This window comes from Euleptes europaea, chromosome 8 (genome assembly GCF_029931775.1).
Source record: "Euleptes europaea isolate rEulEur1 chromosome 8, rEulEur1.hap1, whole genome shotgun sequence".
NCBI lineage: Eukaryota > Metazoa > Chordata > Lepidosauria > Squamata > Sphaerodactylidae > Euleptes > Euleptes europaea.
In genome coordinates, this window is record NC_079319.1 from 27,806,623 (window position 1) to 27,878,161 (window position 71,539).

The window sequence follows — 71,539 nt, forward strand, 5'->3', positions numbered from 1 at the left end:
GCTCTGGAGACTGAAGTGAGCAACACGGAGATCTGAGCTTTGGTTTGTAATTCTTCAGACATCCGGTCTGTCTCTGAGACACAATTTCAGCTTGCTGTAGCTTTCTTCAAATGGAGCAGATGGTTACATAAGCAGCACTTCCCCCGCCTCCCCTCTGCTTCCATTCACTTCTAATTTCAAGTGGCCGCAAGGCAGCCTGAAGCCCTTATATGAAGAGCTACCCTGTTGTATAAGCTGGTGAGCTTGCAAAGGTCATGGGAACAAGTTATTTAGAAAACCTGACACTTGTTGGGTGCCAGCCAGGGTGGGATAGATGAGACTGGGAAAAGGCATTTGTGGGTGAAATTTCAGATTGGCTAGCACAGACTGAACAATTCCCCTTGACCTACAACATCCAGCAACAAGTACTGGGGATAGTTTTGCCAGGTTCCTCTTTGCCATTGATGGGAGGTTTTTGGGGAGGACCCTGAGGAGGGTGGGGTTTGGGGAGGGAAGGGACTTCAATGACAGAGTCCAATTGCCAAAGTGGCCATTTTCTCCAGGTGAACTGATCTCTGTCGGCTGGAGATCAGATGTAATAGCAGGAGATCTTCTGCTATTACCTGGAGTTTGTCAACCCTAACTGGGGAGATGGTAGTTCAAATCATGTTTCCATGAAATCACTGGCTGCCTTTGGACAAATCATTCTTTTTTAGCCTAACCTACCTCACAGGTTTCTTATTAGGATTGCCAGGTAGTAGCTGGAGATCTCCTGCTATTACAACTCATCTCTACCCGATAGAGATCAGTTCACCTGGAGAAAATGGCTGCTTTGGCAGTTGGACTCTGTGGCATCGAAGTCCTTCCCCTCCCCAAACCCTGTCCTCCTCAGGCTCCACCCCCAAAAATCACCTGCAAGTTGCAAAGAGGGACCTGGCAACCCTAGTTCTTACGCAGGTAACATGGGACAATGCCTATGTTTGCCAACCTGAGTTCCTTGGAGGAAAGGCAGGACACCACAGTGACAACATATATTTGTCAAACACTTTGTTGCTACTTGCTTGCTTTGTACCTACTGACTGGGGGGAGAGGGTGTCAGTTTTGCTAAAGCTATGTTTAAAATCAAACTCTGTCTCCAAGGCCACATTTACAGAAGATTAGGCAAACATATATTTGTCTGTGGTATTCAGAGGAATTCTGTCAGTGCAGTGACCACATTTTTTAACCCTGTTGACTTTCTAAGGAAATTTGTCATTGAGGGTCTGTAGGACTCCAGAGGGAAGTGCCTTTTGCCAGTGGGAAGACACAATTTCCAGTTGAAGTGATATGAGTTTAACGTTTATTGGAAACATGGCACAAAAAATTACAATGAAAGCACGAAGAACTAAAAGCATGAGATATGGGAAAATGGTAAAAGGCAAGGATATATGAATACCAAAAAGATGTATGTGGTTACAACAAATAATATGGGATAGAAGAACTGAAAACAAATGAACAAGAAAGGCATGAATCTATACCAGTTTTTTAATGACTGACTTCAGTAGAGCACAGAATGTGTGGTCAAGAAATGAACTCAAAAATATATTGTAAAGACATTCATGAGAGATTGAAAAACTCATCCAAACCATGTGCAGAATAACCGCATAATCTTAATGTGTAACAGCCCAAAGCCATTGTAGAGTGCCAATAATACCTGCTTCCCTACCACTAACTCATTTTTAGTTACAGCTTAGTTCCCTAATTATCCAAAGCAAAAGCAGTGTCCTAGTTCAGAGACACATGCAAGGACGTAGACACCAGGAGCGCTGGAAGATGGGACCTTCACAGGCTTGTGGACTAGGGTTGCCAGGTCCCTCTTCGCCACCGCCGGGAGGTTTTTGTGGAGAGCCTGAGGAAGGTGGGGTTTGGGGAGGGGAGGGTTTTCAATGCCATAGAGTCTTAACTGCCAAAGCGGCCATTTTCTCCAGGGGAACTGATATCTATCGGCTGGAGATCAGTTGGAATAGCAGGAGATCTCCAGCTAGTACCTAATGGTTGGCAACCCTATTGTAGATCCTCAGTAGCTCCAGAAAACCAGGAGGAAGACATATAGGCAGGCAGGCAAATCCTCAGGAGGTTAGGGCCTGGAATTCAGGACAGGGACCTTCAGGCTTGGACTTCCTTAGAGGCTTTATAAGGTTGCCAACTCTGGACTGGGAAATCCTTGGAGATTTGGGAGCAGAGCCTGGGGAGAGACCACAGCAGGGTATAATGCCGTAGAACCAACCCTCCAAAGGAGCTGTTTGCTCCAGGGGAGCTGACCTCTGTAGCCAGGAGATCAGTTGTAGTTCCTGGAGATCTCCAGGCCCCACTTGGAGGCTATTGGGAGTCCAAGGCAATAGGATCAGGGAAAGGGGTTGAGCCTGGATCACTGGCATGGTAGGATAGAATTTAGGATAGAATTGAGTAGAGCAGGCCTTTCTTACTTTGGAGGCATATTGGAGAGCAAGAAAGCCAGATGGCTGTGTGGACTCAGGGGCATTCCCAAAAGATTGCTGAATTCCCTTGCAAGCTTTCCCTGGATCAGGGTATAACCAGGATGCAACCCTTTTCTGAAGAGGAGGGGACACAGGTGTGGACACAATTTTTTTCACACTTTTTGTCTATGCTAGTACCCCAATTTCACTCCAAGGTGGTAGTGGGGAATCACGACACTTTCAGCATGACCACTTTGTCATCATTCCGGCCCCTCTTTGAGGCAGAAATGCATGTTTTTTACAGTTGCAGTTGTCTTTTTGGCCTTGGAGATTTCTTTTTCAGCACACAGCGTTGCATTTGGGGATACCTACACCAGTTCCTAAAATCACAATTGTTGGGATGGAGTCCAAGGAAGGATACTCCTGTGTAAATATAATTGTGCTTGCAAACACTTTGGGGGTGGGGTCCCTCTTATGTATGGGTCATGGTTCTGGGCATTTAGGTTGCAAAACAGGCCTGCTTAGAATCAGTCTTAAAAACTGATTAACGATATTAAACAGTTTGTACTTCTCCTTCACCCTGACCTGGATAGCCCCAGGCTAGGCTGATCTCATCAGATCTCAGAAGCTAAGCAGGGTCGGCCCTGGTTGGAATTTGGATGGGAGACCTCCAAGGAATACCTGGGCCGTGACGCGGAGGCAGGCAGTGGCAAACCATCTCCGAATGCTTCTTGCCTTGAAAACCCTATGGGGTTGCCATAAGTCAGCCGTGACTTGACGGCATACACACATTTCCTTCTGCGGAAATCTCATCCTTTGTTAGCCAGAACTGGCACACCTTCTGTTCATATAGCATCCAGGACATGAGCGTCAGCCAGTTGCTGCTGTTAAGCTTGTAGTCTGCACAGTACAGAAACATACCTACAAAGACATTTCAATTGGATACAGGAGGCAAACAGACTATACCTTTGTTATTACTGTTGGATTCTTCAAGTAGGGTTGCCAACCTCCAAGTATTTCTGCCCCAACATAAAAATGCCCCAGTTGGCGAATGCAGTCCAATTCACCGCCTTGCAGCTGTAGGGTTGCCAACCTCCAGGTACTAACTGGAGATCTCCTGCTAATACAACTGATCTCCAGCCGATAGAGATCAGTTCACCAGGAGAAAATGGCCGCTTTGGCTATTGGACTCTATGGCATTGAAGTCCCTCCCCTCCCCAAACCCTGCCCTCCTCAGGGCCCCAAAACCTCCCGCCTGTGGCAAAGAAGGACCTGGCAACCCTATGCAGCTGGCATCTAATGACCAAAACAACATTTTGATTTTCTTCTTTCCTGACACTAGTAGTGTCAGCTGCTCTTGGGCAGCACATTCTCAGCAAACAGTCTCGAAAAAACTCTGACTGAGGAATAAATAATCCAGCCAGTGAAAAATCCTTTTTTGTTTGTTTGTTTGAAGACGGAGACCACCTTAGGCCAATCTGGGGAAAAATAAGATCCCACAAAAACATAACACATGGGCCCCAGTCCTAATCCTTTCCTGTGTTATGCCTGCCTATCCAGAAGAGGATGAAACCAGAGCCAGCATGGTGGACCCATTCAAACAACCCGAACAATCTTCTACAACCAATCGCTCTTCGTATTGTGAGTGACTTTTCATACTTCTGGTTTGGTGCTAATGTGCCATGTCAGAAGTGAGAGATGCTCACACATGCTTATGATGTATTGTTAGCCCACTTCAGTACTAGAGAGTTCAGATGCGCTCAGATGTGCACTGCACCAAAACAGTTTGTGCTTTCTGATGTATCAAAAATATTTCTGCAACACAGTCAGTCAGGCATCGTTTTGTGCCTGAAAAGGGCATTCAGGAGTGGTGTTGGTTCAGGGTTGACGTCCCCACACCCCATCATTCTTGAACCTGTTAGTCACTCAACTATTTTTATACAGTGAACAGACATAGTCGAAGGGGCTGCAGGCACTCTGTGGGAAACCCATTTTGCAATCTGAACAACTTCTACACTTTTCTGAATTTTTCTGCTCCTGATAGTCATATGTCAAAGAGAAAAATCAAGCCAAGACCCCTGATCCTTTACCACTGGATGTCTTGCCCCTTCTCTTCATCCTGGCTTTTGAGCTTTTTAAAAATTGAGTGTCTGAAAGTATCACTCCTCCTTTGTATTGTGTGCCTGGGCCAGATCAAGGAGAAACTGCTTTGTGGTCAGTTCCGTGTTTCCTTTTGCTCTAATCAGAATTCAGATTGCATCAGCATGTCTTTCAGAAGCTGAGTCATGCTACTGAGGGAGGTGTATATGAAATAGGGGGTTTCAACCTTTCCCCCCAGCAGGGCTATTGTTTCATTCATTAGGTGAAATACTGCATCTGCTTGCAAACGAACAGTTAAAAGGCACAGGAGCCATGCCAGAAAAAAGGTGGCAATCCAAAACTCACAAACTGCTGCAAGGGTGAAAACAAGCCTGCAAGCCTAAGGTTGCATTCATATGAATGTGTCCCTGGAAATTAGCCTCCACAAAATCTATGGGAAATCTATGGGAAAGTGCCGTCAAGTTGCAGCTGACTTATGGCGGCCCCAGAAGGTTTCAATGGCAAGAGATGAGCATTGCCTGTCTTTGCATTGCGACCCTGGACTTCCTTGGTGGTCTCCCATCCAAGTACTAACCAGGATGATTCAGCTTAGCTTCTGAGATCTGATAAGATACCTAGAGGAAGTGTAAATAAGATTGGACATCATCTGCTACCTCTTCCAATATCCAGTAGATGGTGATATGGGGTATCACCTACTCACATTACTGTTGGAGGGAAAATTCTGCTCTGTGTTAAAAATCTTACTGATTCGCACAAGCAGTTATCCTGTTACATTTTTTATCTGCTGGTCTTGGACCATATTAAAGTGATTGATTGCTACACAAGCCTAAATTTTCCAGAAAGGGGGGCATTCAATAGTGGAGAGTAGCAATAGAGAAGTTTAATAGCACTTTGTTGTATTAAAAAGTTCAGCCGACAAAACAAGAATTCCTGGTGTTGTTAAGGAAACGGTTCCATATCTTAGTGCAAATGGGACTGACTTTGAGAAAAAACTTGGGATGGGATTCTGCCTCCCTATGAGGGAGAAACTTCATTTTCCTGCATATTTTGGGCCCGGGGTCCCACGTTTCCCTCAGTTACAAAAAAGTGGACAGTTGAACAATAGTTAGAAGGTAAGCTGTATAGATTGCACTGTTTGGGGAACCACAGCCTCCTTTCTCATTGAGTTTTGTTAGAACATTTGACCAGTCTCCTACTTGTATCAGCACTGAATATATATGCAATGATAATCCAGCACACAGGGGGGAAAGACACTTAAACTTCCAGATGCCTTGGCTATGTAAACAACTGCCTAATCCTATGCAACGTTATCTTATTTACATTCCTATGTCTAGTCAACATAGTAATTGGCCCAGCAGGATAGTCCAGGGAGCACTGAGATACAGATTTAAGGAAAGATTGTTTAATTTTCTTAGGTATGCTTGGCTCAAAGGCAAAAAATAAATAAATCTCTAATGAATGTTAAAAAGATAAGGGGAAAATGGGACAGTATGACCTGTTCCTGAACACCAACAAGTTGATAGCTTGCATTTCAGCACAGTCAAAACATACTGTTTGCTCCCTTTTCCCTGAGCAAAGCAGCAGAAAGTTCTGGATGAGTTTCTAGAAGGGGAGAGAGCACTGGAGCACTTACAGTGTCTTTACATGATGGAGGAAAGAAAAGCAAGCATTCCGGCAACTACTGAAAGCGGCAGCAGTGAGCAATTTCACCCCACCCCCAGCAGTTTAAGGTTGTAATCTCAGTCACTTCCACTAGACAAAGTGGGACTCTGTCTTGAATCACATGTGACATCCTCTCATTTAGCACCCTTCCTTATGTTTCTTTGAAGTTAGTGAGTGCTATTTTTTTCCATTAGATGTAGCCCAAGGGTCTCCTTCCCGATCAGCCGCTGGCAACCGTGGTTAGCTAGATGATGACCAACAGGCGTGCCCAAACTTATGCATGTTTAATTTGGAAATGAGTCACCTCTGAATTAAGTGGAGCTTACTCACAAATACGCGGCCACTGGATTGCATCCCTGGTTTTGATGGAAAGTGATGTAAAGCAAGTCACAGCTGACTTATGGTGACTTCATAGGGTTTTCAAGGCAAGAGACTAACAGAGGAGGTTTGCCATTGCCTGCCTCTGCATAGCAACACTGGTCTTCCTTGCTGGTCTCCCATCCAAGTGCTAACTAGGGCTGATCCTGCTTAGCTTCTGAGATCTGACAAGACTTGGCCTTCCAGGTCAGGGTGGATTGCATTCTAAGACTGACTCAAAAGTGTTAGTGACTGTTGTGATGAGGGGATGCAGGATGTCATGATTAACCTCCAAGAGGCCCCAACCACAGAGAAAACACACTCTAATGGGAACAAAGACATAAAACCCTCATTACATGCAGACATGCGATGCTCCTACATATGTGGGGACAAACGTGAAAGAGAGCAATAACCTTTTGCCCACCTGCCAGGAAGATATAAGGCAGATCACTTTTAATATCATGAGTTGGGACCATAAAGGCCAAAGATGAGGAACTGGTTACAACTGGGCAAATGCAGAATGGTAGGAACTGATCAGTTCTCAGCCCATTACTGGATATGCCAAACAGTGTCCCTCACAGCTGGGAGGCAGAGTCAAAAGGGTTAGAATGCTCTGTGCATGGCATGCAAGACAAGAACTGGGGAATGGAGAGAAACGAAGTCTGCAGCAGCCATCCTCCATTTCAAAATTCCAGTCCTTGTGCTCATTCCTCTGAAAGGAACGTCAGGGTAAAACCAGTGACTGGTAGAACTGAGCTAGCCTCACATTTTGATTCTTAGTTTTCTGCAACACTTGTACTACTGTTCTGGCATCTAATCTTGTACTTTGGTGCTCCTGCTTAATAGAGAGGTATGTTAGCTGAATAAAAGTCTTCCTTTTAAAAGATCTCAGACTGTGACTAAAATCTTACCCAAGCAGCTGTTTATTCATGCTTAAGAACATAGGAAAAGCCATTCTGGATCAGACCAAGGTCCATCAAGTCCAGCAGTCTGTTTACACAGTGACCAACAAGGTGCCTCTAGGAAGCCCATGATAGACCAATCACCTGAGTCAGAGTTAGCAGGCAGGGAGAGGGGAGTCATTCCTTATGAACGCACATATGTAGCCCTCTCACTAACTCAAACCACTGAAGGGAAGGTTGAAAGCCAGACGAGTTTGAGTGGTGACACACTTTTACCCGAATCACAGAAAGGAGGAGATAGGGTTTCCCCACAAGTGGGTTCAAGCCTTCTCATGCACACAGATTTCCTGCTGCCTCTCAGGTACTTGCAGACAAGGAGAACATGCAGAGGGTGGTGGAGGATCAGGACAGTGACAATGAGCGGTGATCTACAGAATTCAGAGGAGAGAATTATTGATGATCCTGCCCCTTCTATGATTGGCCAGGTAGAATTTGGGTGCTTTGTCAGACCTGGCTGATCAGGTGACAACAGTCACTAAAAAGGTAATATCTCAACTATATGAAACTCTTCAGCTATGAAGTTTTTGAGAGAACTGGGATTTTAGTCACCATCAACTACAAGTTTGTAACCCCCATGATTACTGCAAGAAGAAATTATGTGATTTACATGGGGCTGCCTTTGAAGAAAGCTTGGAAGAGTTTGTGGCCTGCCTCTTGATGAGCATGGAGTGCAAAAAGATCATAGCAGATCCACTTGTAAACAATTTCTCTATTTAGCTTGTGTATACTTTGATGTTCTGCTTTTAACTTACAAAGCCCTATGATGTGGGCAACATCCGGAGAATTGCATTCTGTTAAGCTGGGCCCAGGACCCTGTAACAGATCTACCAAGGTCAGGCATCGCATGGTCAGATTACTCTCTCCAGAGAAATCTGCCAGACTTTAAAAACTGTATGCTTTTTTGGAAGCAATTAGAAACATGCCAAAAAGAAAAAAAAATCAGTGGGTTCTAGATAAAATGAACTATCCTTAAGAGCTAAAATGACTAAACTGAGGTTATTGTGCTTTGGTCACATTACGAGAAGACTCACTGGAAAAGACAATAATGCTAGGAAAGGTTGATGGCAGCAGGAAAAAAGGAAGACCCAACATGAGACAGATTGACTCTATAAAAGAAGCCACAGCCCTCAGTCTGCAAGACCTAAGCAAGACTGTTAACGATAGGATGTTTGGGAATACATTGATTCATAGGGTTGCCATGAGTCAGAAGCAACTTGATGGCACTTCACACACACACACTGTTATGATGCAACACTGTGTACAATGTGTTTTGATTGTAATGTTTAAAAGACAAGGTAGCAAAAATCAAAATAAAATAAAGAACATTTGTTTTCTGGGGATGTTGCAGCAGCACTTATAGTCCTTTATTTCCTGGACACCTATTTCACATTTCATTTTTGAATAATGAAAGAAAGATGCTATTTTCAGTGTCCTTTATAAATTTGTTTATGCGAAGTTTTCATCATGTGCTCTATAACAGCATTTATCTAGGAGATACCATTGTTCCAGGAGCTAGAATTCACTGCATTCAGAATTTAATAACCTTGGTGACTCACACCATAGAACATACAGGAACTCTACCGCAGTGGAAAAATTCATTTCCTCAATTACTCATAAGTAAAATATTTTTGGGAATCCAGTTTGAGGAGTGTATTAGGAATGAGATGAAGTTTTAGAAATTCTTTTGAAAGAGAATCATGGTATTAGTCTTATCGGGCATAAAAAAATAAAGCTCAAGTTTTCTTATTCAGGACCTAGTTCACGCACAACAGCAGCTGAGCACAGCAAGATACCGGAAACGTATTTGTGTGTAAGCTGTTTATGTGAAGAAGTTGCTGAAATTTTCACCATACCCTTGTGCTCTAAGTGGCCCCCTGCAAAGCTACATGCATGTGCAAATCAAAACAAAATAAGCTCACACAAGACAGCGATCCATGGGTGCTCTCCCAGGAAAAAAAGCATCAGCCAAAAACTGTTACAAGAAGGAAGAGCTATGAATTTGTACATAAAAATAATCATGTGAGAATCATCCCAAACCAGCTTTTTCAGTGGATTTTAGCAAACTGGAATTGATCTTGCAAATTTTTCAGCATCTCCACATGACTGCTGAAAAGTAAACTGACCAGATCATAGAGTCGCAACCTGTAATGAAACACAAGATTTAAAAATATAAAGCTATATTTCTGGATTTGACCAGTCTTTCTGGTATTCAGAGAAACCTTCCTTCTATACACAGAGATTCCATTCTTCTGTTATAGCTAATAGCTTTCAACAAACTTACAAGAATACATCAAATTCTTTTTTAAAAGCTTTAAAACTCATGGTCATTAATACATATCATGGCAGTGAATTCTGTAAGTGAATTACACACCTTGTATGAAAAACTTTTTTTTTTTTGCCCATGGAGTTCATGTACCGCATGAAAAAAACATTTCTTCTCTCATATAAGATTAGAACTTCCTGAAGCCCTCTGCTTGTGAAAATTTAATTTCCTAGAACTAGTTACGGGTGGCATCGCACATAATATTCTTATTTTAGCTGGCCAATCCGGATTTTAGGGCAGCTGTCCCTATTGCTGGCCATTCGCCTCCAAAACTGTATCTTTGTTTATTTAGATCAGTGCTTTAAAAACTCCTGTCAGCATTTTCATCCCTGTGGGAGGCTAAACTCTGCATTCCCTTACCTAACAGATGAGCTAAACTGCTGGTTAAAGCAGAATTCTTTCGTTAATAGCCCATGAGGCAGAGCGGGAAAACAAACCATTTGTTTACTTATACCTATGGATATGTTTATGTATATCTGAACTGCATTTCCCCCACTTCAAAACTCTGAGTCCCTGTTGATTTCATTAGTACAAGAATCCACACAGCACAATTAGAAAGATAGTTGTAAGGGCTGCCCCACATAGATAGATTTCCTTTCCTGGAGACTCACAAAAGCCTGAGAATACTCTGGGAATGTTGTCCAATTGGACTGTTTGGGATTTTCTAGGCTAGGAAACAGTTTGACTGGATATGTCAGCTCCGACATCCTTTTCTTCCTAAATCCATCTGCTCCTATTAATCTTTCCTCATTCACAAGTCACAGCACATTCAAAAACAAATACAAACATGTTTAACTTAACAAAACAACGATCCAAACACATTGCTGCAGGTAATACAAACACACATGAAACTGCTCTGAAATTAATGCATACACGTAGCCTTGTAATGACACCTTTCTTCATCTTGTCATGGTGTACCACTTGTTCAAGGCTTCTAGATTATCACCCACTAAGTAAAAAATTATTTAGTCTGTACAAAAATATCAGTTTTCTAAGGAATATGGAACCGTAAAAACTATACATTAATATTTACATAGTGTTGTAAAACAATTGTCTTTTGGTGACTTCCTATGCCATGATTAATTTGTGGATAGAGTCGTTTCCCACTGGTTTATATAAGAAATCTTTCATCCACCAAAGTTTTGGATGCCAAATTCTTCTGTCCAACTGTATTCCGAATAAACCTAAAAATCTAAACACACAAAACAGACTTCATGTCATCGATATATAAAAGATGGTTTCCAACATTCTACAACGCTGTGCCAATATTCCAACACACTCCAGGGTGAACAGGAAACAGAATCCTGGTTGAGGCAATGCAAAAAGGAAAGGCTTCATTCTTAATGGCTGGGATCTCCAGGGTCAGGAAGCAATGATGTCCCATGCATACCTTTTTACTTTCAGTCATATAAGAGAATGGCTGTCGTTCACTTGTATGGGGAAGAAACAAAAATGTTAGTATTGTCGAAGGCTTTCACGGTCAGAGTTCATTGGTTCTTGTAGGTTATCCGGGCTGTGTAACCGTGGTCTTGGAATTTTCTTTCCTGACGTTTCGCCAGCAACTGTGGCAGGCATCTTCAGAGTAGTAACACTGAAGACACTGTCCTTCAGTGTTACTACTCTGAAGATGCCTGCCACAGTTGCTGGCGAAACGTCAGGAAAGAAAATTCCAAGACCACGGTTACACAGCCCGGATAACCTACAAGAACCAAAAATGTTAGTCTTGGGAACAATGCTGCAGTAAGAACAGAACCTGCCCAGAATCCTGGGTGTGGCTCTTGATGTGCAGGGACACCCTAGTACAGAGGAGAAAGAGCCTTCCTTAAGGCTGGCAGAGGATTGCAGCAGAAGGGCAATACATTCCTGACATTTTGTACCCCAGGATAAGTGTAGAATAGAGTCAAAACTCTGCAAGCACAGTTTGGATAACACTGCCCTAAGAGGAAATGTTCTAGGACTGCTAAACAGATGATCTGTGTTTAGGGAAGCTGTTGTCAGAAAATCCAGAATTCAGCTTATCACGTGCATTTCCTAGGAACTGTACCAGCATACAAAAGGGGACCTGACCTGTTCTTATTACCTGAATAAGAACAGAAACTGCATCCCCCTTTAGTGTGCTGTGGCAGCAAATGTTCCCTTCTTCTCAAGGCTGCCTGTAGGAACAATGGAAGGGCTTCCCAATGCCTGAGTTGGTTGCAGTGCTAACAACAGTGGTCCTCTAGCTCTGACGTTTGGTCTCCAGCATGCGATCTTATGAACTGCTGTGAATGAGTGAATGAATAGTTCAAAGAATCAACCTATATGCCTAGATCTGAGTCCAGTTAACTCCTCAGCATATAGGACTAGCATCTTGAGATTTCGACCAGCAAGTTGAAAGTGGACAACTGGTCAAAGCTTCAGCGCCAACCCAATGATTGCCAGTCATGGGCCTCTGCTGTGTGAACAATGAACTTTTTAGTGGAATATGGGGAAGTGCCGGGTAGTTTCCCCCTTAATTGTTCAGTCTAGAACACTAGTTGCATTACTGAGGCCAAACTGAACTTACATAATCAGGGTGCTCAATAGTTGGAATGGGCAGCAGAAGATTCTATACATAGCCCGCCTTGGGAGACAGAAGCAAGCCTGGAATAGTGGCTCAGTTATGCCGTTTGTGCTCCTGTTTTTACTAATCTTTTTATTTTAATGAAAAAAATCCAAATGATTTTAAATGATTAGCTTCATTTCCCATGTGTACTGATACAGTTTAGATAAATGTGTACTAATACAGTTTAGATAAATGAGTACGTACATTGCTATGGACGAAACCATCTAAGAAACAAAAGGCTCACCCTCCATCCAGCAGGAAAACTTACCTCTTGCTGTAAATATGTCAGAACAGCTGCTAAAACAAAACTCTGGGTAGCCATATCCACAACTGCAAAAAACAGCATATCAAAAATGAGGAGAGTGGCTTCATTGCCGTAATAAAGAGTATCACTGAAAGAATGCCCTTCGTCTGCAAGAGAAATAACCTGTTGAGAAAACTGCACACTCTGTAACAAATGTGATGTTTTATAAAATTAGAACAAATCTCCCTGACACAGCGGGTAAAAACTGTCAAAACAAATATGAAAGCAATAACGTGTTGCAGAATAAATGTCACTACAAATCCTCAAAATTATTGTAATAGTTGGATTTCATAAGGTGCTTTTGTACAGGCTGATATATTGTGTTATTTTCAGGCACCCATGAATGCTCTTAGTTTAAAAGTCTGCAGCAGATTGTTGACAGCCTGTCAATAAACGGAGCAATGTCACTGACATTTTATTCCAAATGAACGTTCAGGCCCCCAAATAGCTAGTTGAAAGATATCCTCCTTATAGGATTTTCCAGCACACCTTATCATTAAAAAAATCTACCCCAGATGCTTCAAAAATACAAAGTACACAATAACCAGCTTTTGTACTGGTGAGAAAAACAGAGGAGAGCGTCCCCTTTGTCAACCAAAACGGATATTTGAGGATCATGGGACTGTGTGACGGATAAGGGGTTTAATCTGAAGCAAGAGCTGACAGACCAAGAGTAGGCAGAGCCAGAGAGCTGACACTCTGAGAGACAGAAAAACATTTGAAGCTTGGGACCCAGCCTGGATAGAAGGCTGTGATAGATTGGAGGCTTAGGAACCAGCCTGAGAGAAGGCTGTGAAAGGAGTCCTAAGATTGGAACCAGCCAGAGAAGGCTGTGATAGATTCTGAGCTTGGTAGTGAGACTGAGCGGAAACCAGACTGTACTCTGTGAACCTGAGAGGTTCTGTTAAAGCCAAAGCTATCGAAACACACAACCTGTGGGAGTGACAGGAGTGAGAATTGGGTTAGAGAGGGCCCATTCTCAGGTTACAAGGGGGAATTAGTCTCTGAGGTAGAGCTTTTCCAGTAGCAGGGAGGTGTAGAGGATTACAGCCACTGGTGTGGGGTAATCAGAGAGAGAACTGGAAGAGGGATTTTGGATATTTCCCCAAACTTCTGTGAGTTCTCTGAGGAGGGAAAGGAACTCAGACTTCCTTCGCTCCTGTGAGCTAGGCTGGGGACAGAGTCTGAGTCTGAATCTGAGTAACAGTTCTGAGGGACAGATCTAAGCGTGAAACTAAGAACTGAAGGAACTTGAGTGAAGAAAACATCTAAGATATCTCTCTGATGCAGATAAACCTGACTCGGAGTTCCCCCTTCAATTTCTGCCTTTTCCTTGAAAATCAACCTCTGTGAGTTCTGTTCAATGAACTTCCCTGTTTTGTCTGTTTAAGTTAAAAAGCCTCTTGTGTCCTATTTCTCTCTGAGGTAAATACTGGTGTGGGACTGGAGGAGAAGGAAAATAATCTCCTCACAAATATACTCAGGCCAACGCTTTTCCCTCAGCATATACGGCCGGGCTGAGTGAGTGGGATATTGAAGCGGTTGAAAGGGGGGGGGTTGCGTCACAGACTCTAACAGAGTTAGGAGTAAAGAGGGGAATTAGGTGAAAATTGCGTGAAAAAGCTGACTGCTTCCAGGCCAACATGTTGTAAAACATGGCCTTATGCATTTACGTTTCGAAATTATAGGAGCGGATTTTCTTTCAACAGCTAACTTTCCTCTCTTGTGCCATTCGGCTACATGCCCTGTATATCTGTCCTTCCAGAATGTCTATAAGAACAAGGCACAAATGTAAGACAGCCCTCTAAAAAGCAATGCTGATGGAAATACAGCATGAAGGCCTTCTACAAAAGCTATCTGAAAGGCACACTGTGGAGTAGGGCAGCACATCTTCTCTGACATAAGTTTCAATCTTGACATCAGGGTGAGAGACATGGCTGTGAAAAGGCATGAATCCGACCCTTAGAATTCTGATGGGTAATGTAACATAAGTTATGTAACACAGCTTTAAGGAAGCCATTAGCCAGCCAACTTGTGCAATGAGGCATTGCTTACCCAGATATGTAAAGAACAGCCTTGCTATTTCAGACCTTTTCTACCACCGGTTAGTTTTTCTCCCAGAGGCATGTTCATACAGAAGAGAGATTTAACCCCATGTTTGTTTTATTCTGGAATTTTCCTTTTAGCAGAGAATAGGAAGTGAAAGTAAATGGGGTCGTACAAGAAGTGCTTTAAGATGTATCCATTAGCACATACAAACAATTTTAACAGCTAAATTGGTAATACCATTGTAAAAGATGCTCTTGTCCATTGGTTCCATAAACTCCATTCCAAGAATTCGTTCTAATAACAATTTGTCCTTTACAATGTAATCCATTTCCTTATGAACCTATAAAAATAGGAGGGGGGGAAAGCCTTAAAAATTATTTATGATCTAAAGGTGAACTACTTAGGAAAACAGTATGGACAAACCGCTATGCACCAATTATATAAAGAATGCATCCTGGAAAGAGAATCAACTCTATTGTAACTCCAAGACAGTGAATCCGCTCCTGCATACAGCATGACAGCATGACCTGTAATGGCCAATCTATAGCCTCATATAGAACAAAAGATATCACTATCTTCCTTGTCAAACTAACTATCCTGTCCCTGAGTTAAATGTCCATATCGTATACATACATGATCAATGAAAGAGCCAAGAAATTTATTCATGGTATGGTATGCTTTAGTGCTCTGTTCGAATGTAGTTGTAGAAGAATTCAGAAGCCTCACAGGGCCATGTCTCTGGGGAAAATAAAAGAAGGAAAAGTAGAGTTTAAATTAATTTAGAACACGCAGGGTGTCTTCTGATATAAGTGAAATAATGGTGAAGTTTCTGACCATCCATCTGACCTGGGAACAGACAGTTTGCGATTTTACTCAATACAAAGACTTAATTGCTCCTATTTTTATACCCCAAAGGCAGCACTACTTATGTTTTGCAATAAATGTACCCCTCCCAAAGTATCCCTTAATCTCTAGCCCCAGATGCTTCTAAGAAGATGCTCGTATGTAGTACAGCTATTGAAAAGATTATAATGTGCAGTTTATTTTGTCCAAAATCATCTGGCCAGCGCAAATATAATTTAAATCAGAATGCTCCATGGTCAATGTTTCAGTCCAAGTTCCAGCATTTTCAGCATTAAATCTCAGGAACACATAGTTTTAAAAACTTGGTCACAATGCAATAATCTCAGCAGAAGTTTGTTGGACAACTGTTCACACAGAAGCATGCAACTGTACAACTGTTAACATGAAACAAACGCTAGAAAAGTGTTGATAACAATTCACATATTCAGCGCTTGAACTAGAGCCTAAAGGTATGTTGCATGCATTCACATGAATGACAAAAATAACTGCGGAAGATTATGTCTTAACTAGGCGCCAGACAATCATGCTTTAAATATGGACAACAGAAAGTCAGCACCGTAACAGTAATATACATACTCTTGTTAATATTTCATGAATTCTGTCATATTGCTGCCTCATCTTGCTTGAAATAGAAATCTGAAATGTTTGGCCATCCGTATTCGGCACTAAACCTCTTTGACTACACAGATTCTCCTGAGGAAAGGACACAAAGCAGAATGGTTGGAAATACATGCGCAAAGAACAAACTCAACAGTTCACTATTATTGTGGTTCTGTGATGACTACAGCTGAACATGTACAGCAGATGTTTTCGCCCTTTAATACGAACAGATGTACCTACAGGCAGCAATTCGGCACGAGAAATGCTGAGTCGTTGCAGACAGAGGGCGAAAACGCATGGTTGCTTTATCCTCCTTTAATCCCTGTTTCAGCCAGGATTGAACGCATGCGATTCACCTAATGTGCATTCGATCCTGGCTAAAAAAGGGATTAAAGGAGGATAAAGCGACCGTGCGTTTTCGCCTAGAGAAAGAAAATGACAGGAAGATCAGAAGAACCTTGAAATCACTTTAAGTGCAAAAAGAGGTTCAGATTTGTTCTTCCGAAACAGCAGCAGTCCACGCTACATGGTGATGGCTTACAAAACTGAAGAGTTTCATACCAACTGATGAGAGGGCATGGAGGTCAGGTGTCGTCAGAAGTTCCACTAAGCAGTTATTTGGGTCATGGCTTACCTACATTACAAAGTTCACTTTGCTTCAGATCTGCATTGTTTTAAATATCTTGAAGTAAACTTAAATGGAAGCAACTCTTCCTCTCCTGCTCAAAAACTGGAATAAGCTTAAGGGACGACATTACATTATAGTACAGGTATGGTACCAAATCGAAGTCGTCTTCTGGGTTTGTCATATTAAGCTTAAATATTTACGGCAACAGCTCATTTTACTTGGCAATTAAGAGAAAAAGCTATACATGTTCTAGTGTTTTCTTCACAACAAAGCAAAACTTGGTAAGGTAAAAAGACCTTGCTGCAAAATCAAGCAGAAGCATAACGTTTGGGAGGAAAAATATCTTCAGCAGCATAAAGAAAAACAGAAGGGTGACCCCTTCACTGCTGTCAGTATCTTTAAAATACTTCACTATAACAAAAAGAAAAAGGAACATTCAGCATTCATAGCTCCTCTGAAAGTGCACAGAAGCAGAATGGTAATCCATACATTATATATGAATATAAAGGAGTAATGCATCTGTTGCCATGCAAGCCTGTTTTTCAGGTCAGCCTTTTTGAGAAGTATCTCTAAGAGAATATATGAGCAATATATGAGTATCTGAAGCTTTAACTCCAGAGGTGGAAATTTTATCTAAATCGTTAGCTGACATTGATCCTCATGTGATTCTTGCAGTGGTAAAATTCCTGTCTATGGCATAATAATTAACACTGATGTCTCATAATGTAACAATATCATTTAAAATTATGTATCTTGTTTTCTCCTTCATTTGCTTATGACCAATTGGTCTGTGAGTACAAATAAAGAAGGGAAGAAGTGAGTAAGGAAGGAAGAAAATCCCCAGCCCTCCTTTAGCTGCCTCCTTTTAAGTCCTGGATGGACCAGAGGGAAAAGATTTTCCCTCCAGGTCTATCCATCTGGCCTTACCCTACAACTGTCTGGAATCAAATCGCCAGCCCAGAGAGGCAAGACCAGAGGTGGCAGTGGAGGCCCCGGTTGGGAACCCCCGCCCCCGCCTCGCAAAGAGCACCACCAGCTTTTGTCCTCTCACTCCTATCCTCTCCTGAGCACAAGCAATCCCATTCATAGTGGGGAGATTTATTAAGAATTTACAGATATTTGTAATAAAATATACTAATCTAGGGGCTCGTTTTGAATTTAACCTTAGCCTTTCCAATAGGAAACCTGGCCAACATTTAGCTCTTAACTTTTCATCCTCCCTTTCACTCCTCCTTTAAGGTGTGTGTGTGTGTAAAGTGCCTTCAAGTCACAGCCGACTTATGGCGACCCCTTTTTGGGGTTTTCATGGCAAGAGACTAACAGAGGTGGTTTGCCAGTGCCTTCCTCTGCACAGCAACCCTGGTATTCCTTGGTGGTCTCCCATCCAAATACTAACCAGGGCTGACCCTGCTTAGCTTCTGAGGTCTGACGAGATCAGGCTAGCCTGGGCCATCCAGGTCAGGGCCCCTCCTTTAAGGAAACCCAGTGAAATATAGACAACTTCCTATACACATGCTATTTATATATTCTTTAAAGCAAACCTTCGGATCCTCTCTTCCTAGTACTTTTACATACCGCTTCTCTCTTTAGGTTCATATTCATTTCTTCCATATTGGTATCTGCATGGCCATGCACAGAACGACCATGAATGTAATATCCAAAGCATCTGTTTGACAACAGAAAAACCGAAATCTGCAATGCAAGGAAAATAAAATTATATTAACAAACACAGACTCAAAACTGAACAAAAGCATATATGTTAATTTCAGCACATTAAAATGCTACATGATCACTGAGTATCTGAAGCTTGTTTGCACAAGAAGGTACAATTTTGGACCTCTAAAATTCGTATTTCACAGTCACCATACTGCAGATAGCAAAGTACAATACATTTTGCAACCAAAGCATGCAGAGGGGAGTTTGTGTGAGAAAACAAATACACGCAAAATTGTTGGGGTGAAAGCAGGAGGTCTGGGCTATAGACAGAATGTGACTCCAGCTTCTGCCAGATGTGGGAAACTGCAAAGGTTCAAACATCATTAATTAAAACTTAGCTTTGTGTTCTATCTGCCTTCTGGACTTAGAAATGGAGAGCTGGCCTTTATACCACCCTTTTCTCTACCTTTAAGGAGCCTCAAAGCGGCTTACAATGGTCTTCCCTTCCCCTCCTCATAAAGGACACCTTGTGAGGTAGGTGGGGCTGAGAGAGTTCTGAGAGAACTGGCCCAAGGTCATCCAGCAGGTTTCATGTGGAGGAGCAGGGAAAACAAACCAGTTCACCTGATTAGAATCCACTGTGCATGTGGAGGAGTGGGGAATCAAACCCGGTTCTCCAGATTAGAGTTTGCCGCTCTTAACCATCACACCATGCTGGCTCTCAAATTAGGCTAATATAGCCTAAGGCAAGCTAGGCTATATTATTCCATTCAACCACAATATTCTCACAATTCCATGTGGAGCTCTGAGTGCACTGAACTTTGGACTGGATGTTTCTCTTTGTTCCTTATCAGAAAAGGGAATAAGAAACTGTACACTGAAGAGACTATAGTAAAGGACTGAGAGAAAAAGAATATTATCAATTGTCAGACGACTGAATCTAATACTTAAAATAAAACAAATTACATTCGTGTCAACTTTTTCCAAGCATGAACTTACTTTAAGAATTATATAAATAATAAGATTACTTACATTGCTCATACAGCACAAGTCAACAAACTGCCTTATCTTATCTTCTATAAATCTTTCATAAAAGACAGAAAAGTATGCCATCTGCAATAAAAATCAGATGATCACTCACAAATTCATGAAATATATTTCCCTTTCTCTAATCTTGGAGATCCAATATAAAACAGAAGTGATTACAGCTGCATTAGTTCCCAGCTGCACAGAAGAAGACAATGGTAAACAACTTCTGACCAACTCTTACCTTGAAAACCCTATGATGAGACATAGGGCTGTCATGAGTCAGAAGTGACTTGACTGCAGTTAACATACACACACAAATGGGGAATGCTAGAATAGCTGTGTGTGTGTGTAAAGTGCCATCACGTCACAACCGACTTATGGCGATCCTGTAGGGTTTTCAAGGCAAGAGACTAACAGAGGTGGTTTGGCATTGTCTTCCTCTGCATAGTAACCCAGGTATTCCTTGATGATATCCCATCCAAGTACTAACCAGAGCTTAGCTTCTGAGATCTGACAAAATCAAGCTAGTCTGGGCCATCCAGGTCAGGGCTACCCTCCTTCATATTATTGACGATAGATCTATAACTCCTCCCCCATATCTTTGCTACCCTGGGATTCTCTGAAAAACTCTGAAAGTGTACCACAGGGTAAGCAGGTCAGCAGCCCTCCCTCCCTCTAATTTCTTCTTTCTGGATTAACTGTGAAGATCACATTCATACAGAAAACAAAACACAAACTACTGCAATGCAGTGATAATCTATAACCAATAAAACAACTGGTGGATGAGTATAACAGCAGAATACACAGGGATGGTGTAAAACTCTACCTGTATTATGGCAATGACTAGCCAGAGGACAGCAGTCACACCGTATCTTAGAATTCGGCTCCAAGGAGCTATGTAACTTTCAGGGTTCCTACTAAGACTGGAAGAAGAATCCATTAAAGCCAGGTTTGAGAACCCCACAACCTAAAAGGTCAGTTTCAAAACAATTCATTAGTTACTTGCATTAGCAAATATTTTATAAATTCCTTGGATCACCAACTTTAGCTGTTTTTATGAATGCCTCAAAGTCCAAAACCTAGAAATTGTGGGGCTTCGTCAAGATCTATTTTCATTCAAAAAATAACAAAGTCTTGCAATCATGTTGCAGATAGATGTACGTGATTATGCTGGATAAGCCAAAAAGAGACCTTCAGAGTGTCAAGCTGGAATATTTTCATACTCATAATAATTTTCTTTCATTCACAAAAACCCCTCTACTGAACCATTTTTAGTTATGACTTAGCAAAAATTAACACCAGGACAAGATAATTTTAGCTTTGGAACTTAAAGGTTGGACAATTCAGATGAATAAACACTGATTGCAATTCCTGCCCTGTGATGTCAAGTACTTCACTAAGCAGTTTGCTTTGTTTCCAGCTTTACAAGTAACAGCTGGCAGCAAATTCTCCTTCATGGAAACTTAAATCAAAAGGGAACCAATATTAGTAATAGCTCTGGAGATGACATAGAAATAGGTATTTATCAGCAAGCAAGATAAGGAATTTCCTAAGACAAAAGTCCTCACATATCTCTCCAAATGCATCAACTAGCCATTTTGTTCATTTTCTTTCACTTAAGTTAGAAAACATGATACGTTTAAGCCAATGGGGGAGGGCGGGTTATAAGCCTAATAAATAAATAAATAAATAAATAAATAAATAAGGCAGCCAAGATGCCCTCCCTCTCACCATCTGCTTAAGGTAATAGAATCAGCATTGCTGACAGATGGCCATCTAGCCTCTGCTTAAAAACCTCCAGGGAAGGAGAGCTTACCACCTCCCAAGGAAGCCTGTTCCACTGAGGAACTGCTCTAACTGTTAGAAAATTCTTCCTAATGTCTAGACGGAAACGCTTTTAACATGTAATTCCTTACGTGTATATGCATACCCTATACATATATAACTGAATTGTGGCTGTTTTTAATGAAAACATGAACACCGTGACATACAGTGAAACCACAAAAACACTTCATCAGTGCTTCCCCCACCCCCAGGCAGTTTACCTATGTTAAACTTGGACTGTTACCTATGTACTACTGTTAGAAATTACAAACATTAAACCGTTACCATGAAATCTGAAAATCACCTCTAAAAAGAAGAGAACAGCTAGCACTTGAAAGAGAGGATTTATTTTCCTGATGGTCTGAATTTCATTCCACTCATTTGCTATAAAATAGGTTCTCCATATGCTGACAGGCGCAGCAGTACTCTTTATGCCATTTTCTCCTGTGGAGAAGAACAGGTCACACAAGTAAATAATTGCGGGGGAGGAGAAACCCTATTTCTTCCCTGCCCACCTCCTTGTGGCTGCCACCACTGCCTCTGGCTTGCCCCCCCCCCCCAATCTGTCTGTTGCTTCTCCTAGCTTCTTGCCATCCCACCTATTAACATGATTTGGATTCCCTTCCGCCTGGCTGCTTGGACTATGCACTCACTCACCTCTACAACCCCCCCCCACTCACACACACTGTTGTGACACTGAGGGGAGGAGAATCAGCTAAGTTGGGGAGGAAAGCCAGAAACACTGTAGTGAGCAGAAGGATATTTGCAGGGGACAATCTCATCTGCCCTCCTTTTTTTGCCACCAGTTTGTGTGCCCGAAATCTGGCATTGTTTTAGAAACGGTTGCTCCTAATAACTGCAGTCACTTTAACCCAATTCTTCCCCTCCCAAACTTCTGGGAGGCCTGACTTGCAGATATGTTTTTATTTTGCCTATGTTAAAAATTTGTTGTGTACTGGTTTATTTCCCATATTATGAAAAATGGCTATACGTCTTTTCCCCCCACTAGCTGAACCCCAAAATATGTACATCTGAGATGTGGGCAATTATGGCTTGTTCATATGTGTAGACACAATGGAAGAAAAGATGTGTAGTTGTCTCAAACACCAAAGCAAGTATGTGCTAAGACTACAGGGTAGCCCACTGATTTCCATGAAAGATGAGCAAATATGGCCTTAAACACTCTTTTCCATTAGGTCAACTGGAGTTAATTATCTTTGGCTGATTTGTATCCTAAATATTTATTCATACTACAGTAAAGTATGCAGAAGGTCTTAAGCAATAAAACTCTGTATGTGAAGTAGTCAGATGGGGATTCCTGTAACTTTTACCATGGTACTCAGGAATTACCATATCTGCCTCCCACCTAAATATTGTGAATTGGCTGTATCCAGATCTTTATTAGCATGAGTAGTATATCACCAATGTATTTCACTAGTGGTGTAGTCAACTGAATGAACAAAAAACAAAAACTGTGAATTACTTTCTTAGAGGTTGTACATCATAAAGTTAACATATCCTTTGGAAATAAGCATACAATGATTTTACTGCACTGACTCTAGGAAAAAAAAAAGTTTTCAATTACCTTCAACTGCTTTAAGAACTTTTCCTTTAGGACGCTCCCAATCAATAAAGAAGATATCTATCGTAAGTTGAGTAGCAAGCATGTGCAAAAACTGTATCACCTAAGGAAATTAGTAATGAAAAAAAAATCCGTGCTTAATTAACATTTAAGAAAACCAAGTCAACTCATAAAAAATTAGAAGCCCCTGCCCAGCGCAGGGGCAACTCCAAAATGATAGCCACGATTTCATAATGCTACAGTGCAAAATCTCCCATTTTCTTTTAAAAGTGTAATGTTTACACGCAGACATATCAAATTGTCTGACATACTTTTTAACCTTTCTTAACCTTGTTTATTTTTTTGGATTTTTCTGCAAAAAAAATTTCCCAAGTTTGTAACCCCCTAGAAGATTGTTTTATCTGCCGGAGTGAGGAGGAAAAGAGTTCTTCAAACACTTATGTTACGTTTCCATTAAGTTCATTCTTAATTTTAAATCAGGTTAATTTTTAAAAAATGGAGTTTATAGCTGAAAGTTTAAAAATCAAATTTAAAGGAGCCACACAATACTTATCTGCTCTGCACATTAAAGCAGGTATCGTCCATTAAATATGGATGCAACAGACACTTCAAATGGGAAAAATCCATGGGACACATCAAGATTCCTCCACTAATCTTTACCCATGTAAGGAGGAGGGAATCTAATTTTGCAGGGACAGGCAATTTTCCTTGAGAGCACTGCTCTTGGAAAAAAATATTCTAGCCCCAGAAACTCTATGAAAATATGGCTAAGCCCTAGCTACTTTAACAAGACGTTACCGGTTCTTCCTCTCTACAAATGTTGTATTGGCTATCCGGTACATGTTTGTTTAATGTAACAAAAGATATAAAAGTAATTTAATAAACCAAATAAACCAAGGATCAAGAGCAGATGTCTCATCCAACTATTTTTGGAGTGGCTCCGCCACTACCTGCTCAATAGCGTTTCCTGTTTTGAATATTGTTGAAGTGGAATGCTAATAAAGATGTGGCTATAACTATGAAAAAAAACCCTTTTTTCAAGTCAGCAACGCTGTGGCATTTACCTAATTAATGCTATATTTTGCCTGCAGTCTAGTACTGATAAACTGGAACAGTTTAAAAAAAGGAAAAACCATCATGGTACGACTGCCACAGTACTACAATGGTGATTCGCTTACCTTCAGAGTGAAACCACATCCAACGTAAGAAACAAAATCATCTTCTTGAGTTGGCAGAGGTAAGAGAACAGAAATATACTGTTGTCCCTGTGGGAAGCAAGAAGGGTCCCAACAACATCAAACAAGCTGCAATAACATGGAAGTGTGTCATCATATCACACCACATTCTACATCTGGCTATAAAATATTGGCTGCCTTTGTGTAAAAAAAAAAAAAGGAGAGAGAGAGAGAGCTAAGAAAATTAGAATTTGGAGCATTTTAACAAGTTCTATTTGCTACAGCAAGCACATTCAGAATCAGAGATACACGGAAAGCACACGGGAAAACACACAAATATCTTACACATATAACTTGCCTCAATGGTCTGATCAGTAAAGCCAAAAAGGAAAACAAAACATACATATTCAGATGCCATATTTATTCACAGTTATGCATCTGTACTCATACTGAAAAACGTCTACTTACTTTGAAGAATATAAGCCAGTAAATCCCTGTTCCCACTGTGATGATGAAGAAAACATTTGCAAGGTCCCCAGCGTAGAACAGCAAGAATTTCAAAACTGTCTACAACATCAGATTATAAATTGATTAGATACATCAGAGGACAATAAAAAATTTCCAACCAAGATAAATGAGAAAGCTACTTTTTCACAGAGCATTTGGGTATCTAGTAGTTTCACCCCTAAGTTTCAAATAACTCTGGAACCTGGTGCTTTTATGTAATAACCCTAGAATGAATCCTACTGAACTCAATGAATGAACACTATTAGGATTGGGCTATTAGACTGGAAGGCTATATGGCACTGAACCAACCGTTATTATACAGAAAATGGCAGAGGATCTGTATTTTAAACAACATATTACAACCCTACAACTACCATTGATTCATACCTGCAAATCAATCATGGGACTCCCTATACGTCTCTTCCAGCCAGCAGTCTTGAGAAGGGACCATAGAACTGCCAGCCCACCTAGAACACCCAGTGCTATCTACAAGAAAAGATGAACAAAGAGTTATGCTTCCTCACCGACAAAAAACAGCAGCAAATTCTAATAGGCTGAGAATGGTGGAGATGCAACTTACATTTGTTTGAGTGTGAGCCTCTGACTGGTTCATTTCATAGTTGACTGAGAAGGAAACCTGAAGAGTAAAGTATTTATTTCAGCTCAGCAATGCATCAACTTTACTGGAATGTTACAGTAAACCTTAAATTACAGATCATTCAATGTAAGCAACAAAATTAAGCACATATTTCCAGCTGCTAATCTAAAACTGAGCACCTTTTTTAAGTTTTAGCACAAAAACAAGACGGTGCAAAAGCCTGAAAACTGGGGTATGACCAGGAGGAAAAACTGTGGTCCTGAGTCAATAGCTGTGAACCAGTCTGAAGTTAATAATTATAATGGAGAAAGGACAACAGGACTGCTGGCGAAATCCATCATGTGCAAAGTACTCTACAGGCAGGGGGTTGAGATTTCTGAAACTTGGGGCAGAAGACAGAGAGGGGATGCCTCACTTGGTCACCTTTAAAAAGGGGGGGAGCCCTACGAAAAGTATCACTGAGAGGCATCGTGGTCTCTTTCAGTGGTCTCTTCACATGGTTCTTCAGTAATGCTGGCTCTGAGACTGGGTCAGTTGCCACATGAGGATTTAGAGTCTGAAAACCACAAGACTATTTACCTGGTGGCTGATCAAACTTCATTTGAATAGTTATAATTACTTCTATTATAATTTGTGGATGAAGGGAACAAAAAAAGAATTAATTATGGTATGAGGCCGACTCTCCCTGACAACTGGATGCTCATTCCAAGATGATACTGTTTACCACTCGAAAGTTAAGAATGGTCCAGGGGCAGTTTCTTGGGATATGCAGATTCCCCCTTGACCTCATTACTTTTAGAAAACAAGATCTTAAACTCTATAACCAATATTTTAACTATTTATTGTGTTTCATGGTTACACATCATGCTCTTGTTACGTTCTTACCTGGCTGACATAACCACTTCTGAAATTCTCATTTGATACCTCATCATAACATCATTATTCCTTTTACTACTAATGCAGATCAAGAAGGCACAAAATTAGGGCCCCCTACAAGGAGACATTTCCCTTGGAGGTGGGAGAAAGTGGGACTTCTAATTCACTCCCCCAAAGAGAGGGAAACTCGACTTTGCTGCCATGGAGGCTTGTCAGGATGAGGGCAAAGTGCAGGCATAAATTTTAGGCAGCGTGGCAATCAGGCACTTGGATTTTGCATCCTCTGGCTATAATGTGACATTTTGTTAAGACAACTTGAGCTAACTTTTTGTGGGACAGCTCAAAAACATTCAGTTTTATGCAGCTTTGATAATGTTGGAGGAGGGGGCTACATGTTAAGCAACAACTTCTAATGTTACATAACAATCCTGAAGATCAATGAAGAGCAGTTTCCTCATTGTAGAATTCAGATATCACTTGAAAATAACATGAACACTAAGAGGAATTTCTGCAGGCCCCACTACAGCTGCAGAATGATCTACCACAGGAAGATCAAAGATAATCTGGAGCAAACGTGCAGCCATTTGTCTGGGCTGACATTAGATGGCCAGGGTTAAGCAAGTAAGAGGTTAATTTTAGTTCAGTTACTTCAACTGTTTCAAATTGTTGCATGTACTTTTTCAGGAAATTCTGGATTTTGTAGAATTAGTCGCATTATTTTATTACAAACTGAAAAGCAATTGTTTACTATCCACTAATCTGACATTATATACCTTATTTTATACAACCAAGCTGGCTGAGTTTCTGTTAAATGACGCCAGGAAAACCAAGTCAATGTAAGAGTAAGAACTCACCACCACATTTTGAGTATTGGGATTTTGGATGAGAACATCGCTGTAGGAAACTGTAATGAGAGGGGGGTAGATGGCTCCTCTCTGAGTGTTAGGCACAAGACGAATACTGTAGAAATATATACAACACATTAGCAGGGAATAAGTGATAGAAAATTAGACACTTAAACATAACCCCAAACCTCTGACCAGCAAAATTCATTTTAACAGTGACTATAATGGATTTGTGTGAGAGATAGTGGAAGAACGTGCACAAATTGTATACGAAATTATATTTTAATCTACTTAAGTTTTTAATTCCATTACAATCAGCAACACAAAAGGAAATATGCACATATAGTAAGTCAAAGTAATTTTGATTTTCTATTTATGAACTACTTAAACAGTGATTTCCGAGTCTGAACTATCAAAAACTTTAGGGGCTACTGAGTTTTTTTAAACTTGTGAGGATAGTATAAGAATGAGAATTATTGCAAACGCTGCCAAAATGGCTCACGGAAATATGAAAGCTTGTTAATTACATTCAAATTAGTGACATTCTTTTTGCAAGATAGTTGCAATATAGTCCTTAATGCTAAAATTATTATCAAGTCCCAGTATGGCCATTTGTACAGCCTTTCAGGATCTTGGCACCTGATATCCTGTTTGGCATTTCTCTCTTTGAAATTACATATACCTAAAGATAGCCATCATTTCTCCCATGTTATGTACGAGGAAGGTAACAGTTGTATGGGAAATTTACTCTGAGTCAGATAAATTTCTGTTGGTAGCTTTTGTAAAGGTTGCAGATAAATAACTCAGCAATGTTTACAAAAGCTACCAATAGCTAATTTGTACAAAGTCAACATAATGAATATAGCGGGAGAAGAATAAGGATGATCCTTTGTAGCAGCTTGTAATTTTCCACAGACTTCAGATTAAGAATAATCCTAGGTAGTTACCAATCAATGCAGAAAAAACAGTACTCTCTCACCAAATACTGGGATACCTCTTCAGCATCAGTGAGATCTAAAGCTACTTTCTTTACTTCTGGTCTTCTAAGTATCATGGAAATGACAGTCACAATGTTCACTTTAAGTAAGGAGGTCATTTCAAAATTCAATACAACCCCATTATTTGTGACAGGCTTAAAGCATGATTAACTCTGCAATGTAAGAATCCAAAAGTAAACTGGATATCCAATGTCATGCCATTTATGTCTTGGCAGTTAGGCATGCCTAAGGTTAGCCAACATTACTCCCATGTATAAAAGGATGGTCATAGTTAACTGTGGGCAATTTACTCTAGACTGCCGGATTCTTACATTTGTGTGGAATTACTTTCATGCAGACTCACCTTATTTTTATTTCGCTAGCAATTCGGACTACTTTTGGATGGTTTCCCAAGTCACTTTCACGCCCACTTAAAGTATCCACCAAAAACATTCGACGTGTTAAGAACCAGCTATTTATATTACTACCTTTGAAAAAGAAAATGCGAGATTATAATTTTAAAATAAATTATTTCATATAGAATATTACATGTAGAGTGAAAAATAAGGAGACTTGCATGTATTATTTTTTTTTAACTGAAGATACAGACCCTACAATAGTTCTAGGAAAATAGAGAGCAGCACAATAGTCTCACCTTGGTTCACAAACATTTCATTATACTGAAGGTTTAAATTTAAAACTGGTACTGCCCAAAGGTATTGCTGTCCATCTTCTTCATCAGTATATTCAAGAAACACATCATAAAACACAGGATCAGAATAATCCTTTAAAATTCTTGAAACAGAAATTGTACACTGTAGAAAAACAATAATAATGTGAAAATGAAACTAAATACAAAATGCCACTTTAATATTTCAATAAATAAAGGTTACAAATTCCTTTCTTGAAATTAACAATAAATATTTTCCTTTCAAAACCCTGAAAGGATAAGACGTGAAATTATGTTAAGAATTTTAAAACATTCACAAATATTTATTTATTTAGTTTTGTATCCCTTCTTCACTCCCTGGCCACGGCGGCTCACAACCTGATAATCAACGTAATAAATACAATTACATTCCAATAAAATCGTAAAAATAAAATAATTTACAAAATCAACAATTTTACATCCCCATAAACATTAGACAATAAAGCAAAATGGTGTTCATCTCGTGGCACAGGGCCTGCTGCCGGGCCTGCGAATAGTCGGGACCCCCCACATATTAGTTGGTAAATAATACAGAACAAGCAAAAAGGTGAGGGAAAGTAGGGTAGGGAGGCCACCACTGATGGAAAACTGTAGCTGTCCTCAACCGTGGGCCTGGTGGAATAACTCTGCCTTGCAGGCCCTGCGGAATTCTTTAAGATCCTGCAGGGCCCTGGTCTCATTAGAAAAGGAGTTCCACTTCTTTTTCTGAAAACTATACACCTTCAAACTTGTAGCAACTGTTGCACAATTTCTATGATTTCATGTCCTTAAGCCATTAGAGACCTACCTATCTCACTTCATCCAGCCAACACAGCACAGAAAATAATTTCTCACGGGCAAGGCTGGTACTCGGCTTAAATACTGCTACATTCTCTTTTCTCTGACACTATCTGAAAGGTGTTTCGGATGCATCCAACATTCAGATATCTGCTTGTTTCAGGTTTATATGATCCCAGTCCTATCACACTGTTTATTGGATGTCTTATTTTACTGATATTTAAAGTTATGCTTACTTTTTGTTGGTAAGTTGTCCCAAAAATGTAAGCAGCATTCAGTTTCATCAGTGTGTCAGGGCAAAGCTTCATTAAATAAAGATAATGACACATTTGAAATAATTCAGTGTAGTTTTCTGGTTTTAGAATAAGAAATCATTTGCATCATTTTTAGCAAGTGACAGTTTCTTTTTAAAAAGTAATGAGTACAAAATTAAAAAAAATTATAGTAGCTAGTCCTTTGAAAGTGATTGATGTTAAGTATATGAACAAAGCAGGGAAACAAAATTATCACAATTTTGCCTGTAGCTCTAATCCACTCTCTAAACCCCATGGAATCATAGAGATGGAAGGGACCACCAAGGTCATCTACCGTATATACTCGCGTATATGCCGAGTTTTTCAGCCCCAAAAAAGGGCTGAAAAAAGCCAACTCGGCTTATACGCGGGTCAATACGGTAGGGTAGGGGAGGGGGGAGGAGGGAAACTTACCACTGTCGCCATCCTTCTCCGCCAGCCCGCTCGCCTTCCTGCGGCCTGGGAGCGGCCAGCGGGGCCTGCCTGGGAGCAGGCAGGCCTCGCCGCCGCCCCCCCCCCCCCCGCCGGCCCGCTCGCCTTCCTGCGGCCTGGGAGCGGCCAGCGGGGCCTGCCTGGGAGCAGGCAGGCCTCGCCGCCGCCCCTGCCGCCACCCCCCCCCCCGCCGGCAGCCCGCTCGCTTTCCTGCGGCCTGGGAGCAGGCAGGCCTCGCCGCCGCCGCCGGCCCGCTCGTCTGGGAGCGGCCAGCGGGGCCTGCCTGGGAGCAGGCAGGCCTCGCCGCCGCCCCCGCCGGCCCGCTCGCCTTCCTGCAGCCTGGGAGCGGCCAGCGGGGCCTGCCTGGGAGGCTGCCGGGCCCGTGCCGCTTTCCGCCGCCCGGAGCGGCCTGGGGGCGGCCTCCTGCGGCTGCAGGAAAGCCGCCCCCACCGGGGCCGCGCCGCTTTTCGCCGCCAGGAGCCGGTCAGGTAAGCCTGCGGGGGGAGGGGTTATAAGCCGACCCTCGGTTTATACGCGGGTGCCTAATTTTTCCCCATTTTTGGGGAGAAATTAGGCAACTCGGCTTATACGCGGGTCGGCTTATACACGGGTATATACGGTAGTCCAACCCCCTGCACAATGCAGGAAATTCACAATTACTTTCCCCTCCACACCCCCAGTGACCCCCTACTCCATGCCCAGAAGATAGCAAAAAAACAAACAGAACAACAACAAACAACCCTCCAGGATCCTTGGCCAATCTGGCCTGGAGGAAAATTGCTTCTTGACCACAAAGCGGCAGTCGGCATTACCCTAGGCATGTAAAAAATGGCCACAAGAGCTGAACACTGATGCAACACTTCCTGCCCTTCCTCTTATGATCTGCCTAAGTTCACAGAATCAGCATTCCTGTCAGATGGCCACCTAACCTCTGCTTTAAAATCTCCTAAGAAAGAGAGCCCACCTCTGGAGGAAGCCTGTTCCACTGAAGAACCGCTCTAACTGTCAGAAAGTCCTTCCTAATGTTTAGTAAAAAAACTCTTTTGATTTAATTTCCGGTCCGACCTTCTGAGGTGGCAGAAAACAACTCCGCATCATCCTCTATATGACAGCCCTTCAAGTACTTGAAGATGCTTATAGCACTTCTCAGTCATCTCCACTCAAAGCCCATACCAACAAGGACTGCCCATTTACTTCAGTGTCAGAGAAAGCTATATCTCCACAAAAATCTCCTAGGTTGCCATTTGCTTGTAATTTGAACAACTCTTGTTAAAAGGCATGCTAGCATGCTCCCACCCTCCTCCCCCTCATGCACAGAGCATGACTGAAGATTTCCTTTTTTGAGAATCTTCAATCTAACTGCAATTTGTAAGCTCATCTGAATGCAGGCACTTGGACAAACTGGGAGTTTGTTTCTCCCCCAAAAACTGGGATTCTTAACCATCAAGGGTGTGTGTGTATTTCTGGAGAAACTATTTGTGAGAGGGGAAAACAAACTACCATTTGTCCAGGTGTGTGCATTTGGAGGTCACACCAAGAAAAAGCTGGTAAGAAAAAGGTGGTAAGCGGGGTGGGGGATTTTGCTGGATCTTGACCTACTACTTGACATAGGCCTAGGTCTCCTCTGTAGCATATAGTGCCTTTTTATCAGCTTCAACTGATACACCAACTATGGTCATTCCTCAATAAGTGTAATCTGGCCATGGTGACCCATTCTCTGATTACATCCAGGTTAGATTACTATAATGAGCTTTATGTGGGGCTGCCTTTGAAAATGGTCTGGAAACTTCAGCTCAACCAAAATGCAGTAGCCAGGCTGTCAGGGTCAGGATACAGGGATCCCATCACCCCACCGCTAAAAGATCTGAAGTGCTGGTTCTCACCTTTAAAGCCTGAAATGGCTTGGGGCCTGGGTACTTGAAGGAACACGTGGATTGATTTGACTTGAATGAAAGATACAGGATATTTATGTTTAATATCAGACTACAGGGCTTTAAAGAAGGAAATGAATTATTTGAAAACACTCTCACAATAGAGACCACCACAAAGCCCTAAAAGGGACAGAACAACTAAAGTGCTTGGAAGTTTGGCTGCAAATGCGTGGTGCTTTGGAAAAGGTATTTGTTGGACACAAAATGCCAAATTTCCAAAATTAACTCCAAGGTGCCAAATTCACTCCTGTTTTCATTTCCCCATACTAGCCTATATATAAATTCAACTTTATTACTTGCATGTTGTACTACAAACAAAAACACAAACTTACCTGAAAAACACCACTTTCTAAATACTGCCATTTAAGAAAATTTCCCCCTGCATCATATGAAGCTGCAACAAACTGCAATTTTATGTTCTGCCGACAAAAGATAAAAAAGCTTTTAGGAACTGGGATTTTTATATATTACACTCAATGCTCCACTACTTTTTTGTGTATCAGACTTGCTCCACTACTTTTTTGTGTAAGTCTTACTAAAGGATTATGAAGAATAAAGTACAGATCCTTCCATTTAGTGTTTATCTACATCATACACAAACAGCATCATGAAGATGTGCATTACCACAACGTGGTTGAGAGATTTAACCACATTTTAACACAGAATTTATTAATAAAATTGAAGTAGAGTCCTGTTTAACCGATCAGGACCCTGTGTGGCCTGAACAGGAATGCAAAGTGACTGCTACAATAAAAGTGGAACATTGAATCTGCCCTTATACTGAGTCAGGCCATGGGTTCATAGCTCAATACAGTCTTCTGACTTGTAATGCCTGACCAAAGTCTGACAGAGAACAGTCTTTCCCAGCATCTGCTAGCTGGCAACCGTTAACGAGGGATGCAAAGGATGACATGCCAAGTGAAAATATCAAAGTCCATTACTCTTTTGGTTAAAGCCCTGAAACTATTTGGTAGCTTACACTTATACCTACAAAAAGGGAACACCTGTTTGTATGCCTGTCAGTATGTCCTGCCCTCCTTCTCTCTTGACAGTTACTGGTAGGGGTGCCATGCAAAGTTTTACAGAAGTTTAGCAACGGTGTGTTCATCTTCTGTGAGAGAAGTCAAAGATCAATGAGGCCGAGAAAGTGGCCAAAGATGATGTATAAAAAGAGGGCTCAGCAGCTGCCCTGTGTGAGTGCAGCATCTTAGAGGAACATATACTTTTAAAAAAAAACTAATAGGAGCTGAACCTAAAAACATAAAATGTTGGTCACCCCATTTCTGATACATGTAAAGCACTCCAAGTAAAATTCAGGAGAGTTTCCTATTTTACTGTGTATGTGTACAGTGCCGTCAAGTCGCAGCCGACTTATGGGGATCCCTTATGGAGTTTTCAAGTTTTCATCCCTGGTATTCCTTGGTGGTCTCCCATCCAAATACTAACCAGGGCTGACCCTGCTTAGCTTCCAAGATCTGATGAGATTGGGCTATACCGTGCTATCTTCCCTCTCTCCTATTTCACTACTTTCATTATACTCAAACAATATTTTGCATTACAATAAATCACACATAACCCAGAGAAAACAACAGAGGAATTAAAATGTCTGAGACAGACTTAGTCCTATGCAATTTCATCAACAGAATCATGCTAATCATCTTGAAGTCAAAGGAAGTTTTGAATTTGTATTTCAGAGATCCTACCTTATTTGTTCCTTTAAAAGTAAAACTAGAAGGAAACTCAGCTGTGTCAAGAACCTGCAATGCTAATCCTGGCTGGTCACCATAGTAAAGCCACGGAAGGTTCTGTCTCCTATGAATAAATAGTAAGATAATGTTTATGGCAGCCAACATTTTTGTGATTAGTCAAGGTATGAATCTAATAAATTTTCAACCCATCCTTTCTCCAGGGAGCTCAGCGCAATGTATACAGTTCTTACTTCACCACCACAACAATCCTGTACAGTAGGTCAGGATGAGAGTGTGCAACTTTCCCAGCAGCGTGAACATTTGAACCCAAGTCTCCCAGATCCACTGTAATCACTACAAGTCATTAGGTGGTATGACACATATGAGTCAAACACATTTAGAGTGGGGTAGCATACCAGAAGGATATTGAATGAACAGTGCCAAGTCCAGCCGTATTTGCAAAGACATATTGAAATAGGCCACATGCATCGGTGCTGGCAGAGCTTAAGTAATTCATGTTCATTACACACATATTTCCAAGCGCTTGGCAAGATGTTAGGTTGGAGTACAGCTGCAGGGAAACAAGCCAAAGACAATTACTTATCAGAAGATTGTTAAAGCATTTAAAATGAAATAAATGTGCAATTTTGGAAACCCATTTGCAGCACTCTTTTTTGTCTGTTTTGTCACTGTACTCGTTCACTTAGTGAGCATGTGCATGGCACATTAATGACCCTACATTATATTTTAGATTTACTTCTAAGTATTCTAAAACAACCCAGAAGTGTAACAGTGAAAAAATATCCTAATCTTTTAGTGTTAAATGTAATTGTTCAAGTTCAAAATTTGTAAGAGATCCAAGTTACTTTTCTAAATAACAAAAAAACAAAAAGGCACAATCCAGCCAAATGTAAGAATTTTGGAGTCCCAATGATTCGAATGGGGAAAATTTAAGCAATTGCCCTAAACATGCAATACCCTAACCTCTTACTCCTGCCTACTCCAAGTAACACCGATTGAAATCAACAGGATTATTTGCATGTATGTTCACTAGCATCAGGGGTTAAGAATAGTGACTCTCAACTGCTGCATTGATTGTGAAAGGGAGTTTCTTCCCAGAAAGTTTCTTTGTGGTGTGAAGTTGCCAAGCACATTTACTTCACACATGTTCCATCACATGGCTGCATTCAGATCAGTGGCAGGTTAAACAACACGCACGTAACACTAAAGCTTGGAATGGAGGACTACATTTTCCAAATGAACCTACTCAGATTGTTATCAATGCCATCTAAGCAGAGGCACACCCTTCTGAATCCACTGAAGTCAAGGGGTTTAGGATGGCACTGTATGAGAAACCCTGTTCAGTATTCCACAGTGTTGATTATGTGGGACTAAGATTACTGGTGGTGGTGAGGACAACCTTGCATCCCAGCGCATTTGGGTAAACCAATTCTTGAGTTTAAACGGAAGATGTTAAATAGAGTTACTCCTTAAATAAGAACACTCCTAGCAGACTTCAATTCCTGTCTACTTCAGCTTACTTGTTTTAATTTTGTTCAGTTCATCACTCTTCAATATTGCTTAACTATAGTTTTTTAAAAACCAACTGTTAATGTTTTATTGTTGGCTGTTTGTAAGTAAAAAAGCAAGGTAGAAATACACACTCCATTATGAATCCATGTATTGAAACCTCCAGTTGCTTTTTCTCCACTGCAAACGAGTGTGTGATCTGCAGCTGTGAAAGCAGCAGGTACAGGAAGGATCCTTATCCCTCTCTTTGTCACACCTACTCCACACCTCTTTGCAGAGAAGCTGTAGGTGGAATTTCAGTACTCAGTGTGCTCAGTGTACAGTTCCAGCCTAGGGGTCAATAAAACTCAAAACTTATAGGTTCATTTATTAGTTATCTAGTTTCAAGAGGAAATGCTTATCCAAAACTTACCAAGCAAGCAGCCGCTGATGCCTGCAGGTTTTTCAGAAACCATGCTGAGATCAAGGTAATGCCCTATAAAAAAGAACAAAAACCTAACTTGAATGAATGTATCCTAATGTTGTGTTGCCACAAAGCATATGTACAACCAATTATAATCAACATACAAAGAAACATTCTGTGAACTTTTTTGTTTTTATACAAAGCTAACCTGCAGTGATTTTTAATTCGACACAATCCCTACTTGAAATCCAAGGAAGAATTCTCCTTTATAAACCAGAGAGAAACTTCTTGATTCATCATTAGATCTCTTTTAAAGAGTAGTGCCAATTGAACCACCTCCCTTTTTGTCCTTTATGTCTAGCAACAACTCATGACAACATCTTCTCAAGAACACTTGTGATAAGGTATCTTAAGGACTTGAGAAGAAACACACTTACTAGCTTTCCAAAACGTACAGTTGCAATTCCCTTTGGAGGAAAATTTCCAGTGGTGCTAAAACATAAACCTCCTGTCTGAAAAGACAAAGTTAAAAAAAATAATTTGAAGCAAGAACACCTACTTTCAAAAACATACTATTTCTCTTACGTGCTGTTTTATTGTACCTACTAAAATATTTCCTCCAGAACAATGACAAGACTTGCTTGCACTGATAAATGTTGGTTCACATCTGATGCACCTACAAATGACAAGATAAACATGAAGAATGTAAAGAAACCACTGCAGAAGGTGCATTACGGGAATTGATCCAAAGTCAAACAAGCCTTTAAAACTGCTTGTAATGGCCGCTAACACCAACTTGCTATTTAAACACATTTAGATGTAATAACAAATTAGGATCTCCTGCAAAAGCGTAAATGATAGATTTCCAGCAGCATAAAGGAACATACAAGCCAAGAATCCTCTGGGCTCATTCCTGTTAACAGCCAGCCATAGTATGATGTACTGTGTGAACTGTACCATTATTTGCTAAACCTTTCAGGTGCCACAGAACAGTTTTTGCTACCACCAAGAAAGATAGCTACTCCTCCGGAATTTATCTCCAGAATAAGAGATTTGTCAATGATGTTTCCAATCCCAACACCGTACAAAAAAGTACCAATTCATAACAAGACTACGTACATGTTACCTAGCACATTTGATGTGGCAAATGACGACTCTGTTCCTTCACACTGAACACATGATGCAGCATCCAACAATGCACCATTAGTGGCCCTTTCCACTAAATATAAAAACAAAATGCAGATATGAACAGTAACATAACATGCAATACCACTTAGGCCATGTGAAAAGTAGAACTTTAGGGGGAAATGGTCTGTATATTTATTTTGCATTGCCCATCATTGTAATTTTGAATTCTTAGCTGGGATCCAAGGGATTACTCATGTTATTCCATCTGTACATTGGGGCTTTCCAGGTCTGCCTTTCCTTTCCTTGCTTCTGATTGACAGCAAATGCCACTCCTTAAAGACTGGAAACCCCCTAGGCTGATATTCCATCCGTCATGAAGCAATGCACTCAGAAAGAAAATTGTTTTATTTTCCCAAACATTCATGAAAACACTTTGTGCACATTCACAGGTCTCTTTGAAACCCAACTGTTATCCTATAAATTCAATGCAATTTTTTAAAATTGAAAGTTTGCTTTAATTGTGAGACTCCATCAACCACGGTGTAAACTTCCTGTATACAGGAAGTCCCAGGTTAAAACTCTGCCATTTCCTTAAATAGATGTTAGCTAATAGTATTTATTTATTATTTACTTTATTTATAACCCACCTTTTGCCTCAGTGGACACCCAAAAAAGTAGTTCTCTTCTCTATTTTAACCTCACAACAACCCTGTGAGGTAGGTTAGATTGAGAGCCAGTGTCCAGCCCAAGGTCACCCAGCAAGTTTCCATGGCAGCATGGAAATTTGAACCTGGGTCTCCCAGATCCTAGTCTGACATACTAACCACTACACCACGCTGATTAGTAAACACAGGGACAATAGACTTAGAAAGGCAGCTCAAGATATTCCTTTGGTCAATTTTGTTCCTGTGAACATTCCATTACTGACTTTTTGAGCATGATGAAACATTTCAGCTGAACCAGTATGGTTGCAGAGGCAAGATACTTCAAATACATACTCCAACACAGCAAGCTATGTAGTACTAATAAGATGGAGGTAAACAAGGGTACCAAAAGATGAGTATGAGTTTTGTTGCATTTACTACATACAAATTGATAGGAAATCTTTGATATGCCTTTTTCTGCTAGCAAAATTAGATATTAAGAAGAATAATTGCATTAAGTTCTTACCTAAAATCTCATTAGCAGCACATTTACATTTTCCTTCAGCAGTTACACCTTTAGGGCAAGCAATGCAGTTCCATCCATCTTGAGTGACACCACTCTAAACAAAGGATTAAAATATTTTAAATCTCACTGCACTTCATGGTGCCTTAAGCCCAGCTCTTTGTTGGCTTTATTCATACTTCCAATATAAAAAGGACAGCACAGGGAGGATCCGTTTATAGCACCTGAAGAAGTGAGCTCTAATACACAAATGCTTATGCTGTAAAAAAGTGTCTATCTAATGAAGTTATTCCTTTTTATTTTTGCTGCAACAGGTTCACATGGCTAATGTGCTGGAATTACTATATATGGAAAAAGTTTCCCATTGTATGTAATAAAAGTTTGTTTACTGCAGGCACAGTATTACCTTAGTTTCTGGACATTTTTCACAGGTAATGGAAGCGCCACCATTATCAGAAACCAACTTGAATCCTGGTAGACAGGAGCATGAAGTACCTGAAAGTATGCAATAAGTTGTTCGCTCGACTGCTACAAATGATAACTAAAATACTAAACTTACAAGTAATGTATTAATACGGTGGACTGCTTTACAAACAACGTATTTTTAAAAGATTAAACAATGATCTACACTAGAATCTAAATTGTGCATACGTAAAAGTGATCTCTGCTTAAATTAATAGAACATCTCTACATAATAATTGTGTGCCATAAGTTACACCGTACTCATGGAGGCCCCAGGACCATTGTTTTTTTTTTAAGGCAAGTGATGACTTGAGATGGTTTGCCTTTGCTTTCCTCTGTATAGCAACCCCAGTTTTCCTTGGTGGTCACCCATCCAAGCACTAACTGGGTCCAATCCTGCTCTTCCAAACTCTGCACTTGCTACATAAGCCCCCTCATTAATACATAAATATATTATATAAACAAGAACATAACGTATTGCAGATAATGAGAAATGCACTGCCATACGCCTCGCCCGATTACTAAACAGTTCTTCTTCCGACCTCTTTTCTTCCTCAAATACAAACTGACTAAAATCAGGTTGCTAACACAGGGAATGTATTTAGGGATGTATTTAGCAGCAGTTAAAGTACTTGAAGGGCTGTCATATAGAGGAGGGTGCCGAGTTGTTTTCTGTTGCCCAAGAAGGTCGGACCAGAACCAACGGGTTGAAATTAAATCAAAAGAGTTTCCGTCTAGACATTAGGAAGAATTTTCTAACAGTTAGAGCGGTTCCTCAGTGAACAGGCTTCCTCAGGAGGTGGTAAGCGCTCCTTCCCTGGGGGTTTTCGAGCAGAGGCTAGATGGGCATCTGTCAACAATGCTGATTCTATAACCTTAGGCAATTAATGAGAGGGAGGGCATCTTGGGCATCTTCTGGGCATGGACTGGGGGTCGCTGGGTGTGTGTGGGGGAGGTAGTTGTGAAATACCTGCATTGTGCAGGGAGTTGGACTAGATGACCTTGGTGGTCCCTTCCAACTCTATGATTCTAAGTACAGCAAAGAAGAACAGGGTTCCCATACCGGTAATCATTGTGTAGAAGCAGGTATTCTCCCAGGCGCAGCTGCTTATGCCCACAATAACTACACCTGCTGAAATGCCTGTATTTCCACAACTATTGGAATGGCAACATCTCTGATCAGGAGCTACATTTTTAGGATTTGGACCACTAGATACAACTTCTTTCTAAAAGGATGTCTAAAGGCTGTGGTCTGCTTTCTACATTCTCTTGGGTTTTTTCTGAATAATCCACAGGACTATATACTTGCTAGTATTAGTGTGTGCGTGTTAAGTGCCCTCAAGTCGCTTCCGACTCATGGCGACCCTATGAATCAAAGTCCTCCAAAATGTCCTATCTTTGACAGCCTTGCTCAGATCCTGCAAATTGAAGGCTGTGGCTTCCTTTACTGAGTCCATCCATCTCTTGTCGGGTCTTCCTCTTTCCCTGCTGCCCCCAACTTTTCCTACCATGACGGTCTTTTCCAGCGCGTTACACAAATGTTTCTTCCTGGGGTTTGTGGAATATTTATAGATAAAGAGGTGACTATTTTTAGACCCCTGTGACACCATGACATCCCTTAATAACTTTCCTCCGCCATACCGCTTGTGAAAACCCAAGGGAAGCGCTGAGGGGGCGACCCCCCCCCCCCACAAAGGGAAGCGTTCTGCCGAAGGGAGGGAAGTCGCCGCCGAGGCCGCCCTCACCCCGCGGGCTCTTTCTCTGGGCCGGTCCACACGGGCCGCAAGCCAAGCTGGCGACGTCGAAGTACTGGGTCGCCCCACAGCTCTGGGGCTCGCGCAGCGGGAGGAAGAAGCTCTGGGCGCCCGAAAACCCGGCGCGGAAGGCCACCCAAACGACCGCCATGCCCAGCCACGGCCTCCCCGTCGCCATGGCTACGAAGGCCGCGGCTCCTCCCTCCCAAGGGCCGCAGCGTTTTAAAGGCGGGCCTAAAACTCTCACCTACGGGAAGCCAGAGGGATTTTTTTTTAAATTTATGCACGGGGTGTGTGGGTGTTTGCCTTGGATTTGCCGCTCTCTCGATGTCCATTTTCTCCATCTGAACTCTCAAAACTCAACCATAAGCCCCCATGCAAAGTTTTGAGAACTCGGATGGGGAAAAAATGTGCATCTAGAGAGGGGGCAAACCCCAGGCAAAAACCTCCCGTGCATCAATGGCCCAGCTGGTCCATTTTTGTCTTTGCTGTATCTCCCCCAGGGGAATCGGGAGAAGCAAAGAGTGTGGTTCATTTTGTGTCTTCTCTCTGTGCCCCAAAACTCTTAAGTGTTAAAATATTATCGAAGGCTTTCACGGTCAGAGTTCATCGGTTCTTGTAGGTTATCCGGGCTGTGTAACCGTGGTCTTGGTATTAAGTATTAGTTAGCCCAGCCCTGACCTGGATGGCCCAGGCTAGCCTGATCTGGTCAGATCTCAGAAGCTAAGCAGGGTCAGCCCTGGTTAGTATTTGGATGGGAGACCACCAAGGAAGGCCAGGGTTGCTGTGCAGAGGAAGGCACTGGCAAACCACCTCTGTTAGTCTCTTGCCATGAAAACCCCAAAAAGGGGTCGCCATAAGTCGGCTGCGACTTGACGGCGCTTCACACACACACACATTAGTTAGCCCGCTCCAGGTCAAGGCAAAAAATCGTAAGACCACATGAAAATGTTGAAAAGAAGCTCACACCAGGCCATAGTCACATTTGACAGTTTATACTGTGGCATAGCATCTGCTTGGCATGCAGAAGGTCCCAGGTTCCTCCAGTTAAAGGGGCTAGACAAGTAGGTGAGGGGAAGGACCTCTGCCTGAGACCCTGGAGAGCCGCTGCCGGTCTGAGGAGACAAGATTGACTTCGATGGGCCAAGGGTCTGATTCAGTATAAGGCAGCTTCATGTGTTCATAGTGCTTTCCTTGGAAGCCTCATGATGTTCCGAAGCATTTATTCCCAAATCGTGTGCGCAGCCTTATTAGGATTATGCGGGTGCCACAGCGGGCCCAATTGACCCGTAAACAATCTCTTATATTTTCCTCCAAGAAAACAGGAGGTTACATGGCCAACCACACAAAAAAGTAAGTCAAACCACACTTTTTCTCTTCGGTCCTATACTGAATAGGAAAAAGGCAAGAGTCTAGTAGCACCTTAAAGACTAACAAAAATATTTTCTGGCAGGGTATGAGCTTTCATGAGCCACAGCTCACTTCTTCAGATACAGCTAGAATGTGAATCCATGTTTTTAAGTAGAGGAGAGTGAATTCAGACAAGCACAGTATGTAAATGTGAATAGCAGGTGTGGTATGCAGAAGAGTCTGTGATGTCCAGGGGAGAGATGGGTGCGGAGAAATCAGCACTGGTAATGAGCCATGAATGCAAGGTCTTTTATTCAGCCCAGGTAAATGCATTGACTTGAGTTTGAATATCAACTGTAATTCAGCAGTTTCTCTTTCCAATCTCCCTTTGAAATTCCTTTGTAAGAGAACTGCTACTCTTAAATCTGCAACAGAATGTCCTGGAAGGTTGAAATGTTCTCCCACTGGTTTTTGAATATTGTGGTTTCTGATGTTAGACTTATGTCCATTTAATCTTTGTCTAAGAGACTGACCTGTTTGTCCAATGTAGATTGTGGAAGGGCATTGCTGGCATGTGAGGGCATAAATCACATTAGAACAGGAAAAAACACACACGCAGAAACCCAGTTTTAACATTCCACGCTAACAGCATCTACAAACCCTGTACAATGTAACGTCCACAACAGAACACACATTTGTATCCGTCCAACCGAACCACGCGCAGGGATTTTTCGCGCACGCGCACTCGGTACCGACAAACGTCACACCACCCCCACCCCCGGAAAAAAACACACACACTTTCGAACAGAAATGATTGGTGGAGTCTTGAGCGTGTGACAGCGTGCGCGCATGCGTGTTTCTCGTGGGCGACGGGGGGACGGGGGGGAGGGGCGGAGGGGCGGAGGGGCAAACGACGCAGGCGCTCTTGCGCGTGCGCGCGGCGTCGTTCGCTTTCCTCAGGCGTCGAGGAGGCCTGGCGAGGCGGCCGGCTGCCATTTTGTTTGTCGCGGAAGGCCTTCTCCCCCCCCCCCCTTAGTGTGTCGTCGGCGGGAAGGAGAGCCGCTTGTGGCCGTGCGCGGCGGGAGTAGCCGAGAGGCGGTGGGGCTTGGCCCGTCGCCGGAGCCGTCGCGCTTCAGGCCAACGCGTGGCCCGTTGATCTGACGGCGGTCGCGGAGCCAGGGCCTGGTTAGTAGCACAGGGCCGTGCGCGGGTCGTGGTGGAGGGTTGGCTGGCTTCCGCCCGGGCGGTCCAACCCTGTGCACGCTTGCTAGGAAGGGAGGTTCGCTTAGTTCCGCGGAGGCTTACTCCCGAGTAAGCGTGCGGAGGATTGTATTCTGGCTAGGCTGTGTCTGCGGGAGTCGTCCCTACGTTGTATTCCGTGGAGGGGGGGGAGGGGGGCATGGCGGGGCGAGAGCCGGCGACGCTCCGTTGGGTGGTGAACGCAGAGTAACGACTACCGCGGGTTTCCTGGCCGATCGGGAAGTCGGCCCTCAGGTGGCTGCAAAATGGGAGGCGGCGCATACCTACGCCTTCCCGCTCCGATTTGCACAAGGCGTGCTGAGCAAATATAGCCTCGTTGATGTGTGTGTTGGTGCGTGCAAACTGACGACTTTTGGAGGGGCGCGCGCGCAACGAATCCCCCCTCCCCCAAGGCTAAAAACGTTCGCTAAGAACGATAAATTTAATTTTCTGCTCTTCAAGAAGAAACCCATGCCTGGTTGGCCACTGTGTGAACAGACTGCTGAACTCGATGGGCCTTGGTCTGATCCAGCAGGGCCTTTCTTAAGTTCTTAGGTTCCCCAAGTAACAAGAGTTCCTTGCTCAACGGGTTGGTCGACGGTAACTTCTCGAAGCACTCTGGATCTTTCGGAAACTGTTTTCCCTTGGATTATGCAAGATCTGTCATGTGAAAAACGACGCCGGATTTAATGGAACACAAGCACCATCCAGATTTGCATATATAAAATCTCTCTTGATGTCTCCCTTACAACGGCCCTTACTCTCTTAAGCAGTGAGCTTGAGCGTACCTTCTTATGCACTGTGGTATGGAGGATGCTGTTTTCTTGTCACAAATGTGTTATGACAGAGTATTACAGATTACTACTGTGATCAGTTTTTTGGAGGGGATAAATTGGTGGACGGAGGGGCTGTGGGAAGAAATAGAGGTGGCACTTAGAAGTTAATGTGAATGGACTTAACTAAGGGTTACTGAGGAGTGAAATGCATTCAGGGTTTATTCAATGGAAGTGATTGTTGCTGTGGGTATGGTGCCCCTTGCACTCAGATTATTTTCAGAGATTTTTTAAACACAGTAATATGGTTTAATGTATGGAGTTCTTTTTTTTGTTTGGCACCACCTTAGATTTTGCACAGATCATCTGGAGGAGTTTCTCTTGGTTAAACTTGATTGTTTTGTTGGGTTGTACTAGCTTTTCTTCTGACCCAAGAGTGAGGAGAGACCCTTTTTGATGCACAGAAAGTTTACACTGGCAATGGTGCTACTTGGTTGGACAGAAAGTTGTGTAGAATAGGGCTGCATTGAGGAGGGGAGTTGGGTAAAATTGCCCCTCTTTTCTCTGTCTCTGGTGGAAATTTTTGTAGGAATCCAGCTTGTAAGATTTTATCCTGTCTTCCATGGAATTCAAGGTGGAGTCCATGGGGCTCCCAAGTGGTCTTCCATCCAATCCTGAACAGACCCGGATCTGCTTCACTTCCATGACGTTCCGCATCATGGGCTTTCTTCTCACCGTGCCTTGGGACCTGACATTTCATATCTTCTTTTTGGGGTTTTTAAAAATCCAAATTCATACAAGTCTTGTCTTGCTTGTGTACATTAGTGCTGTTCTTTTATGCTGGATGTGGTGGTTTTTAAAATTTGGTCATCACAGAAAGTTGCTGAAGAACGTTTACAGCAGCTGTATTTATGGCATTTGTTATATATGAGTTAGAACTGTTTCTACCGTATTTGAACCTTTTTGTGAATGGGGATTATGGCGAGACCATTGCTGACATTGGGAATTATGCCATGGATTTCAGAGGATAAGAAAGCACTCTGTAAAAAGTGAACCAAACTTTGCAGACTGTGAGAGAATTCTCTGTGCCATTTTGGGATGCATGTATGTGGTTCAAGGAGTTTTTTCTCCAGGATACAGCTGTTCAACAAACTTCACAATCTTTGGTCTTTTTTTTGGTCCTGGAGATCAGGCACAAAAAACTTGGATTCTAGTTGTTTAGTGGAACACATGTTCCACTTAAAAAGATGGCGCTGTGTGAAATATTAGAAAGGCTGCAATCCTGTGCATGCTTATTTGGGAGTAAGCTCTGTTGAATTCAGAGAGATTTTCTAGTGTTTGTGCATAAGAAACTAGCAGGGAAACTGGAATGAGCTTAATCTGTATTTTCCTAGAATGTCATCTTTGGGGTTTAAAAAAATTGCAGAACTATCATCTTTATACATTTGGTGGAAAATGCAACGTTTTGCCGCACCCTTTAGAAACATAAGGATTTTATAAGAGCTGGACATCTATTTTTACATGGGACGCCATCTTTCAAGGACTACCAGCACTGAGGTTGAATTTTCATCTCTGTGGACCTACTGAAGACTACTCTTGGTATCTTCCCATCATTTACTGAAGTCATTTGTAATATCTGGATGTATTTTTAAAAGGGTATACAGGCCAGCCTGCTCTTCAGTTGTTCTTCTTTTTGTATATTCATGGGAATGGAGATGCAACTTAGGTCAAGACCACCCACCAACATGACTCTTTTCACTGGTTGTTGTTGTCCATGGTTATTGAAATACCCTGGTAATGTGGCACAGTATGTAATCCAACCTGTTTGTTAGCCATTAATTATGTTTCATTTTCTTTCCACAGTTAAGTTGATTTCTCAGACTTTTATCAGGCCTACCAAGTGAAAACAGGTAAGCTTCTAGAGCTTCACATTTGAGTTATTGTCCTAACGGAGGAAAGGAAGATACACAGTTGGATATCCTAATTATAGGCAATCGTTAACAGTGTTGAAGAATGACAGAATTTGCTTCATTGTGGTCTGTTGGTGGATCATGATGTCTGAAAATTCAGTGGAAATTCATGTCAGTTTTGGTAAATTTATGAGAATTCATTTTGGTATGAATTTTCTAGGCTTTTTGATAGTGGGTGGCAAGAATGCAAGGCCAGACATGTCATGTGTTTTAATCTCTATGGATATTCTGATAAGCTATAATATATGCTATGAATGTTTTTGTACACCTTATCACAGACAGTTGCTATTACTGCTTGTGACTGGTGACATAACAGTATAAAAATTCAGATGGAATAGTTAACTTGTTCTAGATGTCAATGTAAAAAATAGGTGTCTTGTGATTCTGAACAGGGGAGGGCTGTTTTTTTTTTTAATGTGTTTACTTTGACCGAGGTTGGGATATCTCTTTGGGAAGGTATAGCTTGAGGTATAGCTCTTACATTTACAGGGTACTAAAGGTTTGCTGTCATGTATACCTTTCTGTCCACAGGTGATTATTGCTGTGGGTTGAGCTCAGAATGGCAGTAGTCATCCGTTTACAGGGGCTTCCTGTTGTTGCGGGTACTGCAGATATTCGCCGTTTCTTCTCAGGATTGAATATTCCTGATGGAGGTGTACATATCATTGGAGGAGAAAAAGGGGAAGCCTTTATTATCTTTGCAACAGATGAAGATGCACGACAGGGAATGAGCTTTTCAGGAGGATTTATCAAGGATTCATGTATAGAGCTCTTCCTCAGCAGCAAGACTGAAATGCAGAATATAATAGACGTTAATCGAAAAAGATTTGATCATGGTGGGAGAAAGACAGTAACTGGGTCTAGGCGAGCAGGTTCTAGCAATTCAGGAGTTGAGAACCTTTCAAATTTAGTTGCAGCAATTAAAAAAGGATTTGGTAAACCCAGCTATGGTTCTCTGGATCACTTGGAGGATGACTTTCATTCCAGTGGCTCTCAAAACAGTGATACCGAGGTTTCAAAATCAACTTCTAATCAGTCCAAGAAAGAGTCATTTAACTCAGACGATGTGTATGTGTTTGTACGTGGGATGCCTTACTCGGCATCAGAAGATGATGTCCTTAATTTCTTCTCAGGATTGCAAGTGGAGGAAGTGATAATGCTAGAAAATGTGGATGGCCGACAAAATGGTGATGGTGTGGTAAAATTTGCTACACCAAGTGATGCCATGATAGGACTGCGACGTAATCGGGAGTATATGGGTTCAAGATTTATAGAAGTACGTCCCTCTAATAAAAGAATGTGGTTTAAGCACAGTAGAAGAGTAGATGAGAAAACGGATCATTCTTTCAAACGTTTTGCTCAGTTAAACAAGGAAAGCCCTTCAAGCAGAGAACATTGTTCAAGAAGAGAATCAAGTTACAGGTCCTCAAGAAAACAGTCCCATTCAAGGTCTCCTCCAAGGAGATTTTTGGCACGCTCCCGTTCAAGATCTCCTCCAAGATTTTTGGCACGCTCACGTTCAAGGTCTCCTCCAAGGAGATTTTCGGCACGCTCTCGTTCAAGGTCTCCTCCAAGGAGAGCTATGGCACGTTCCCGTTCAGAGTCTCTTCAGAGGGCAGCTGCGGAACGCTCCCGTTCACCTCTCGCTCATTCATCAAATAGTAGGGAGTTTTACATACATATAAAAAATCTGTCACCTGATGTTGAGAAGAGACATTTGAGAGCGTTCTTTGGAGCACTAGCTATAACTAACCACGATATTACACTTTTAAAGCAAGATAATAACTATGAAAAAAGAAGGGAGGCATTTGTGCTGTTCAGATCAATCAGCGAATATGAGACTGCACTGAGCTATCACAAGGAGAGTCTTTTTGGTCAAGCGGTTCACATTTTCCCCACTTCTAAAAAAACAATTTTGCAAATAATTGAATCCTCAGGAAGGAAAAGATCATCAGAAAGGCATCACCATGTAAAAGAAAAAAGGGATAGATGTTCTGGCCAAAAGACGTGTGTATATGTAAGGAACTTACCATTTGATGTGACAAATGTTGAAGTTCAGAAGTTCTTTGCGGGATTTAATATTGATGACAGTGACATACATTTGCTTTATGATGACAAAGGAATTGGATTGGGAGAAGCACTGGTCAAATTCAGAACTGAAGATCAAGCCCGGAAAGCTGAAAGTTTAAATCGTCGGCGGTTTTTGGGAACAGAAGTACTAGTAAGGTGTATACCTGAGGAGCAAATGCAGGAATTTGGTATTACTGTCTCATCGATGTCAAGTGAAAAGATACAGGCTCATGCACATGCTAGAGGTGACCATTTTTATGCTGTTGGTTCTCAAGGGCCACCAATGCCAGGGAACCTTAAGCATCCATCTGATTACAGATGTCCTGATGACTTCCTGTGCTCACCCGATCGTTTTAGAGGTCCTCCGCCTTTTCCAGATTTCGGTGGTGAAGGTAATCCTGGAGGTTTCCCTGAGGGGCACTTCGTGCCAGACTCTAATTTCAGTGGAGGCTCTGATCGCATCACTCTGATTAAATTAAAGAACATACCATTTCGAGCAGCTCCTAATGAAATTCTGGATTTCTTCCATGGCTATAAAATCATACCAGAATCACTTTCTGTACATAACAACAAGTATGGAATGCCTTCTGGTGAAGCTACCCTTGCTCTGGCGAACTATAATGAGGCAATGGCAGCTGTTAATGAACTGAATGACCGGCCGTTTGGCCACCGCAAAGTTAAGCTAACTTTAGCATAGATGAAAACATGCTGAAGAAGAAAACAAAGTACTTGTACAGTGTTACGTTTGAGCCAAACTCACATTTTTATTACTGAAAAATGGAGGCAAAACTCCTCAACGTGCTTGTAAATAATTTTACATTTAATTTAAACTTTATATTTTCCTCCCTGAACTTTTAGGGGTTTTTTGGGACATCATTTGATAATTTCAATAGTTCCAGCACAGATTTGCAAAGTGTATAGCCATGCGTTTGGTTGTGTATATATTTGCACCATATTTTAAATGTGCTCTTTTGCTAGTCTGCATCTTCCAAGCCATTAGTCAGCAAGCTTTTAAGTTTGAGTCCCCGCTGTATATACAAACAAGCTGTTTGAATGAGTTTCTTATGTTCTTGCCCATTGTTACATTCAATGGCAAGTTAAATTCTAGGGGTTTTGGTAATGTCTGCTCTGCAGTTCTTTCAAATAAATTACATCAATTGAAATATGTGGATGGTTATTTGTGTATCTGATGGATCAACACAAACTTGAAATGGAAGAAACATTGCCAGCGTGTACCTGTAAGGTGGTAAGTTACATACTAACACAAAATAAAATACATTCGCTTGGATCCTAAGCACAGGCAGAGTCATGCTTGAAAGGAAGGCAGGGAGGGCTGGAGGGAGAGGCAGGGACTTGGTAGGTGCCAGAAAGGCGTAAGTGGGCATTGTGGCACCCACAGGAACCACAAATGGCTCCCATAGAAGATAGAGCCATATAGAATCCCTCTTCACACCTGGGAATAGGAATGGAACCATATGGGGATTAAGGAAAGGGTGCTTACCAGCCCTGATTCTCCAGTGGGAAACCTTTTCATTTAAAAGAGGGTAGCCAATAACAAGCCTGCCTTACAGTGGCCTTGTCTAATTGATGAAAAGCTTGGAAAGCACCAAGGGAAGTACTGGTAGGCACTATTGTAGGAACCCTGCATTAGAGGATGGGTGTCTTCCATAAGTCAGGTGCAGTTTGCTGCACATTTTAAAAGTCTGTCCAGCGCACAAGGCATGCAGAAGAATTTTTATATGTCGACTTTCTCTGCTGCTTAAGGAAGAATCAAAGTCTATTAGTTCTGTAATGCTGAAGGCACTTACTGTATATGTAAAATACTGAAACTGCATTCAGAAAACCCCCCCTCTGCTTAGTGATAATGGTCAACTGCATTTTTTCAGGGGATATAGTTGATGTAGATGCAACTATGATAAGCATTTGGGTTGGGGGTATAGGAGAATAAGTTTAGAACAATTTGTGACCAAGGCTGTTACAGACCCCATTAACTGCTTTCTTCCACTATAGTGGGTTAGTGTTGTAGACCAGTGGCTATCAACTGGTGGTCCGTGTACCACCAGTAGGATGCAGTAGTAGTCTAGGTGGGATGCAAGGATTTCATAACAGTTACTGAAAATTTTTCCTCAATAACCAAGTCTACCTGCAGGTGTGAAATGCTGTTGTCTGCTGCCCCTACCTGTCATGGATTGTCCATCGGTGATGTTTTGGCATAGTAATAGTAATAACAGAATCCTTGTAAAAAAAATCTCTCGTCAGAACAAAGTGATCTTTTTGTTTCTCTCATGGTGGACCCAGGTACTTTGATAAGACTGACTGATGAGACTTAAGATTCTAAAGATTGAGAACCACTGCTATGGATGAACATTTTCATCAGCTGTAAAATCAGCTTCCATGATCTACTTGCAGAGGTTTTAAGGCTGAAGATGTAGCCTGTTATTAGGGTCCATGGTCTTGCACAATTCAACCAATTAGAGAACTGCTTGTTTAGATGAGATTATATTAATTAAACCCAAAGGTTGCTTATTTATGATAATTTTAATGGATAGTCTCAAAGTCATGTCAAGCATCAACACAGGTACTTTAATATGAAACGTTTTTCCAGTCTCCAAAGCTATCTCTCGTCCTTGGAGGCGTCTAATTCTTCCTCCTCCTCCTCGTCTTCTTCATCCTCATCTTCATCCTCCTCCTCTTCCTTTTTTAACCGATTCCTGGAAATCTACCACAGAATATTATAAATCAGATCTATTTTGTAACACAGTCTTCGAGGAAACAGGACAGAATGTAAGTATTCTGTTAAGGCCAGTTACAAAAATCTCTTCACTGCCTTATTTTTACAATATTTACTTCAAGAATATAAATAAGAACTGTTCGAAGGTAAGATAAATGTTTGCACTGGGTCTTTTGGTGTTGGATATCCTACCATTACACAGATACCTGGACTCTGGTAGTTAACATGTCTACTGCGAGGATATTAATTTTATTCTTGCTCCTGATAACTGGTAAAGAAAATGCAAGTGGTTTTCAGGGTAGAATGTCCTTTTACAAGCAGATATGGAAAACTGCTTTTACAATTTGTGAATGGCAGTAGCTTAGTCCATTGAAATGGCAGTGGCATGAACAGTACAGGAGAGAAGAACTATACTGCAGAAGTCAATGTGTGAGTTGAGGAAATGGTTCATTATCTTATAATTTAATAAGCATTAATAAGTGGCCTACAACTGTGTTGTTTTGACTACAACCTCCAGGTACTAGCTGGAAATATCCTGCTATTACAACTGATCTCCAGCCGATAGAGATCAGTCCACCTGAAGAAAATGGCTGCTTTGGCAGTTGGACTCTATGGCATTCAAGTCCCTCCCTTCCCCAAACCCCACCCTCCTCAGGATCCGCCCCCAAAACCTCCCGCCGGTGGCGAAGAAGGAAATTGGGGGAAAATGGAAAACATTTGGAAAAAACTTTTCTGAAGTATTTTTTCAATTCTTCCAACAAAAAAATTGGAAAGTTGGGAGAGCACTGAAAAAAAACTATGAAACGTTTTCTCTTAGAATGAAATACTTTTAAAGACAAGGTGGGTGTGCTGTAAACACAAAGCTCTTAAATCCAAGATGCATTTCTCACCTAACCTTTTGGAGGTAGCTAAAAAGGCAAATGCAATCTTGGTCTGCATCAACAGAAGTATCCAGATTACGCAAAGCGATGGTATCGCTTTACTCTGCTCCGGTTAGACCTCACCTAGAGTATTGTGTTCAGTTTTGGGCACCGCAATTTAAGAAAGATGTAGACAAGCTGGAACATGTCCAGAGAAGGGCAACAAAGATGGTCAGGGGTCTGGAGACCAAGTCCTATGAGGAAAGGTTGAAGGAGCTGGGTATGTTTAGCCTGAAGAGAAGACTCTGAGAGGATATGATAACCATCTTCAAATACTTGAAGGGCTGTCATATAGAGGATGGTGCCAAGTTTTCCGTCGCCCCAGAAGGTCAGACCAGAACCAACGGGTTGAAATTAAATCAAAAGAGTTTCCATCTAGACATTAGGAAGAATTTTCTAACAGAGCAGTTCCTCAGTGGAACAGGCTTCCTTGTGAGGTGGTAAGTGTTCCTTCCCTGGAGGTTTTTCAGGAGAGGCTAGATGGCCATCTGTCAGCAATGCTGATTCTATGACCTTAGGCAGATCATGACAGAGGGGGCATCTTGGCCATCTTTTGGGAATGGAGTAGGGGTCACTGGGGGTGTGGGGAGGAGGCAGTTGTGAATTTTCCTGCATTGTGCAGGGGGTTGGACTAGATGACCTTGGTGGTACCTTCCAACTCTGATTCTATAAGGGGAGCATTCCAGCCTTTCATTGTTTCTGTTGTCCTTTTGACCTGTCTTCCCTTGTGGATGATCTTCACACCTCTCCCTCTAACCACTGAGCACGTATCCCCAGACAGGGTAACAAGTAGCTTATCCTGCATTGCTGGAGGGAAAAAAGATCAGAAGGAGGTGGGGCACAGACTGCATCAAAATCTTAGAAGAAAACTGAAAGTTTCCTTGGGAACTGCGTTCTCTAATGAGTAGCCACTGAAGGCAGAAGACCGCATCGAACTGGAGCTGCGCCTAGCTCTACGGCTATTATTATAGACCCTTTGTGTGACTCCTTTTCTGACCAAATATGTTACTTACTGTCCTATGAGAAGTTAACCTGTTTATTCTATAAACAAAATTGCAAGTATGCCCAATACTTGAGAGAAAACTGCAAATTGATGCTCCCTCTGCTACCTTTGTAGAGGTACCTTAATTAATGCTATCTGAAAACCATAACCAAATAGTTCAACAGAAAACACAAGCTTTGTAGTAAATAGTGTTATTTATTACAAAGCTTGTGTTTTCTGTTTAACTATTTTTTCTGGTTTTCAGATAGCATTAAGGTACCTCTACAAAGGTAGCAGAGGGAGCATCAATTTGCAGTTTTCTCTCAAGTATTGGGCATATTTGCAATTTTGCTTATAGAATACAAAGGCATTTAACTTATCATAGGACAGTATGTGTTGCATATATTTCAATTTTGTACCAAAATGTCTTAAAAAACGGGGAAAAGATTCAATATTTTTGGGAAAAAATTCATCTGAAAACATGTGCAACCTTTTATATTTTGATGTCAAAATCAGTTACTGATGCATCTATATGGGAGTCTTAAGTCCTGCGCCTTAAGCCGATTAGAGATGTGAGGTACTCTTCAAAGAGTTGTGGGTCTGTGATATCATGCTACATCTGAGTCTGTTCATCTTTACACTTTTTAAGAATGAAAATCTGGGTATCAATGAATGCCCCAGCTAGAATGGGCAGAAGGGAAAGATGATTATATGGTTTTAGAAGAATTTATTAATATATATACTAAGAATGTATTGTATACACTTCCCAATTTGCATCCATTATTTTTACAAGTGCTTTTTAGTGCTCTGCTTCCTGTCGCCTTCATTTTTGAAGGGTATTTTTTAATGGATAGAGTACTCTCTCACCTACAGTTTGAAGGAGCACCAGGTACAAGCTACACTTACTTCAAGTGTGGAGCCACATTTTTTACTCCCACAGCTTCCCTGGTTTGGCTTAAAAGTACATCTACCAATAGACACAAAAACCTATTTCACTTTGAAAAGTCCTGTGTGCAGCTCAGGTCATAATGGATCCACAGTAAGGCATCTTACTGGACAGGGAGAAGCTTTTCTCACTCAATATTAGCGGGGTCATCTGCTGAAGCTGGAGGGTGAGAGATTCAAAACAGATAAAAGGAAGTATTTCTTCACACAATGCATAGCTAAATTGTGGAACTCCCTGCCCCTGGATGTGATGATGGCTGCCAACTTGGAAGGCTTTAAGAGGGGAGTGGACATGTTCATAGAAGAGAGGAGTATTCATGGCTACTAGTAAAAGTGGATACTAGTCATGATGCATACCTATTCTCTCTAGTATCTGAGGAACATGCCTATTATATTAGGTGCTCTGGAACACAGGCAGGACAATGCTGCTGCAGTTGTCTTGTTTGAGGGCTTCCTAGCAGCACCTGCTTGGCCACTGTGAACAGACTGCTGGACTTGATGGACCTTGGTCTGATCCAGCATGGCCTTTCTTATATTCTTATGTATCTGTCCGAATGACAGCCAGAACATTTGGCTAGGTGAACTACAAACAACTGCAACAACTAAGAATGAGTGTCCAATATTTATTTTAAAGTGGACACTAATCCTCAGTCTTAAGTAGTTACTATCATGTTTTTCCCCACATAGCAGCTGATGATTCTAGGTTACCTTTTGCTGTTAAACTGGATCATGGGGGTTTTCTCTAGAGATGTCAAATTTCCAGGAATTTTGGGAAAAAATGAAATATAGTAAACACTTCGTTTCCTGTCAAGCCTAAACAACAACTACTGGTTGAACAGATTCTGTCCTAGTATTGTGGTGTAAATATATAGATTAGAAATAGATTATGACAGAATTGCTATATTCCCTAATACAAGTACATGGGAAAATGTTTCATAGCTGTAAGAGGTAATGAGTAACAAAGATGAGCATGTTTTTAACTTTTTTAAAAATATAAATACCTGCTTTAAATTACTGGCTTAGATCCAAAATGCTGTGTGTGGAGTGAGGCTTACAGAATGAGGTTTTTCAAAAATCCCTCCTCTTGCTGCATCCCACTGAATTTTGCATGCGGGGGCAAACTGGGAGGGAGGAATCAGCAAGTACCATTATGCTGGCAGATAAGATCCTTTGGGTCTAATCCAGAGTTTATCCTGAAACCTTTGGGATGAGGCAAGATAATATTTCTACTGTACCTGAACTATTCCAGTGCAAGACTTGGATGAACCAGTTCTCTGGAGAGGAGACTTTGAATTCGCACGTACAATGTCCAAACGAGACTGGTGCTCTGGAGGATACAGAGAGCTCCGGAATACCTGTTCAGCAATTTCAAAAAACTTCATGTTGTAGGTACTTTAAATAGGAATCTTCAAACGTTCTACCTCAACAACCCTTTTCACATCAAATTGTTTCTGAAAGAGGCCATGTTTCTTTACCATAGAAGCTCAGCATATTGCACTGGATTCAGGAGAAGGCTCTAGAGCAGGGGTGTTGAACTCATTTGTTATGAGGGCTGGATATGACATAAATGTCACTTGGTTGGGCCAGGCAATGCCTTGCCAGCCCAGATCGGGACTGTGTGCGTGTGAGGGTGTCTCGTGGGCTGGATAAGAGCTCAAGGGGCCGGATCTGATCTATGGGCCGTATGTTTGTCACCCCTGCTCTAGACCATACACTTATGTGGGACACTGGGCAGAACTGGTATGCTTTCATAACTGTAATCTAGGATACATTCTCCTACAGCCATACATTATGGGCAATGGAAGATAAGGGTTTCTTTTTAAAGAAAGTTTGTCCACCTTTACTGATCTCACTGAGGAACATAAAAAAAATTGCAGGAACAAGAATCCTAATGATTCTGAGGAACCCAGACTTAAAGGTGCACTTTGAATAACTAGACTAACGTTCACCTGCAACACAGAGTGATGTTCTTAGATATAAATGATTTATTTAATAACTATTTGTGAAACGCATCATTTTCTTTAAAAAACACCAATATAAAGCTGCTTGACTGACAAAGCATAATCCCTGACTACCAATGGGGACTAGAGTCAATGAGAAGCCCACCACTGCAATTTATAGTGTGATCTTTGATGCTCATAAACCAGGAGCCCATATATTTTACTGCGAAAGTGTGCCTAGGTACATCCAGCTCCCGGTGCCAAAGAGACAAATTATTTGTTTTTAAAAACAACAAATGTCTAATGATCTTGAAGCAATTAAATATGCCCGAGTTGCACTCATGTCCCCCTTGCCATGTAAACACTTGGCTCCATTCTCACAACAGCAGGTGAAGGGCAGTGGTTTGGATTTAGACCATTGTCAGACTATATTTTCAAATAACTTCAGTTATTTTTATGCCAACGTCATAAGAACTAGATTTACATAAGGAAAAAAACCCCACTTGGAATTAATGCTACATGTACTTTTGTAGAAATATCTACATTTGGGCTACTGTAGTTTTTTTTTCCTATTAAGAATGTAAGAGGGCTCTTACCTCTAAGTCTTCATTCTCATCAATGTTTTCTATAGCTTGGTAGGCTGCTGTGTAAATCTCTAAGGCTTTCCCATGGAATAACATCTCAATTGCTATAAATTCTGAAAATACGTTCTAAAAACAAAATAAGATAAAAGTGTTACATCCTTGCAAGCCAACTTATTTTCCTCCGATGAAAGCCCTGATAATAAATAACTGGGGTTGTCACTATGTATAAAACTCTTAGCCTGATTCATTGTAAACTTTGGATAACAAAAGAAAGTATCTTCTAAGTAGAATCCTCTGTGCAGTAGGTGTCTAACCCTTTCTAAAAATTTTTAGTGAAAAGTAACAAGAGCTGAAGTGGAACAAAATACATACAGAATAGAAAATAATATTAACTTGCAGTAGGCAAAAGTATGACACAAACTACACTGCCTCACCAGCAACAAAGGGGGGAAAAACTTAACCCTAAAAATAACAGAATTAAGTACACAAAGGTCAAGGTTATACAATGTAAAGGTTATCTCAATACAAAATATGTATATATTTATTACAGGCTAAAATCAATTAGGAGCCCCGTGGCGCAGAGTGTTAAGCTGCAGTACTGCAGTCCAGGCTCTGCTCACGACCTGAGTTCGATCCCGATGGAAGTCGGTTTCAGGTAGCCAGCTCAAGGTTGACTCAGCCTTCCATCCTTCTGAGGTTGGTGAAATGAGTACCCAGCTTGCTGGGGGTAAAGGGAAGATGACTGGGGAAGGCACTGGCAAACCACCCCGTAAACAAAGCCTGCCTAGTAAACTTCAGGATGTGACGTCACCCCATGGGTCAGGAATGACCCGGTGCTTGCACAGGGGACCTTTACCTTTAAAATCAATAACATACATAAGGACCTGCAATAGCATGCCAAACCAACATGTTCATGTAAGCATACAACACAAATAGACATAAAATCACAGAGTTAGACTTTGGCCAAATGCCCTCCTTCAGTGGTCAAAACGATCACAGTACCAGCCTAAAAATATACATGACTGTATACAATTCCTCATCCGTTTTGTACCTTTGGGTACAAATTACACTGCCTCTTGATTGAATATAACATGCTATTTCTTTCAAGTTATACACAAAAATTACTACAGTCCTTTTCCATTGGTCCAAAGGAATTTTCTTCTAGTGAAGGGGGGAAGGGCTGTCATGAGTTAGATCCAATGATCATGAGCCGTGGAGCTCAGCTCGTAGAATGAGACTTTCTTCTCTCCCACTGCAGAGCTCCACAAATTGCCCAATTGCTGTTCCTGGAGGTCCCAAAGCCCTGACACGATGGGAAGAGTTGGGAGGGTTCAGTTCTGCAAGCTGAGGGTCTGTTCATGGATCACTGGATCTGGCCCAAAGCCTCCATCAATTGTAAAAATTAAAGATGTGACTGAACAATTTGCATCAGTGGATTTTAATACATCATGTTCCAATTCTAACTGTGGTAGTGCCTTGTATTTGGCAGCAAGCAACGCCGAGTTATTCAATATTTACTTGGAAAAGGATTCAGAGCCTTTCTGTGGATGAGTCTGTTTGGCATCCTGAAATCCTGCAAGTCCCCAATTCCACTTCCCTCCAACACTGTTTTTCTACTTTGGAGATTGGGCACAACTTAACTGGTTTCGTTTTACCTACAAATGCCTGTCAGTTGGGGAAAATATTTTCCCTATTGTAAAGGGGGGAAAGTGATCATTTTCCGAGCCCATGCAAGGTTATTAGTTTACATTACAATTCTGTAGTCACCTTTATGTCTTTTATTTTTTGTTTTTCGAAGTTGTCAATGGTTTCCTCCAACTGTCGACTTGTTCTAGTAGCATCCAGTGAAGCTCTCTGCAGTTCACTTTCAGCCTTCAAATAACAATACAATTAATTATTGTGCAAGATAATGTTTTAGTCTGCTGTACAGTCTGGGACCTGCTGATTAGGCTGCCATGGAAATGCATCTGAGTACAGTTTTTAACATCTACAATTCCAGGCTCTGAAACAAAGCTAAAGCTGCAATAATATACTATCATTGCTACTTTAAGATAACTATAAATTGCATATTTAGCAGAATGTCTGGAAGAATAGCATTTTATTTCTACCCCGCCCTTCCCCGGCAAAGCCAGGCTCAGGGCAGCTAACATTATAGTTTAGTACATAAACAATTTTTGAAACATTTTAAGCAAAGCTAAAATTATAACATTATTAATAATAATAGCATAGCTATAATTAACTGGTGCCATATTAATTTTCCTTGTAAGGAGGGATGTTCCAGTGGCAGCTGTTCTGATGTTTGATGTCATGCCACAGGGGGAGGTGGGCGGGGGTGAATGGGGAAAGAAGGAATGGTCAGGAGTTTAGGGAGAAAAGGATAAAAAGGGCAGGGAAAAGGGAGAGGAAGGGAGGAAAAAGGGAAGGGGAAGGGAGGCCAGTTCCAAGATGGATACCGTTGCTGTTCTCAACCATAAGCCTCGTGGAACATCTCTATCTTGCAGGCCCTGTGGAACTGGTTCAAGGCTCGCAGGGTGTAGGTTTCATTAGATGATGTACATACAAATACAAGATCCCTGCATAGAGGATTAACATCTTGGAAGGACACATACACAAAAGATCATGTATGTGTATTCCAGATTAATTTGGAAAAGTTGTCATTAGATCTATATATTTCAGTTCCATATAGGAGCATGATTCCATATATTAAGTGACAGAAGGGAAAAACTTTCACCCCGAGTATAAAAAGTGAGCGCATGTTAACGAATGATCTTAAAGTGATCTTAAATATGAAAATGTATGAATTGGGTTCATAAAGAGAACACGCAGCGGCAAAACTGTGAAAGGTAAGCAAGTTAGTAGCAGGAGACAATTTACAGCATCTGAAAGCATGGCAGTCCTGGAAAGATGATGGTGGTGGATTGGAGTTGGGCTGATAGAAAATGAGTTTGGTCCAGACAATGAAGCATAAAAGGAGATCAGAGTGGGGAATGGTGGCCAACACCAGAAGTGCATCACATAGCAGAAGGACCAGGAATGATGGGTGAAGTGTCATTTGAGTGTGAGGTTGGCTTAAAGGTCTGGGACTAGGAAGCACAGGAAATGACTTAAGAGACATTGCAGAGAAGATAAATATGACTACGGTGAATGAAGGGAAAATTTTAGATGAGAGGCAAGGAAGAGAGAAAGGAAGTAAGAAGACTGAAGCAATCCAACCGAAAACGCCACAGTAAATACAAAGGGACGATCTTTAGCATTGACATTTAAGCTCTCTAGGTGCTATTTGTCTGGTGCCCCAAGCAATTTCAATACACTACTTCTATACTAGAAGGGAAGTGTCAGTCCCTCAAGAGAAGAGGACATTTCTAAAACTATAAACTTAATTTCCCCCCCTCCGTATAAAACTATTTTAAAGCAAAAAAAAAAAAAAGCTGACCACTAAATGTTTACATGTGTTTAAAAACTGTTCCAGCTTTTCAAGCCCCATTTCAGCAGAAAGTACATGATTTGCTGAATTAGATTGCCGCTGGTGACATCCCATGTCTGTTCACGGGTACTACAGCAGTGGATTATAATAATTTAGATGTAAACCAGGTTCTGTCCAGTATTCACAAATGTGCAATAAAAAACCTAAAATAAACATCATTAGAAGATTTTATTTTGATATTTTATCTCAGAAAAAAGACAAACCTGTGACTGTTGTGGGTAGTGAAGGAAAATATTATTTTTAAGTTATAGAAAATATGAACACCTTTTGGGACATTTGACATACCTAATGTGTGTGCGTGTGCATCAAAAAGCAACTCAGTAGTCTGAATCCAGGCATCTTCTTCACTCAATGTCATCTAATTCCCATCCCCACTTCAGTTCCCTGTCCCACATGGTGTTTGTCCATTCAGGTCCCATGATCCCCCGGATATTCCTTTTGGTGATCAAAAGGGACCCCCCTCCTTCCTTTTTCGGCAGTGGAGAAGCTGGATGGGTCTAACCAATGGATTCCTTGTATCTTTCTGGATTAGGTACAGCACAAAATTATCTGTTTGCACTCAATCTCTTGCATAAGCGGAAATGCAGGGAAAAGACTGCAGTAGCTGCTTGTGCTAAGTCAAGATCTTGTGCAACCAATTTCTGGGCGCTATAATATACAGAGAGGAAAGCAGTAGGTGTTGCATATGATCTTGTGGATGTGGAACTGCACTAAGTGTTTACATTTGTGCTTTGTTAGTCTTTAAGGTGCTTCTGGACTCCTACTCTTTTCTATTACATTTCCGCTTGTTCACCACTGGATTCAAACCTCTGATTGTCTGGTATATTATGGATTCACAAACATTACAAAAACCTTTAAATTTAAGAAGCGAAAGAAGTCCGAGTTCTTCCCAAGAGCCTCATCTTATCAGAAGACCCTCTTAGATTCATTCTGATTTCCTAATGTGTAGCATTCTTATGTAGTAAGAATGTCTACTCACTTCAGAAGTGTTAAATAATAATTATTTTTATGTTCACGGTTATAAAGGATACAATAATGTGCCGATCTGATGGATTACGTTGACGGGTCCTTTCCAGCTGAGACAACTGCTTGGCTTCTCGATTCTTTGCTGTTAAAGCTGCTTTGAGATCCTCCTGTAATTATATTTATAGATATAGTTAAGAAACAAACACGATTTCCTGCTCATTTGAGGTTCCTGATAAATTATCAGCAAGCCAAACCACTTTTATGAATATTAATAGCATTGTTTTATGCAGTATTTGGGGCATGTGCTAAAATGTTATCAAGATCAGTTTATGTATCAGGAAATGTATTTCCTCTCAGTTTTAAGAAATGCTAGTGGGTTCAGTTAGATTTTCATTTCAGTTTAATCTAAACCATGATTACCTAGGATGTAAAACTGCAGTTTCTAAATAGAATAGGTATAGATTAAAGGCCAAATATATTTAACTCACAGAGGAAAAAAGACACCCACAGCTTTAAACCTTGTCTAGCTTAACTATGTAATAGATCTTCAGTTAATAATTCCAATCTAATTGAGTTTTTCAGAGTCAAACAATAACCTGTTTATTATTTAAGCACTGCTGTGTTCAGTTTTGGGCACCACAATTTAAGAAAGATGTAGACAAGCTGGAACGTGTCCAGAGAAGGGCAACAAAGATGGTGAGGGGTCTGGAGACCAAGTCCTATGAGGAAAGGTTGAAGGAGCTGAGTATGTTTAGCCTGAAGAGGAGAAGACTGAGAGGGGATATGATAACCATGTTCAAGTACTTGAAGGGCTGTCATATAGAGGAGGGTGCCAAGTTGTTTTCTGTTGCCCAAGAAGGTCGGACCAGAACCAACGGGTTGAAATTAAATCAAAAGAGTTTCCGTCTAGACATTAGGAAGAATTTTCTAACAGGTAGAGCGGTTCCTCAGTGGAACAGGCTTCCTCGTGAGGTGGTAAGCGCTCCTTCCCTGGAGGTTTTTAAGGAGAGGCTAGATGGCCATCTGTCAGCAATGCTGATTCTGTGACCTTAGGCAGATGATGAGAGGGAGGGCATCTTGGCCATCTTCTGGTCAAAAGGGGTGTGGAGGAGGGAGGTAGTTGTGAATTTCCTGCATTTTGCAGGGGGTTGGACTTGATGGCCCAGGTGGTCCCTTCCAACTCTATGATTCTATTCTAGAAGCAGCCTCCATGGGAATAGCCTTTTTAATTTAAAAAAAGGATGTTTTCCATGAGTAAGGAATCCAGCATCATTTCAGAATCCCCCATGTTATTACTACTATTGATTTCATAAACCAAAGGAAAGTACTTCTCAACCATATAGGTTCTTGGGAAAACTTACAAGGAGTTAAAAAAAAAAGAACGCACAATGAAAAAATAAACATAAAAATAACCACCACAAACAAACCATTCAAACAAGGACAATGTTTGAAATTTTTAAGGCTGTTTTAAAAACAGCAGTACCATCAATATTTTAAAATGGGGGATAGCATTAAAAAGATTAATTAGGTAGGTCCCATAATATCAGATTTTTTAAACATTCTGCCAACAAAAGAAGGGAGTGGGGGTGTCTGATTATAAATCTTTAGTCCCTAATGGATAAACAATTATTATCTTTGCAGACATACTATCTTTTAAGCAATTGGCAGATTCCTTGGTTCCAGTATTTACAGATTAAAAGTTCTTTACAAACACTAAGAAAAGAGGAAATGAGAAGCCAACAGACAGGTTTTGAAAAATCAGCACTAGCCGGTGAAAGGAATATACTCTCTAAGATTTATAATTATCTATTGGAGATTGACAGAAAATGGCAAAGCTCTGAACAACGGGTCTGAAAGCCCCAGTAAATCCAGAGGTTGACACATTCGTGTTGAGAAGCGGTTTAACATTTTCTGAAAACATCTCTACCAAAGAAAATTTAATAAAAATGCTGTACCACTGACACCTTGCACCCTGGAGAACCTGTCACCAGCTGGAGAAGCTGACAGAGTGTATTCATCTGAGTAAACTAACCTGTCCGTTACATGGCCAAAAGTCTGAAAAGTTTGAAAAATGTGATTATTTTTTTTGCTTAGAATGTGCAGTTAGTTTGAGCTTGTATATTTTGATGACTATGTTTAGTAATTTGTGTTTTAGATCCTTATTTTTATTTGGTTTGTTTTAATAGTGTTTAAAAAAAACAAGAAGGGGGAGGAACAAAGACCAATAAGACTGGAACAACAAACAAGTTTTATCTGGCCCCCAAAACTCACAAGACTCAGTTAATAGCTTAGTGTTCAATAACTGGAGTACTACAATTCAGAAGATCCAGTTTCTTGGGTCAAAAAGGAAAGAAGTAGGGCATCTGCTCTAGGTCCTTTAAGTACTGCGGTCCCAAGCCGTTTAGGGCTTTAAATATAGTAATGAGAACTCTTGAGTTGGGCCTGGAAGCAAACAGCAGCCAGTGCAGTTTCTTTTGACATTGGTGAGATAGTTTTCTTCTAGGTACAGCTGGTGAGCCATCTGGCTGCTACATGTTGTGCCAACTGAAGCTCTTGAATCATCTTTACAAGCACATTACAGTAATCTATCCTGGATGTGATCAGAGCATAGATAGCTGCGGCCAAAGCCTGCATTTCAAGCAAGGGCTGAAGCTGGTACACCAGCCGAAGCTGATTAAAAATACTACATGCTACGGAGGTGAGCTGTGTCTGTACATGCATACCCAAATACAAGAGCACCCCCAAGTTGTGACCCTGCTCCTTTAAGGAGAGAGTGCAGCCTTAGCATGACTCCTCAATCCATGATGGGATACATTATGAATTTTAAAGTGTCATGGGCTCAAGCAGTAATCTCCCAGCTCAACTTTCTGACACTAGTTTTCCAGATAGAAGCAGAACCACTGGAATAGCGTCTCCATTCCTCACCTGTGTCAGCCAGTCCAGAAGGATACAGTGGTCAATGGTATCAAAGTATTCTGAATCAGATAATGGTAACCCCATATTCATGTGTACAAAATGAAATCATTATTTGAAGACAGTACAATTTTATTACTGAAATGCTTCTCCCTCTGAAAAAGGAAATATCTTAAGAATGTAAAACAAAACCCCAACACTTACTCTCTTAAGTTTTACAATGGTCCCATAACTTTTCAGGGGTTCAACCACTTTAGCTTCCAATCTTTCCACCTATAAAGAAAAGCAATGAAGAAACATCACTATATTTTGGCTACAAATTTTAAACTGTGTCCCACAGACTTGAATGCAGTTCAAAAATACAAAAAGAGAGACACAAATTGAGTAGTAATGATATTCATATTGTAAACTCAGTATTTTAAAAATTCAATCTGCACTTTGTGTGTATGTGTGTGAAGTGCTGTCAAGTTGCAGCCAATTTATGGTGACCCAGTAGGTTTTTCAAGGCAAGAGACAAACAGAGGTGGTTTGCCATTACCTTCCTCTGCATAACAACCCTGGCGTTCCTTGGTGGTCTCCCATCCAAGTACTACCTGGGACCGACATGCTTAGCTTCTGAGATATGATGAGATCAGGCTAGCCTGGGCCATCCAGATCAGGGCAATCTGCACTTTGTGTGTGTGTGTCGTCAAGTCACAGCTGACTTATGGTGACCTTGTAGGGTTTTCAAGGCAAGAGAGGTTTAGAGGTGGTTTTCGATTGCCTGCCTCCCCATGGGCCGAGATGGTTCTGAGAACTGTGACTGGCCCAAGGTCACCCAACAGACATCATGTGGAGAAGCTGGGAATCAAATCTGGTTCTCCAGAAGAGTCTGCCACTCTTAACCACTACACCATGCTAGCTCTCCTGCCTTAATAGACTAAAATGAAATACGATTGGCATATCACCAAAACTCCAACATAATGGCATTTTTGAGACTCCAAAGAAGTTGTGGAAATAATTTAGCAAACAAAACTACTTATTGTCAGAAGGAAATTTTAATATTTCCTCATTCTGTTTCAGTAATACACTGGGATCAAATAGCTTCAAGTTTGCAATTAACTCTCACCCTCCCCCCATTAAAATTGGCCTCCATCAACTAAACAGCTCATACTTTGGTTGACCAACTAAATTGATTAAAATTACATGAAGTATGTTTTCAAAGACTGGATTTTCTGGCAAGAAATAGGGATGGGTAGAAGATGAGCAAAGAAGACAGAAAAAGGAAAGGGCTGGAGATTGGGCTGACATATGAAATCATGACCATCAGCAGCTGTCTCAAGGCAATGATGATTCCCTCCACTGGCCTAGGCTAAGACCAACCACAATTTGGGTCCACCTCTCCCAGAACTGTCTCCTGCAGTAGCCATTACATTGCTTCATTTATATAGCAGGTTGTATTTGAACATGGTTCTTTCCTATCTCTTCATTTGGTGTCATATCTGTTACATTATGAGCTATTACAACAGATCTGTTCTATTCTTTATCGCACTAAAATACCTTAAGTGCTTAATAAATATGTCTGGGAAAAGTAATTACAGAAAGAACAGGAGCCACAAAAAAAAATGTTGGGATCCAAATGCTTTGCTACATTTGTGTGCACTTGGAACAAATGAGCATATCGTAAACGCCCACAGACATTTGCCAAGCCCACAGCATTTATTTTTACTCTAAATGGATTTGGTCGTTGTCTTAAATGGATAATGCTAAGTTTGCTAATACTAAAAATGGCCCATGTTTTAAAATATTAACATTGAAGCATAAAGGATACAAGTTAAATTTTATACCTCAGCCTGGCGATAATCTTGAAGTTTGGAAAATTCAGTTGCAAAATTTTTTAATCCAAGCTTTAAATTTGGTGTTTCTGTTGCTGCATAAGCATGTATCTCATTCACTAGAAGATCTGCTTTGTCTCGCAATCTGGCTGTTTTTCGTACATATGCTGCAAATATTTGGCACAGTTCACCAAAATGGTGTTCCACATTCGACACTGCGTCCCGCATTTGTCTAGTTTGATTGTCCCTAGAGAGAGGAAGGAGATAACACAATAAAGTCAAACTAGGTTGACGCAAACCATAGACTAAACAATTTTACAGCACTTCTGCGCATGTGATCTTAATTTTACATTTGCAGCCAGGGGAAAAAACACAATGGATTTTGTTTTAAATTATCACAAGAGCTCAGAGTAGGAAACATGGGTTAATGTAGCATAAAAGAGAGCCAGGACAGTAAACTGGTTAAGAGCAGCGGACTCTAATCTGGAGGAACAGGTTTAATTCCCCACTCCTGCACATGAAGCCTGCTGGGTGACGCTGGGCCAGTAACAGTTCTCTCTCAGAACTCTCTTGACCCACCTACTTCACAAGGTGCCTGTTGTGCGGAGAGGAAGGGATTGTGGTTGTATGCCGCTTTGAGACTCCTTTTGGTAGAGAAAGGCAGGGTATATACAAAGCCAACTTTTCTTTTAAAAAGGTAATTTTCATACATGAAATTTAAATCACTTGTTTAGATCCTATGGATTAGTTCCACCAGTTGTGGTGCTTTCCTCCCGTGAGAGGAACCTTTCCTTGATGCAAGAGGCTCTTCCGCCACTAGCAGAATGGATCTGTAGGGCCCAACCTAGTACTCGCTGTTATCAATTAAATGTCTCTCTTGAACTTTCTCCTATGGCATTATACCTCATTGTGGTCCTTCCCTTCTCTTCCGCTCCCCAAACCCAGCCCTTCTGAGCCTCCACCTCCAAATCTCCAGGAATTTTACAACTCAGAGTTGGAAGCCCTGCTAGTATCTAAAAATGTGCGCGCGCACAAATTTATGAGAGCGAGCTCTTACACAGATGCACACACAGGGCAAGGGGAATGAATGACTGTCGCGCCAAAGTCAACCACCAGAAGATGGATGGGGTTGGGCAGTCCCGAGGACAAAAACTTTCCACAATCAGCGATGGCGGGGCGTTGTGTGTGTAGCGGGAATCTACCAACACAGGCCGTTTACGCACGGGAGGTTTCGCCTTGGATCTGCCGCTCTCCAGGTGCACATTTTCCCCATCCAAATTCTCAAAACTCAACAATAAGCCCCCCATGCAGAGTTCTGAGAATTCGGATGGGGGGAAATGTGCATGTAGAGAGCGGCAAACCCAAGGCAAAAACCTCCCATTGCATAAATGCCAAAGGTGTCTCCGGCAAGGGAAAAGGGCTGTCCTTCCCCCGCCCTGCCCCCCCAGAGAGAAAGCACAGTTTTTGTATTGCTTGGATTTGCTGCTCTCCAGATGCACATTTCCCCCATCCAAATTCTCAAAACTCAACAATAAGCCCCCATGCAGGGTTTTGAGAATTGGGATGGGGAAAAATGTGCATCTAGAGAGCGGCAAACCCAAGGCAATAACTCCCAGGCATAAATGGCCACAGGGACTGCGAGGGACCCAGACATTGGGCAAAAACGCACGGTCGCTTTATCCTCCTTTAATCCCTGTTTCAGCCAGGATTGAATGCGTGCGTTTCACCTGATGTGCGTTCGATCCTGGCTAAAACAGGGATTAAAGGAGGATAAAGCGACCGTGCGTTTTCAACCTTTGTTTCCTCCAAGCTCATCAGAACTCTGGCCCGGAACCAGAGCACAGCGCATGCGCACAGCGCCCCCGCCAGGGAGCGTAAGCCGACAGGTGGCGCTCTCGGGTAGGCAGCTTGCGAGACGTTCAGCTTCCTGGAGCGCATCCAACTGGGCGAAATGTGCCCAGAGAGACACCCGCCTGCCCAAGGCGGCGGCGGCGGCGGCTCCCACCCCAGGCGTGGTCCCTCCCCCTTAGGTCTCTATGAAGCGGGGCCCGCCTGCGAAGAAAAGACGGGGAAAGCCTCGGGGCGGCGCCTGGGCCTCCTGCCCCGAAGCCACGGCCGTTACCTGGCGTCCGGCCTGCGGCCCAGCATCAACATGGCGGCGGCAACGGCAGCAACGGCCGCGGCGAGGACGGCAGGGGTCGCGGCTAGGCGCGCGCGCGCGCGTTCCGCTCCCAGCCGGTTGCCACGGAAACCGAGCGCCAGCCCCTCCCCGCCCGCCTTCTAGGGGGGAGGCGGTGGGGCGTCTGCGCATGCGCTCCTTGGCTCGTACGCGTGGCGCTGTGGCGAGGGGCGAAGGAGCGGCGCGCCAAAAAACAGCGCTGCTCTGGCTTTGGTTGGGTAGGGAGGCGGGTGGAGGGCGAAAACGCACGGAAGGTTTTGCCTTGTATTGGCCGCTCTCTAAATGCACATTAATGTCTCTAAGGCCATTTATTCATGGAATTTGCCACTCTTTAGATGCACTTTCCCCCCATCCATATTCTCAAAACTCAACAATAAGCCACCATGCAGAGTTTTGAGAATTCAGATGGGGAAAATGTGCATCTATAGAGTGACAAATCCAATGCAAAACCTTCCATGAATAATAGTCTTAATGTCCTGTCAAAGATAGGACATTTTGGAGGACTTTCATTCATAGGGTCGCCCAAATCCTCAAAACTCAAAAATAAGCCCCCAAGCAGAGTTTTGAGAATTCAGATGGGGAAAACGTGCATCTAGAGAGCGGCGAATTCAATGCAAAACCTCCCCTGCGTTTTCGCCCTTGTTAGAAAGACTTTTGTTGCCCTTGTGGTTTTGCATCAAGGCTGCCAACTTGGAAGGCTTTAAGAGGGGAGTGGGCATGTTCATGGAGGAGAGGGCTATCCATGGCTGCTAGTAAAAAATGGACATGGAAGAAAGCTGATGGGAAGAAAGTAGATTCCTTTGAAATGTGGTGTTGGAGGAGAGTGTTACGGATATTGTGGACTGCCAACAACAACCTCAAAACAAATCAGTGGGTTGTAGATCAAATCAAGCCTGAACTGACCCTAGAAGCTAAAATGACTAAACTGAGGCTATCGTATTTTGGTCACATTATGAGAAGGCGAGAGTCACTAGAAAAGGGCAGCAGGAAAAGAGGAAGACTCAACAAGAGATGGTTGGACTCAATAAAGGAAGCCGTGGCCCTCAGTTTGCAAGATCTGAGCAAGGCTGTCAAAGATAGAACATTTTGGACGACATTGATTCATAGGGTCGCCATGAGTCCGAAGCGACTTGATGGCACTTAACACACACGCACTTAACACACATGAATACTAGTCATGATACATACCTACTCTCTAGGATCAGAGGAGCATTCCTATTATCTGCTCTCCCAAGTGTGCATTAGAGGACCAGGCCTGTCAGCGGGTAGGGACAAGAGAGGAGCGCTGTGGGGCTGGGTCTCCGAACCTGCCTGTTCTCCAAAAGGAGTCCTTTCCACACCATCCTGCCGTTCCTCTCAACTTGTGTGCAAAGAGGCAAGAGGTGTGGCACCCTTGCTACATGCAGGCCATTCCAAAAGTCATCTCCCAATGGCGGCTCTGTGGGGGCTCACAACTGACCTGAGGGTCCTAGCCCATGAGTTGAAGCCCTGTGCTCTAGATGATTATTGTGGAGGCCTTGGGAGGATACATACCAACAGTGGTTATATCAGAACAACTGCAAGTTATGATTCTTTAAACAGCTGGTGAGGCTATAGTTTAAATTGGCGTGGTGGGAGAGGAACTATTCAATGTATTCCTTTGGTGTCGTTTTGCTGCTGAAAATCACTCAAGTTGATTATGTTTGCATGCAGATATTTCTCATTGGGGTAAATGTGCTTGGATTGGCTATTTTTGGCAGGAGAAGGGCAAAGGGGGGGGGAACCTCTACATAGTTCTCCCCTTAAAATTATAACCCCTGTGACATTTGTCCTGCAGTTACAAACTTCCAGTTTCCTCTGAACAATCCCAGTGTTTTGATTCTACATTAATGGAACACTCTTCTTTTGGAAACCTGCAAAAGAAGAACCCATGCATTCTGAAATATTGCAAAACCTTCCTATTGGGATTAATTTCTGTACACAGGGGTAAGAAGACAGTGGGTAGTTTTAATTTGATATCATTTGTGTTTTAATAAAATTGTATTTGTTATGTTTTATGATTACTTCTAATTGGTTCTGTAATGTTTTTACTCCTGGTCCCTGAGAATAGGATGAGTTAAAAGAAATTAACAAAATACTTGGATGAGAGAAGTAGAAATCAGGGTGAGACAAATTATTTCACTTTTTTCCTAAACTTGCTCAGGAATAGGACCCAAGAGCTCTCAGTCTACAGTCCCTAGCCCAGATGGCATTTTATTTGCCCACCAGCTTCTTGAAATACTGCTTTTAATCTACTGACCTTAATAGTTCTTTCCCTCAAAAACACGAATTAGCACAGAAGTATGGCCTTAATTATATCCTTAATTATCAGCGTATATAATTTCCATTCCTAAAACTGAAGGCAAGGCAAATGGTGGCTTTCAGCCAGTGACTTGATTAGAAAACGATGAATGGATAATAGCCAACCAATCAGAATGTGTATTGTAAGGCATACATGCAAAGGTGTGTGTAGCTATTCCTTTTTGCTATCAGATGTTCATACGGCTCCAGCAATGCCCCAATGTCTTGATTAATGGTTACTGTTACTTCATCTGCTTTGAACATGGAAGCCTTAGAATATTTCCTTTTTTAAAAAAGGTATCTTAGAAGAAATTTAAAATAACAGCAAAAATAATTGCAGACCAAAAACCGAGGGTATCTGAGATGTTTGCATGTGCAGATTACTTTTCATGTATGGTCAGGAGATTATTCTTATTTGGGGCATTCCCAGAAGATATGGGGGATGACACCAATCATTCTCTGTATCAGTATTTTTTACATGGGTAGGCTATTTGTGACACGCCAGAGCACTGGAATGAAGCTGGACACAGTACACCAAATTGTGCCTTTACAATGATTTGTAGTTAATACCTTCATTTTCCCACTGGAAATGCTAGACTAACTCACTCAAAAGGTGGCTTCTTTTTGGCAGTTGTCTTATGGAAGAGCACAGTTCTCCAGCCTTGTTTAGCCATTGGGTGCTTATGGAGTTCTGAGAATCAGTTAACGGGTGCCACCACCAAATGGGTGCTGCGTGGGGTGGGACCAATCACAAAAAGTCTACCATGGGTTGGAGCCAATCAGTAAATATTTGGCGGTTCCTATCCAAGTTTCTTCCTGTGTTGGAGGCAGCTGTTTCCAAATGCTGGTGCAAAGGCAATGGTGTGTCTTGGGCTTTTCTGCAGTACAAAAAGGAAAACCAAGATCAATTGTTTGGTTGTAGAAGAGATGTGGGTAGGTTTCTCTTTCCAAAAGGGATGGTTTACTAATTGGGCAATTCTTGTTTTAATGTTTTTATTATCCGCTGTCTAGGGCACCCTAAATTAGGCGGAAAGGTGGCATAAAAATGTTTTAAACAAATAAAATCTCGCTCCTGTGATCTGTTTAGCCTCTTGTAGACAGAAGGCTGGAATAAATAGAGCTAGTGCCATCTGGTGGTGATGAACAGTTTCATACTGCTATTTATGAGGATGCTTGTTAATATAGAAAATGTAAGAGAGGCATTTGTGATGCCAATGAACATTCCAGAATATACAAACTTCCAAATCACAAACAAGCTGAAGCAAGAACTACTTTAAGCTGTATGTGTGAAAATGCCCCAACAATGAGCTGCAAACCAGCAAGACTCAAGTATAGCTCTCACAAGATGGCTTTATTACACCAGTAACTAATGTCTAATCCTCTGTATATAATATGGGAGAGGCTAAGGCTCTGTGTTAGAACACCCACCTTGGATGCAGTTTACGTCATTCTCCGCTCTTATTCTCCTCTACATTTTATCCTCACAACAACCCTGTGTGGTAGATTAGGCTGAGAGTATGAGACTGGCCGAAGGTCATCCCGCATGTTTCATGGTAGACTGGGGATTCAAACCTAGATCTCCTAGATGCTTGTCTGACACTCTAACTACTATACCATGCTGGCTAGTGCCTAAGAGTGTTGGACTAAGTTCTGGGAGACCCGGGTTTGAATATCTACTCTGCCATGAAAGCTGGGTGGCCGATCTTGGGACAGTCACACACTCTCAGCCTAACCTACCTCACAGGGTTGTTGTGAGGATAGGATGGAAGAGAGGAGGACCATGTAAGCCACTTTGTGTCCCCATTGGAGAGGAAGCCAGGGTATAAATGAACACATGAAGCTGCCTTATACTGCCTTATACAAGCTGCCCTTGGTCCATCAAAGTCATTATTGTCTAAGACCGGCAGCGACTCTCCAGGGTCTCAGGCAGACGTCTTGCACATCACCTACTTGCCTAGTCCCTTTGGAGATGCCTGGGATTGAACCTGGAACCTTCTGCATGCCAAGCAGATGCGCTACCACGGAGCCATGACTCCTCCCTGTGGCCCCTCAATTAATAATTCATAGCAGCCTTATCAACATGGTATAGGAACTAATCCTCACATTGCTTTGCCCAGCTATTATTGGCATTGTCCAGTTATTCAAGAAA

The 71,539-nt window shown here is 41.8% G+C and overlaps 3 protein-coding genes across 4 annotated transcripts; 1 reads left to right on the plus strand and 2 right to left on the minus strand.

Annotated features, from left to right (window-relative positions):
- Positions 1 to 10,894: 10,894 nt before the first annotated feature.
- On the minus strand, positions 10,895 to 40,389 carry TMEM67 (transmembrane protein 67). The gene is made up of 28 exons (XM_056854890.1): positions 40,203 to 40,389; positions 38,402 to 38,490; positions 37,999 to 38,092; positions 36,820 to 36,919; positions 36,307 to 36,376; positions 36,138 to 36,212; positions 35,710 to 35,772; positions 34,184 to 34,338; positions 33,783 to 33,891; positions 32,412 to 32,498; positions 29,660 to 29,725; positions 28,593 to 28,752; positions 28,302 to 28,425; positions 26,970 to 27,075; positions 25,222 to 25,278; positions 25,029 to 25,127; positions 24,603 to 24,701; positions 24,138 to 24,224; positions 22,963 to 23,062; positions 21,682 to 21,821; positions 20,380 to 20,520; positions 19,557 to 19,637; positions 18,444 to 18,560; positions 16,217 to 16,333; positions 15,410 to 15,514; positions 15,014 to 15,116; positions 12,692 to 12,834; positions 10,895 to 11,031 (listed from the first exon to the last, which is right to left on the minus strand). Exons 1-28 carry the CDS (start codon positions 40,387 to 40,389, stop codon positions 10,951 to 10,953), a joined length of 2,955 nt encoding a protein of 984 aa, XP_056710868.1. The 3' UTR covers positions 10,895 to 10,950.
- Positions 40,390 to 45,285: 4,896 nt separating this feature from the next.
- RBM12B (RNA binding motif protein 12B) lies at positions 45,286 to 48,310 on the plus strand. The gene is made up of 2 exons (XM_056854367.1): positions 45,286 to 45,483; positions 46,075 to 48,310. Exon 2 carries the CDS (start codon positions 46,103 to 46,105, stop codon positions 48,308 to 48,310), a length of 2,208 nt encoding a protein of 735 aa, XP_056710345.1. The 5' UTR covers positions 45,286 to 45,483; positions 46,075 to 46,102.
- A 1,917-nt stretch (positions 48,311 to 50,227) lies between these two features.
- CIBAR1 (CBY1 interacting BAR domain containing 1) lies at positions 50,228 to 67,059 on the minus strand. Of its 2 annotated transcripts, XM_056854369.1 has the most exons (9): positions 67,015 to 67,059; positions 64,905 to 65,139; positions 63,283 to 63,351; positions 60,231 to 60,332; positions 59,403 to 59,408; positions 57,483 to 57,587; positions 55,728 to 55,841; positions 54,427 to 54,546; positions 50,228 to 50,332 (listed from the first exon to the last, which is right to left on the minus strand). In XM_056854369.1, the coding sequence occupies exons 1-9, from the start codon at positions 67,044 to 67,046 to the stop codon at positions 50,228 to 50,230; spliced, it is 888 nt and encodes a 295-aa protein (XP_056710347.1). In that variant the 5' UTR covers positions 67,047 to 67,059. The 2 variants fall into 2 exon arrangements, with proteins under 2 accessions (XP_056710347.1, XP_056710346.1); XM_056854368.1 differs by lacking the exons at positions 59,403 to 59,408; positions 60,231 to 60,332.
- Positions 67,060 to 71,539: the final 4,480 nt, after the last annotated feature.

Bases quoted from the DNA above. Each gene is read 5' to 3' on its own strand.
- RBM12B (XM_056854367.1), top strand. From the start codon at position 46,103: ATGGCAGTAGTCATCCGTTTACAGGGGCTTCCTGTTGTTGCGGGTACT.
- CIBAR1 (XM_056854369.1), bottom strand. From the start codon at position 67,046: ATGTTGATGCTGGGCCGCAGGCCGGACGCCAG. The intron at 60,333-63,282 runs GTAAGTGTTGGG...ATATAATTACAG, and splicing joins CCATTGTAAAACTTAAGAGA to GAGGATCTCAAAGCAGCTTT. The intron at 55,842-57,482 runs GTGACTACAGAA...TTTTGTTTTTAG, and splicing joins AAAAAATAAAAGACATAAAG to AACGTATTTTCAGAATTTAT.
- TMEM67 (XM_056854890.1), bottom strand. From the start codon at position 40,389: ATGGCGACGGGGAGGCCGTGGCTGGGCATGGCGGTCGTTTGGGTGGCC. The intron at 36,213-36,306 runs GTAGGTACAATA...TTGTCTTTTCAG, and splicing joins GTTCTGGAGGAAATATTTTA to ACAGGAGGTTTATGTTTTAG. The intron at 15,515-16,216 runs GTATGTATATTA...TATTTTCCCCAG, and splicing joins TTCATGAAATATTAACAAGA to AGACATGGCCCTGTGAGGCT.